General features: G+C 40.1%; 1 protein-coding gene and 1 long non-coding RNA gene across 8 annotated transcripts; both read right to left on the bottom strand.

Annotated features, from left to right (window-relative positions):
* Positions 1–3,308: 3,308 nt before the first annotated feature.
* TRIM9 (tripartite motif containing 9) lies at positions 3,309–35,711 on the bottom strand. 7 transcript variants are annotated; one of them, XM_053475164.1, is made up of 13 exons: positions 34,837–35,711; positions 20,594–20,689; positions 19,913–20,035; positions 17,496–17,606; positions 16,835–16,988; positions 15,650–15,807; positions 14,991–15,129; positions 12,064–12,162; positions 11,724–11,834; positions 6,166–6,469; positions 5,484–5,669; positions 4,676–4,838; positions 3,309–4,021 (listed from the first exon to the last, which is right to left on the bottom strand). In XM_053475164.1, the coding sequence occupies exons 1-13, from the start codon at positions 35,662–35,664 to the stop codon at positions 3,956–3,958; spliced, it is 2,538 nt and encodes an 845-aa protein (XP_053331139.1). In that variant the 5' UTR covers positions 35,665–35,711; the 3' UTR covers positions 3,309–3,955. The 7 variants fall into 7 exon arrangements, with proteins under 7 accessions (XP_053331139.1, XP_053331140.1, XP_053331141.1 ...); XM_053475165.1 differs by having other exon boundaries at positions 15,650–15,795; XM_053475166.1 differs by lacking the exon at positions 5,484–5,669.
* On the bottom strand, positions 13,697–14,416 carry LOC128504905 (uncharacterized). Its single transcript, XR_008355502.1, has 2 exons — positions 14,344–14,416; positions 13,697–14,033 (listed from the first exon to the last, which is right to left on the bottom strand). It is a non-coding gene; the product is annotated as an uncharacterized LOC128504905 (long non-coding RNA).
* Positions 35,712–60,948: the final 25,237 nt, after the last annotated feature.

The raw sequence follows: 60,948 nt of genomic DNA, 5'->3' as shown, positions 1-60,948 counted from the left end.
ACAAGAGGATCTGTACGAGGCAATGAACTGCAAGAAATCCTCCGAATTATACAAATCTGCTTGTATCTGAACAGAAAGATTTCTAATTGTATCTTTTTTCTTTTTTTTTTTTCATCTACTCCAAATTTTCAGGTTATGTCCCCAAAGCCGTGGATGAAGAGAGAAGATGAAAGAGAGAAGATAGAAGATGAAGAACAAGAAGATGCGAAAGTGGTCATCAGAGAAGGTAGTAAACAAGAATAGGAGTGTGAGAGAGTGAGTTCGAGTGAAAGGGCCTTCAATTTCATCAAAGCTTTTTGCTTTTGGTTTGTCCACTTTGTGGGGGTCTGGCCTTGTTTTTGTGGCTTTGTATGAATCAGTAAATTTGTAATTCATACGAATCCGAATGCACAAGTCTAGTGATTACCAACAAAAAGGCATCAGTGGAGCACAGCATCTTTCAATTATTATTATGAGGAAGAAAAAGAACCAGCAAACCACAGAATCGAGTACTGTCTCCACTGCTAGATTATCCATGAGGCGTACTAGCGATGCACCTAGAGACCCAAGAGATATTCCACGATGATTTAATGTTTTAGGTGTCCAGTAATGGTTGAAATGTGCGAGGGACTTAATAGTTGAACTCTTATGTTTTCTTGATGTTGTTCCCACCTTCACTTTGTGTGGTGTCAACGCTTCCAAACTATTCTTTTTGGGAACAATGGACCTTTTCTGTTCGCATGGATTAGAGACCAAATATTTTCTATAGCATGAAGATTTTATAATGTGTATTATATTGGTAAAAACAACCTTGCAATGCACTCTGTTATTTACATCTGGATCTTCTTATCCTTGCTGGTTGGGCATTAAATCTCCTCTACGGTCCTCCAATGATGGTCAGTAAGGATTTATTAATGCTTTCTATTCCCAGGACGGAGTGAAGCTTGTTTGGTTTTGTTAAAAGCGTCTAAATTGCTGAATGTTCCAAAAATACCTTTTAACCCTAATAAATGCATCCATTTAAAAGCAGCCATGCTGTGTAATGGTTTCTAAGGTCTGATCAGTCGTGATGGGATAGCACGTAATTTACGTATTGTGGATTGACCACAAATGGAGAAATCTAAGGAGCCAGGTGGCCGTTGATCAGAAAACGTTACTGTTGGAACATATTTTTTGTGAGGTCTTTTATGAAAAATGCACATGTACCGCTGCACTTTTCATGAGTTTTGTAAACTATAATTTAGTACCGGTATATCCTAGACTTTGGATATTTTGAATATATCTATCTATACCTATAAAAACTACTTCTTCCAGTCTTTATAGATGTATGCTTTTCTAAATGGAATGCCTTGGACAGGATTTTAGATGTATTGAGTGTTAATGCACCCCAAAACAATCTAAACGAGCAAAATAAGACTATCAACAAATGGATGTATTTGCCTCATAAAATTAATTTATTGGGGACAGCAAACATAATATTTTCTTTAATACAGAGGCCGCAGAGAGCAATAGCTACACGTACAATTGAGGATACATGATACAAGTCACTAGGAATCTGTAAAGCCTTGTAAAGGAATTCCCAAGAGGTGGAGAATGCGCCCACACTGGCACAGCCATCGGGTGTCATCAAAAAATAAACGGGTAACATCAGCGTTGTCCTGCAACAGAGTACTTCTGCAGCTAAGATTAGCCAATGGACTAAATAGCACCCATTAAAATAAATTAGCAAAGGTAATCTTTCTAAATATATTTAACACACGCTTCAGAATCACCTGTATACCTATTTACATTCATCTTGGGAATGTTAATGTGACGTCTCTTCCTTCCGATAAACGTTTGCTGCTTTGTTACAGATTGTAGTGTATTGCTGGTTATACTGGGAAAAAGTGAACGCGATTGCTTTTTGAATTATCCCATAGAACCATTCATGCAATCAGCTCTGAAATGAACTATTAGCTGAATGTGTCTGGAACATATCCCTGCAGGTTCACAAGAGCACCCTATGGCTGCAGGCTCACGGAGAGGCACATGGCGATAAATTGATCGTCCATAATCACAGAAATGCGGTTAAGAAAAAAAGTATTGGAGCCCCAATTTTTTTTTATTACATCAGAGAGGACCCTGCACATACAGAAGCTGCTGAGTTCAACTAAAATATATTATTAAAGACGTTTCATTAGATGAGTAAGCTTCCTACTGAAGATTGCTTTTGTCTTTTCAGCTGCTGTTATATAGGTACTAACAGAACGTAAGCTGGGGCCTATGGCTAAGCATCATGGGATATCCAGTGCTGCAACGGCTGGAGAGCTGTCAACAATCCCAGGATCAGATAATTTGCAGTATGTACATAAGTGCCTTCGAGTGGACATGTCACACGGTCAACTAGGGCCAAGTCTGACCTGTTATGTATATACTGTGCTATGAGTATCTCTGGCAAATCTATATACAAAATGTTATAGTTACCTGAACTTTGCTGGTGTGGGTGATGAGTGGGTTGTGTGCCCATTGGCATACACAAAATGCTATATAAGTAAGTATTCTATCACCCTGGAGACAAAGATAATTCTAGGTGTAAACGTTTAGTGGAAATGGTGGACCCAGTAGAGCGTCAACATGCCATTTTAAGAATAAAGCAGACAACTGGGCTACGTAACAAAGCAATGTGGATATAATTATAAACTCCTTTGATGGCACAACTACGAGACCTTCCTTTTGCGTTATTTTCATTAATTTGATCATCTTTGTTTCCAATGTGTTAACTCAGCAATGATTTGCTTGTGTTTTTCCCTCAACAAAAGACTTTTGTAACTGAAACTGGTTTAAATAGTCCACCGATTCATGGTTGTGCTTAAAAATGCTGTCTAAGCTAAAAAAAAAACAAGTCTTATTGTAAAAAAATATATATAGGGTGTATAGAATTCTAGGCCAGTGATTTGTGCTTTAATCACATTGCCTTAATTATCAAGATGTATATATTCCATGATTGGTTTCCCAAATGTATTTTTAAATGATAAAGCAATGCCTTGGTGTCATACATCATATTGCAATACAATGCATCTCCCATCCCTCTGACTCTCAAAGGGTTAAGGGCAACTGATATTATAACAAACGGCATATGGGCATTTTCTCCATTAATCATAGAAGACGAGTGGACGTGGCTAAAATGCAGACCCACTCAGTCCACGCCTTGTCTACTTAGCCCTACCTTATTATGAGTTGTATCTTGAGGTGGGCAGAGGTTGTCTGTGGTAGTTATGCCTAGATGCCCCTGGGAAAATACGCCCAGTACTATCTACACTGAAGATCACTGCCAGGGGGTTTGTTGTATATTTCGACTTATCTTCATATCATAATAATGACCAATGGGCAAAACAATTCCGTTACTATGTTGTTACCATGTTACTATGACCAGGTATAAAATACATTCTCAGAACAAAATACCAGGAAAGCATTGTTTATATGTAACATTGTTTCCCATCTGTATGGCTCACGTTGAACATTATTCATGTGATTTTTACATGTTAAAGGCATGTAATATGTCTTTATATATTACTTGCTGGTAATCCAAACTGTTTCTAGGAGCTTGCTTTGAATGAACATTTAGAGGACTCTCTTGTATGTAGCAGCAACAGATCGGTCAAGAGCAACAGCAGAAATATGTACACACAGAAAAAATAATAGTTCACGATACAAAAAAATGAACCTGACATTAACGATTCTGGCTACTCGAGTAATCTGTTAATTTAAAGGGCAAAAGCATCAAAGCAAGTATGCACATTGAAGGACTACACGCTCAAAACAGAGATCTTATTCTAATGCAATGAAACCACTGATTCGTTATTGAGCTCTGGTGTCTTTTTTTGGAATTTTCTTTTCTCCGGCTCTCAAATGGGTAAATTTGCTCTCTTTTTATGAGGTCCAATGCGGATGGTGGCAGGCGAACAGAACATTTTTTCCTTCCTCTCCCCAGACACTTTTAAGGCTGTAAAGCTCCTCTGGACGTGTAGAATTCAGGAATCGGCAAACCTGTGTGAAGTGTTACCTAGAATAGAAAAAAAGATAATACAGTGGGTGGTAGGGATATGCTTGCCTCCCATTAGCGAACCACCACATTCTTTTTTAGAATGTTGGGTTGCATGCTCTCTAATTACTGGTATTTTTTAGCAATGTTAAATGGCTTTAAATTAATATTAGTTAAGAAACAAAATTATTATTATTTAATTATTAGATGAGAAAAACATGTCCGTCTATAATATTGCTTCACTGCATTACATAGTTGCTAAGGCCACTTGTATAATATGACGTTTTCAAATGAATTTCTACGAGTGATCTTACTCTAACTTTAGATTTGCATTCATTTTCTTGGAAACTACCCATTTTCTTAAAATAAAACTTATATATTTTCATTCGGAATGTTTTAATTTAGCACAGTCAAAGCTACATTTACAGGTTAATGAACTGATCTGAGGGCTATTTCATAACAAAAAAAAAGAAACATTACTGACTACTGGTAAAAATCCTCTTTTTTGTAATGTATGTGATCAGATAGGTAGTTTGTACATGGAATGTAGACACAATAGCCTCTAACATAAAGCAAGAGTAAGTAATTTCAAATCCTACATGAACGATTCTCTTCTCTTGATCCAACACATCTAATGCATCAATTAAGCTAACATGAGACATGATGGGTTTTTACCTGAACATTTCTATTCAAGCTCACGGCAGGAAAAAATAAGCCTTCCATGTTTTCAAACGCAACCGGTCCCTGCTGCTCCTCATTAATACAAAATGTCAACGTTCTTCTGGTAAAGTCCAGAACGACCCCTACAGTCGCACCTTTTGTGATTCCACCTTCGGTTCTGTGGAAAACAAAACACCTTTCCATTGTCAGACAGAAACGTAAGAATTAATTCTCTAACCACACGTGTATTCTATACTGGTTAAAGTTTTTTTTGGTCTAAAAAAGTATTTGAGAAGCATTGACATTCAGCAATTGATGGTAAACTGGCAGAAGCACGGAACCAGATGGCAGTGAGAGGGAAAAATAAAACCATGAAACAAGGATGGCAAAAAAATGAAAAATGTCAATCAGTTCTTTAATTAAACCCATTTAATCGCAATATTATATTTTAAATATAAAGCTAAATATTGTAAATAAATGTAAAGTCATATGGCTTGACTTATTAAAAGGTGAGTTTAGCGTCGTTCATTTGCTAATTAGAAGTTTTATTTGCCTGCTGAAACTTAAATATTGTTTACATAAAAATTCAAATTCTAATTCCGAATTAAGAAAATGATCCAATGACCTGATTCCATGCTGTTGCATGCTTGTTTAAAAATGTATGAATATTGCCAAAGGAGCACCACTGACATATTCCGTATTAAACAAAACAGATGGAAAAGGGGTCACTGCTCACAAGTTTTTTAAAACAGAAAACAAGTGTGACGTGGTCAATGGTTGAGTACACACAAAGACCTTCATCATGCACATCCTTCCAACCCACCCTCTATATGGTATGAAATCCAGTGATGGGAATCGTGTAGAGATGGGCTTAGAAAGAGCTGATTTGAATGATGCAGAATGTCTCAGGCCTGGGCATCCTACTGAAAGAGGCCTTGGTTTCTTCCTAGATAGATGGTTTCCTGGTTGGCAGCTGCCAGAACTGCTGTCACCGATCATTAAAGGGACACTATCATGAAAAAAAACATACGCTGTTTGTGATTTTAAATGTGAAGTAACACATTACGCTTAGTAGTGCACTGTAGTAGTTGTATTACACTCTTCTAAGTTGACGTCTCTTTGGTAAAGTGACACGTCCGTATGTGCCAGAAGATCTTCATAAAAGTTAAGGGTCTGGTAGAGACTATGTATTAATACGATGATTCTGGTGAGACCCGTGTGTTTTATAGTTTACAGAACAGACATAAGATGCATTTAGATTTGATATTCTTAAACATGCAGTTGAGGTGAGTTCTAAATGCATGCAATTTTCATAGAATACTATAGTCTCAAACACAAGGTTTCATTGGCAACCGACTAATGCAATGACCTGAAGTGATAACATTTAAGAGGAGGCTTCAAGAGATAAGATAGCTATAAAATATATTCATGATAGTGTCCCTTTAGGCGTCTTTGTGCTTTTGATGTGTACACATTGTAGTGATCCCAGAACATAACAGCAGTACCTGTTAGTATGTGAGTTGTTGTGCATGAACCAGCTGCGGTTATTGTCCACATACATAGCCCAAGCTTTGTCGTCTTTTCCCAACATAACATCTTTCATCACCTCAATACGAGCCACGCCAAAGGCTGGATCTGGGTGATTATCGTATCGGTCGATAGTCAATTCCCAGTAGTGGATTCCTTTGGAAAACCCCGTCTTTCCAAGAACTACCCTGTCATCGTAGCTGTTGCAAGTGACAGTCATGTTGTCATTGGAGAAGATGATGTCTGAGTGAGCAGAACCAGGGTCAAAGGCAAACCACGCAACTGAGGACAGAGGGGAAAAATACAATAGAATTCAGTGACAGAGTCCCTTTACCAACCAAATAAAAATGTTACTGCTGAGACAGGCTATTTTACATATATTCACATTGTCACTGGATGGACCCATTAAATGGTGGTAAAGAGCTACATCTCAAATATCTGTTGACCAACAGTAAAATCTTAGCAATTTTGAGCAGAAAAGTTGGAAGACAGTTATAACTCATGGGAAAGTGTAATTACGAAGCGTGTCTAGTGAAAGTATTGGTCAGTTTGAGGAGGAGAGTAAGAGGAATCATTTGTGTGTGTATGGAGGTAAATCACCCGTAGTGGTATAGATCAGTGGAAGTTGCTGTGCTGTAATAATGGCCACATTACACACACATATATATATATATATATATATATATAGCCTGCTATTTAATAATAATATGGCATAGGCTTGTTTAGGGTACAGACCTTGTTTTCTTTGGCTGCCTCCTGGTGTGTGAAGTGAGGGGGTAGGGGGCTCTATGTGACCCCTCAGCAGTGCCTTAGTGTAGTGCGCTGATCTCTTACAGCTGATTCAACCGGTTTAAAGTAAACTGAAAGGGCAGTCTTTGAGGAAGATTTGTATTTGATTTAAAAAATGGAGCTCCGTGTGACCATAGTTAAAATATTATGGATATTAACTGAAGCATGAGCCCCAGAGCTCTACATTACATATGATAAAGTCCTATGTGCAAGACATGTGAAGCAGGATGTATCAACCTCCCATGGTTAGCACTGTTTGTTACATGGAATTTTGCTTAGAGGAAAGGCTCGATGTTGTGACAAATAATAATGGGGAATATGTCAAAGCTGAAAAAGCTAATTTGTTGCAGCACAAAAATCAATAGTTTACAACATGAAATCAAGTGCAATTAATGTAAATCAGGGGTGATGAAATAGAAAGACCTCAAAGGAATTTCTTGATATATACATATATATATCAGTTAAGGCACTGATGGCTTGGTCAGAATGGATAAAACGGATTCATTCTCTTTGTACTGAAGTTCCATTAAGTTATAGATCTTAATATATATATATATATATATATATATATATATATATATAGTAGAGCCAACCACACAAAAATGCATTATTCAGCGGCCACGAAGGTGTCCTCCCCATGTCTCTTAGTAACTGCTGGGATTGTCTGGGCAGTATTTGCTGGAACAAGATGAATGGCGGTGTACTATGGGCCTGGGTGCCAGACATCAATGTCATTAGACTTATTCAATACAACAGGCTGCTGGTGGGGATGGCTCATATATATCAATGAGCATCTTAAAAACAGCAAGTGGGAGCATTACGATTTGAAACAGCAAAACATTTACAATTTCAGGATATAGTCACAGTAACATAGGGAGCACCAACAGTTTAAATGCCATATACCATAAAATATATGAAAAGAAAGATACAAGGATAGTGCAATATACAGCAGATTAACAGATGGGGAGGAGAACGAAGCAAAGATGGGGAAAGACACACAGAAAGAAAAAAGATGGGGAGATATAGGCCAGGAAAGCATAAAGAAGAGCATAAAGATAGGAATCTTTATATATATATATATATATATATATATATATATATATATACATACACACACACAAATATATATCACAAAACCTTACAAAAATTACTTTGCCAAAAATCATTCATTTGTAAAGGTAAAACACGATTATCATTTCTTTGAAGTTACCACCTTTTAATAAAATGCACTTTTCTTAAATGTATAATTGGCAAGCACGAACACACGAACACACGAGAAGTTTTCCGAATTGATAATTGCTACTGTATGTACAGAGCAGGCTCTTGAGAAAACGAATGCGAACATTTTACATGCTTCCAGTGTCCAAGAAACCAACGTTTTTCAACATTTACCATAAAATGTACTCTATCCTTCCACGAATAATAATAAAAAAAAAGTCAATAAAATCAATTTTCCTCGGCCCACGATTCCAAAAACAAAGTACTTGTTGCTTTCTATGCTGTAGGATAAGTCTTGGGTAACTACAAACGCTCGATCTGCATGGAGACGGCGGGATGATATAAACTGGCTGCACGCATACACGCTCTCGCAGCCATTTCTCATGTCACGACAAATGGGAAAATACAGCTGAGCATAGATCAAGAATTATAATTTCATCTAAGAAAATCTGCAGGCAACATCTTTCTCGATTTGGCTACCATGGAAACAGCAATGGGTCTCGCTTAATGTGCACAGCATGTCAAACAGCTCCAAGACACTAAATTATTCCAGCAGTGTACAAGAGAGGTTCTGTAAAATATGGCTGAATACACCATGCACAAAAAAACCAAACCACTGCTGACCAAAAATTAACAAAAAAGGGTGTCTGCCCCCCCATTCTGGACACCCCGACACTGACTGATCACCCTTGCTTCAGTTTGCACCAATAGGTAAATCCGGTAGTAAGTATATTGAATTATTCTGGTGGCCCTTTATCTTTGAAGCAGGCCAGCAGACCCCCAGTCGTCAAAACAGAACAGGAATCCCCCCTTGCTGATTACTGATATATGAATAAGATTCTATTAAAGTATCTGAAATTGCAAGAAAATGATGTTTACAGAATTCCGTAGTAATGTGCTTAAATTTATTTTTCAATTTAGATTAAGCGGACAGCCTGAAAAGTGGCAAATTTTCCTTGAACCGACTAGAGGCACTGAACAGCCTGAAACCCGTGTCCTACCTCACTGAGCACGGGGAGACACGTCACAATCAGACAACGGCTGAAGACGGACCTATCTACAGTAACATGTTCATTTCTCAACTAGCCAAAAAGGTCAAACGTTACTCTTCTCTGTAATTATACATACGCATCTCTTCATAAAAGCCCCAGACAGGGCTGAAACGTCGAGCTTCTGTTACAATACCCACTAAAAAGAAAAAGAACTCCCCAAAACCTCACCAAAATATTTGGTGAGCTCTTTTACTTTCTTGTATATGGACCTTTGTTAGAAGATGCACCCAGATATGAATCCACTCTCCGGAGACCATATATATATATATATAGATATATATATCTATATATATATATATATATAGATTTATAGATATATATATATATTGTATAAAGCCCAAAATACAGTATTTTGATTAATCTTATTTTATTGGAAAAACGCAGGCGCTTATCTTAAGCAGTGGTTATTACACCTACACCTGCATAATTCCTAGTTCTGCTGCTGAATCCTTTCTAGAAATAATAGTTCTAATCATTCATTAACCTTTGCCTCATTCATTTTTTTCAGGGAATGCTTAACTATCATGTGACACAAAAACAGTCACTGACAGGTTGTTGCTGTTGAAACTGAACCCCATCCTTAAAAGGGTCTATGTTGTGTTTATTTGATCCTACAAAAGGATGAATAACCTGGTTTGTTTGTTTAATGTGCTACGGCACAATTAATAGTAATAATAACTAGTTATGTCTAAGTGGGATACAATACGCTTAAAATGTCTTCAGGTTGAGCACTTCAGTTCGCTAATGGTCTGCTTTGGAAAATGCCATGCATTGTTGTCTTTATCTGGCAGTAACTAAAGACTTAACCAATGAGTCAAGCTGTTGGTCTTACATTACAAGGTGTCAAGAGGAGCTAGGATAATTCTTAATTCATGTGCTGAGCTTGGATCCCAGTCCATGCGTTTGAATGATCATTTTTCCCAGCTGCTTTGCTGTGTGCGGATTCATTTATCAGACCTTTAAATCACCCATCTGAAGGGGCCAAGCACTCTGAGAATAGCAATCAGTTAAAAAGACATTCCCAGATACGCTTTCTGCTCTAGGGAATCAGATATAATATAACCGATGTTAGAGAGTAAGCCAAAATCAGGCGGTGCCCAGTTATGCTGAAATTACAATCTTTCATCCCTATGTATGGTGGAACCGTTCAGGAGCCGATGCCATTGAGCAGTGAGATTTAATCAAAGGTCTTGTTCAATGTTCTATAAAAATGTTTTAATGCTCCCCTGAAGTGATTAGCACGATAAAGGGCGCTGAAGCCAGAACAAATGAAAAGGCACTGAGTGAAAGAGCACTGAAACCATCCACTAAAACACGTAATGCACCAGGGCTGGACTGGAATTAAAAGCAGCCCTGGAAATAATTGAATACCGTGTCATTTTTGGACACACTGCTCTTACGGGCTTCTCGACACAATATTTCTTGTTTAAAATATTAACAAACCCTGCCTTGTAAAGTATATTTGAAAGTTATTTAAAACAAGGGAATTTGTTTTTACAGTAGGTGATAAACATTGCAAATAAACTTGTACCTCTCATAACAAAAGTTTAAATATAAAAATGTAAGAGGGAGGCTGAGGGAGAGGCAGCTGTGTGTGAGCTGCATGGATTATGAGAGAGAGTGGCTGTGTGTATATAAGTGTATGCTTTTAGATTGTCTGTGCATATACGTTAAAGTGTATGGTGTTAGGGTATGCATGCATGAGTGTATGCATGAATGTTTATTGCATGGTGTTAGAGTGGCTATGTGTATGTATGTGTAAGTGTTGGAGGGGCTGTGTGTGTATGTATACATAAGTGTCTGATGGTAAGAGTGGTGTGTGTATGTATATGTAAGTGTATGGCGTTAGAGTGGCTATAAGTGTGTATGTATGTGTGTGTAATTGTATGTGTATGTTGTAGGAGTGTGTATATGCATGTATGCGTGAAGTGTTAATGGGTTTTTGCCCTGTACCATCATCATACCCCTAACATCCTAATTTATTCCAATACCCAACCACAATCATTATCCCCCAACCATTATATTCATACCCCCCTTATCATTATATTCCCCCACCATTATTTCCATCCCCAACCATTATCACCCTATATTGCACCACAATCATTCCCCTCCATCTTCATGATTAAATAACTTCATCTCTATGCCCATTCAGCCAATGCACCTGCCACCGGCACACATATGATTAGATGGATTGCCTCGAGACCAGCCCCACATTAGGCGGCCTACTGGGAAATCCAGTCTGGTCCTGATATGCCAGTCTTGCCCTGATAAGCGCACATCATTTTTGCTCTAGGGCAAAGCCAGGTGCATACTTCCATAGCCCACCTTACATGCACCAGATGCATGATGAGGGACCTGAAAGTATCAAACTTTCCACTGAAGCAAAACTTTCATTAAAAGAATAGGAGAAATTAAATGTATCGTGTTAAATGCATTTCCTTTAACTTTTTAGATGAGCTGCTTTCATTGGCCGTTACCTGGTGAAATACAAGATTCCTGTTCTGGGTGTTGGAGAAATTCAAGTGGAGAGGGTATGGAGCTGGCTTGCAGACGAGCTGCAAGAGTAGCTGACATTCGAGCATAAGGACCTAGTGTGAGCAAAGATTAGAGTTAGTGAATAGTTACACTTAATTCCTAAACTGTCAGAGAGCGATGTAAAAACCATCTACCTCCCCTGTCTGCTACGGAATTAAGTGCCACTTGTCTCATTAAAGTGAATCAGACACATAGGTAACCCTTTATATTAGTCAACAGCATATACAGCTTTCAGTCACATTAAAAATGTTCAGCGTTTTTTAGTTATAAACTTCAACCTACCTGCTATGGAACTCATTCTTGTGGAATCTATGGGACACATGCTAAGCAACCCCCCACCTCTCTGGAAGGAGCTCCTCTCTTCCGAATCCTGCACCAGTTCTAAAACAAGTTAGGAAGATTTGATAATATATGCAATGAACAGTCCATCAAGAAGTGGGAGTCCAGGTACAAGTTCCTAAATCTTACGTGATACAAGAAGGACTAAACATGGAGACAGGACACGAAAGTGAAAATGTTTTACATCTTAACTGCTGAACCACTTTTAACATAACAGACAGACGTGTTTATACTGCTTTGATTAATATACAGTTATGTAGATGATAGATTCACTTTAATTTGAGATTCAGTTATGAAATGAACAGAGATGGACACAAACACCAGAACAGAGGAGACCTCAACCAGCCCCAGCTTCCAGTATAACCATTTTCGGGATCACACAGAAAAAGCTCTCTTCTGACATTGTTCCTGAGTAGTCCCATGGGGTGACTTGGCTTATTGTATACCCCTGCTCAGCAACAACTGGGAAAGCAGACAATCTGGTGTTATTTCAGAGGAAGATGAATTAGGAGGTGCTGCAGATCCTACACTATTCGGGGAAACTTTCCAAGTAACACAACAAAACTAGCACTGTGCTTCAGTCGGGTATTCTGAAAGCCTGTTGTATGTGTGGCCCTCACAGACAGGGTTTGGACCCTGTCGTCTTAATGCGTATCTTCAGATATATATGCAAACTACGTTCTTTTCTGATGTCTATGTATGATGCTGATACCCGATACAACATAGTTAGAGTATCTCAAGTGAAATTACTTGAGAGGTCAGTAGTAAGGTTACTGGCTACTACAGGGTAAGATCTGGGTATACCCCATGTTAGGTTAAGTATACTGATGCTAAAGGGTTAAAGATTGCGTGTAACTGTGATAGGTTAATAGGCGGCAGCATCTACTTGTGAACCAAGTTTCAGTTTCATCCTCTGCTGAGATCCTTTACAAAGACGTGCCATCCTAAATAGTATTAAACTTAAATAAGAAAAGACCATACTGATCATGGCAACAAATCTAGCAATGGATACAGATACAGACCAAAATAAAAATAAAATATAATAATTAAGAAACTAAATAAAAAAAACACATTTGGGAATAGTTTTTATCCCTTTCAATTCAACAGGCTGGCGTGGATTTTACAGAGGTACATACAATCCGTTCATACATGTATAAATATATGTATCTGTATGTATATGTGTGTCTATGTACCAATAAGTCAGCATTGCTGTTACCACCCTCGCCAGTCAGACAATACTAACTGTATCAAGAATGTATCAAACACATTAATGCATAGTGTGTTGGCCTAGCGCTACGAGCTGCGTCTGAACACAAAAAGGGTTATAGTCCCTCTGTGAGAGAGACACATGTGGCACAGGAAGCACTCCCTGTTCACTTTCCAGACAGGAAGTGGCAATGGATCAAACCACTTGAGGCGGAGGAGGTAGAATCTATTCTCCTCCGTGTAACATACCATTCCCAGCAGTATATGTACCGCTAATGGCACAGGGGTCAGTCGCAATCAGCGGCAAAGACATGCCTGACAGAAGACATAAAGAAATGGAGGCAGCATTTGTTTCTTATTTTCCTTCTGATTACACTCCACATCTCTGCTTTATAGGATTGGGAAAGATACATCTTTTTGGGAGGTGATCCTCAATCTCAGGGACTGAGAAAAACCAGGGTATCATGGCACTGCAGCACCGCCATTATTGTTCCCTTTTGCCACATATCACTAATGGAGACTTTAAACCCATCAGGCAAGGGGCAGAAGGAGATGCGATTCATTGGGAGACGTATCCACTGTTCGAAATATTTGGTCCATTGCTTGTTTATGCTTCCCAGAGATGAAATGGGGGGAATAAGCACTGGTAGTAAACAATTCTAAACAAATATTTACACGGATAAGTAGGACCATGGTGAGAAACACACCTAAGTCTTCACAATGATGCAAACAATAAATGGCAAATCAATGATTCCTTATAACGATCACAAGTTGCAAAATAGAAATATTTTCTACAAACGGAATTCTCGCCTTTGGCAATAATCTAGCAGCATGAATATAAAACAGGCGGCAGCAGACTTATAGAACTTTCATCACGAGGACACTGTCCTTTTCCGAGCCCGGTATGTAGCGTGTAAGAGGGCTACTGTCCCGATAGAGGAGTTTCTGGCTCATATATTCAGTCTATCAGTTTACGACTAAAAACGCCAAACAGGTATAGAGCGGACAAATACTAACACAACAGACACATTTATGGAGGACCTGCAACCACAGTATGGAAATCCACGGGCAGAGTCATCAGCCCACAGTCTATCTGGCAGAGTATATATTCTCATTTAACACAATATTTTTAAATGAAATCAGAGTATTAGATTATGGTCCATTTCTTATTCACAGTCTAGGTAAGAATGGCTACTAAAGAACTATGGTCACAGGTCATATACCCCAGCTGGCTGAGAACTACCCTTCCCAAGTTTAATATTACTCTTTTATCCAGCCAGGGGCAAAAGATGGGTATTGTCTATTCACAGGGGGTGTAGTTTGTAAAGTCCTCTGCCCCCCCTGGTCTCAATAGCATTGGTCAGTATTACCTGTCAGGACATAAAAGGTTCTTCTCTACTGAATTGACGTTCTAATTCACAATAGTGTGTGTTTAATGTGTGGGAAACGGCAGGAATGGGACCACTCAGCCAGACAGCCAAAGGCTTTAAACAAGAACAACCCAGGGGTCACTGCCATCCCAGCCCCTGGCTACTTTATTTACTTAGATACGTGATTTATTTTACTCATTTTACAAGTTGGGGTTTCTTTGCTTCCTGCTCAGTTACTGTGAAAATGCGAATCTTTATATTGGACAGGACAGCAAGAGAAAATATTTGCCCTACCTTCAGAAGTCTGAAGGACCAGAGTCTTGCTGTACTGGCTCACCCCGGCTTTGTTGAAAGCTTTGACACGAGCATTGTACGTGCTATTAAAATGTAGACCGTCCACGGTGCACATGGTTTCCTTCCCAACAAACACCTCCTGCGGCAGCGAAACATACAAGCAACAATTACGTGTTAATGTCACGGTCAAAATTCACCGAAGCACAATTGAGTATTTCGGCAAGTAAATCTGTTAACATATGAAAAAAGTAGATTATGGCCAATTTATTACAACAGTAGATTTTTTTTTCACAAAAAAACATTATGACCGATTTATTACAATAAGCACTAAATATACTTAATGTTTTTTATCCAAGTTTCTGTGTCCAGAAGAAACAAATTCGGAGCAAAATTATCACTGGGCATGCATGCCTTGTTTAAGCAGTGAACGTTCAAATCAGTCAGACCTGGAATTGGCTTGAAGCTGGCTGGCAAACGGGTGCCCATCAAAAAAGGTGCCACAATCAAATTATATTATTATAATTTATTGCTCTATATAGCTCCATCAAATTCCGTAGTGCTGTACAATGGGTAGTGATATATTGTCAGCTACGTAGCTGAACCTGGGTCGGCCACGGTAAGTTTCATAATAATAATTATATGGATATTATTGGTCTTACCCGGAACTGTCCGCCATTGCCATCGTCCAGCTCCAGAATGTATCCTTCAGCTTGTACCATGGACAAGGGTGGCTGCTTCCATGACAGCGTGGCGCTGTTGTTTTGGGTGCAGCACTCCTCCATCTGTAGGATTGGGGGCGCTGGGACTAAACAGGGAACTGCACAAAATTTAGTGTGAGCCTGGCTAATATCAGCTACTAAAGTGACAGATGTTTCAAATATTCATTAGAAGAAACATAGTTAAAGGGACAGTCTAATGGCCCTGACACTGACTATAGAAGAACGCATAGTAAAAATGCTGCAAGACTGTCTTCTTCTTCCATGATCTGCCATTTCTTGCCACTGATTGGCTCCTTGAAGCTGCCAATCGGTGGCAGGAAAGTTCTCTCATTTAATAAATGGGAAGACTTTACACATGTGCAGTGAGGTCTGTTGGAGCTGAGTACACCACGTGCAGGGATCCCCCACGCATTTAAGCACTCTGTGCAACTCTTTTATTATGCGTAGATAAAAGCATGCTTCATACGTACAGAATATATTGCGTTTGGATAACTAGGGGTAACAGGCGTTACAGCCTATACACTGTAGCTTCCCAGTTTGTACATGCCTGATCCTGTATGACAATCTGACAAAAAGCAAAACGGACGAAAACCTGCCTTATGCTGACCTGTGTATGACATGGCAAAAAATGCTTGCAAAAAACTCCCTGAAAAGAAAATATTTGGTTGACAGAATTGGCAGAGAAACGAAGCGGATACTTGCCAAGACGCCATTGTGCAAATACATTTGTAAAACAAACTGGTTTATCCATGGCTGGCACCAGACGATCAGTCACTACAAGCGATGCGGGGACAGCTCATTCCTACCTACTGGTCACAGGCAACCAATTCTAGCTTATCGTCAAGGATCTTCCTTTGTATTAATTCATCAAAAATAACCAGGACTGTACACCCAAAGCAAGTACAAAGACATCAGTATGATCATATATTATGCAATGTTTGTGGAGTAATCTGAAAAGTTTATCTCAGCTACACATATACGGAAAATTGAGCACATCCTACACTTCACAGCAAAAGTACGTTTGTTCGTTCATTCTTCTTTTGATACATGGACCCTGCGTGTCGGCAGCGCTCTGTCGCCTTGGATTGAGCGGATACTGGGGGGCGGCAACCTGTATGTACTTACCTTTCATCTGCACAAAGTCGAGCTGGTGAATGGACTGCAGCAGAGGTGCGCTGTCCAGGTTCAAGTCAAAATCTGTAGTCATTCTTGGTGTGAGGGTTCCCTTCCCCCACTGATCCTCAGTCAGGTGCACCCTCCGAATAAGAGCATCAGAAATCTGATAGGTGGAGAGAAATCACATCAATTCTTTATGGAGATGGCTGCCTATGTGCTTGTTTTTTTACACCTGTTAGCAATGAGTGTGACTGAAACCTAAACTCAATAGATAGGAGGGTACCCACATTCTGTTGGTCATATTTGTTCATATAGTGTATGTTTTTTCTTTATATATATATTATATTTGTTTTGTCCCGATGAAGACCTCACTAAAGCTGAAACATATGATGTCATGTGTTAAAACATACGTATTTGCACTGAAAGTCTTATTACTGGGACGGGGTAGGGTACAACTCCCTGACTTGATGCACCTCCGCTTTATGAGATTCTTGGGGTGAACCTCACCTGTTTCTATTTTTGTATATTATATAGTTAATCCGGTGAGTACAACTCACTGCTTAGTAAATAATTTCCAATGAGAACATATAAATGCCAATAAAAAACATTAAGTTACATGAGCACTGATTTTATTGTTAAATATTGTATCAGTTCTACAAATCACACTCACCTGGAGGAAGCCGCTAGGGTCGTTTTCTTTAATGACTTCCAGACAATACTCCATCAATCCCGTAGTCTGACGCAGTTTCACCGTACAGTGGGAAATCTGATCTCGCACAACCTGGAATAGAGTCAAAGGATCATTTCTTTAAAAACGTGATCATAAAAACCAAAATGCCTGACAAACAAAAAACTCTACTCATTATCCATCACTAGGCGGCAGCATTTGCAAATTTTATTTGTAAGCTTGAATCCAGAAATATTTATTCCCAGCAATCCAACGGATAAGAAAAATGCCACCTGACAGTTACTAGAACTATTATTTATTATTTTATATAGCACCATAATATTCCATAGTGCTGTACAATGGGACATAAGAAGTATATAACACACACATTTGTACTTACAGAAACAAAAGGTAAGGAAGGCCCTGATTAAAAGAGCTTACAATCTAGACGTATTTCAAATTATATTGAAACAATACAGGATCTACTTAACATCATATCATTCTTTCTAATGCAGAATGTAGTCTAATGTCCCTGTCACCCCTAATAAAGAAGAAAGCATTAAAATAATGTAAGTAGTTTAATATGCATTCTTCCAAAACAAAAACTAAATACAATTCTTTATAGCTCTTACTTGACGCAGAAGAGGCCGCGTCCTCCTCCATAATCTGCCTTTTCTTGCCGCTGATTGGCTGGTTGAAGCAGCCATGTGACCATCGTATGCATTAAAGTGCATAGGATGGCTGTAGTGTGCCTTTCAGACATTAAAATGGCCATTCTTCTATTTACATTTCCAATAATAATTTTCAGTTATTTTTATTGTTTGTTTGCAGGCATGTTCTGATGTATTATTATTTGATGTCATTATGGTGTTGTAGTTTGGTATTAATATTTGTTTTTACAATCTTTTTCTTATATCCGTATTTCTTTTTACAGTTATTAGCGGAGCAATCCTTCAGCTGATGTGATTATCAAGCAGGCTCGGCAGACTCCTTATGCGGCTCAGTTCAGCTCAGCCCTAGAATGTCCCAAACTACAGTATTTTGGCAGTGGGTAAAGAGATCCCATTTTTGATTCCTCAAATATTAACACTTTAATTAAAGAAAGTGGCTGCACTGACCAACGCACACAATCGATGTGAAATAGGATATTGGAAATACAAACTAATAAGCTGAAATCAGGGAATGCATAAAAAGAAGAATTCTTTGTAAACAGCGCCTCTTAGTAATTTATCTCTTCCATTCCATTTTCTGTTGCCACTTGGTGAAATGGCAGCTAGATCCTGTGGGATCAGACCTCCAGCAGGTCACAGAGAATGAACTCATAGGGCTGATCGCAAGAACAAGAAGAAAAATGAAAAGCTATAATTGGCTATGTATTTAATCTTGCATTAGGCTCATGGCTGCCTTTGGCAAAATATACGGTGTAATAAAATTAATTAAGGATTAGGATTTTGAAATCCGATAGGGAAAAAAAAAAAAAAGATTAATTGTAGAGCCTCACAATTGTTTAGCTGCTAAAGCCAAAGAAAGGGTATGAGCTATCTGAGCTATCTATATATTAACATATTACAAGTTAGTAACATATTACAAAAATATCTACATACCTCATGTATCAAAATAATAGAAAAAAACATTAATAATAGATATTTTCCTATTTCTTACTAGATTAGCTGTGCAGACAAATCTTTTATATATATTTCTTCTTTTACCTGCTTCTTGGGGACGAGTAGTTGGGTTTGCACCCAATGTCCCAGAGTACCCATTGAATACATCAATAAATATCCAATTGTCCCCTATTGTCCCCATAGAGCGCTTCTTCTCTAATGAATTGTGTTTGCTTTAACAAGACTGTTTGTGGAGTTTTTGCAGTATATGCAGTATATGAGAATGCAATAATTTGCATTCTAAACAATGTTATAGCAGAACGTGATGATTGAAGTGGTAGAATGATGCTTATTTTAACTGCCTGTGCCAACACTAAGGAAAGGCCATCATATTGTCATTTAATTGTAATCTGGTTTGTAGTGGGTCAAAAAACCCAAATGGAATAGTTTACTCAGAGTCCTCCATTACTCATGGGCGAATTAAATCTATGTGGGACAGAGGCTGTGAAAATATTGATATAAGATTCCGGTGTTACGAGGATGTTTTAGTATGAGCATGAACTTGTAGAAAAACATTATTCTCCAGTTAATGTAGTCCTATATATATAGAAAGAAAAGAACCAGTATCTAACATGTTTCCCCTGAACAGAGCTGACTGGGAATATATTATATGATTTCTCTGATTCATTCTGTATCTGGTAGCCGTAATCAGGGCCGGCCCTACAATGGAGCCTTTTGGGGCGGCATTTTAAACTTCGCCTCAGGCGGCATTAAGTCTTGGGCCGGCCCTGGCCGTAATTGAATGAATGCACCCACCTTAAGTTTGTGCTCATGTTCCTTGTTAACTCTGGAAAGAAGCTGGACCTTCCTTCTGTTGAGGGCATCGATCAGAGCATCACACTGGGCAACCAGGCAGGCTTCAAACTCCACACTGTTCTCCTGTGTTACACATTTGTTGTTAGGGCTCAATGTGCAGGACACTGTCTCACTTCTCACCTTTATTTAAGGACATGTAAAATCTGTTGAACAAATGCGGTTCTACGACACTTGATCAGGACGGTTACAGATTTAAACCAATGCTTGCTTTTCAAATCTTTTCCAAATCAGTAGGTTAAGAATGAAAACCAACCTCTTCCAAGGTATTATACATGTATAATGAATAAAAAAGCGCTGTACATAAAATATCATGGTCCTTTATTAGGACAGAACAAAGGCCTATGGACTAGCACTATGTAGAGATCAAAATAGTATTCATTGCATCTTCTACCATTCTCTTAGATGGTAGGCCATTTTGAAGCATGACATAGCACAAAACAAAATACCTTGAACTGCAGACATAACCCCGGGCCCTTTGTTCCCAGATAACATAAGACACAATGCAATGGTTTCCAACCTGATCTCCAAAGCACACCAAGAACTACTGATGAGGAACTAATAAGCCAAACCTTACTGCATACTAATGCTCTGTTTTGTTCCTGTGCCAACTGATAACTCTACCTGGATTTGCTGGACCATATTTCGCAGCTGAACTAGGAATTCTTTGGCTTCCTTGGCTCTGTCTGACAATCCATTCAGGGCCTGGGAAAGTTGACTCTGCAAAGACAACACAATACGGTTATGTGGGGATTAGCAGACTCCGTGCTAAAATATTCCAGAGGACTTTGTTCTGCAAACAACATGCATTGTGATGGATTTTACATTGTGTTTGTTAGAGCAGATGTATTGAGTCACTTACCATGGTTCCTTACTGTGGGTTTTTGGAATTTGTCATACATGTACATAGGGGGTTACAGAGAAACTATTTTCTGGGTAGTTGCTTAGAATAATCGGTTAATAAGACTCTGATCCTGAACAAGAGACAAGGACAAGAACCGAATAAGGTTTGGGATCTTGCAGCAGTGAGAGAGATGGGCAAATGGTCATTTTGTATCAGCAAGTTCTGGTGTTGAGGAACCATAGAATTCTTCTTCTCCTAAGGACAGACACTCATGGGATCCTCCTACACTTAGGGTTAGCATCCCCGTATGCGTGGCACAGGTCTCCAGTTACTATTACTGGGGAGATTAGAGTTTGGGTAGCATATGACCAGAACTTTTACTGGTTCCTTGATTATTTTAGAATGATATTAATAAAAATAATGTTATTCAGCTGTTACTTCAGTATTCAGCAGTCTCACCCTGCTAAAAACTTCAGCCTGAAATAGAGGATGTTCTCCTCTCTTTCACATTAATACGGTGTATTTAGACACCATGTGCCCTGCAAAAACGAAAGCTTTATGCCCTCTGTTTAATTCACTATTAATACTACGTTCATTTTGTTAAAAAAGAAAAAATCAATTAGCTTGCCTGGCTGAATTCTATCCTCAAAAGACACAGCTTGTGGAGAAGATTTTTATAGCATGTATGTGATTGTTTTAGAAGGTCCTACAGCAGGCATAATACAGCCAATTAGCCAAGTCTCCTGCCGAGAATCAAATCAATGAGAATTCATGAATCTTAAACATTTTCTTTTGATGGTATCGATTTAATTGAGGCGCAGCACCATTAAAACAAGACTTTGTTAGGGTGTGATGTGTGCTGTAACACTGCGCAGAAATCTACACAAGGAAAGAAGGGAGAAGAAATGAGGGTAGGTAAACAGATCAACATCAGGCCACGCCCTCGCTACTGTTCATAAGCCAATCATCTTTCCCCAGGTGGGAGGGGCTGCCTGCACTGGTTATATCTTGATGGGAATGTCTTCTTTATTATGTTTAGTATGGTGTCCGGTGAGTACACATCGCATTTATATTATTGATAAAGTATGTCATATTAACAAAAATACTAGCATGGTTAATAATATTAAAAATAAACATTGTACCACAAAAATAACATACAACGGAGCCAATTCAAAAAAAGGCCCACTGTGGCAGTGTTCCCAATTAAATCAATGCGATCTCTTCACATGCATACTGCAGCCAAAGGCATCTCTTGTAGGGCATTGATAAAACAATATTTTCTCCTTCCAGGCACCCTAAACAGTTAAGAGGAATCCAACGATTTCCATCAGCTGCTGTAATCTTCCCTAAAATGACCTTCAAGACTCAAGTGATTGGAATTAATATTGCATGGTCTATCTGAATGTAATTAGTTGTCTGCTTCCTGCCGGAGAATCAGATTCTGTACGGAATGGAATTAGTTGAGGCGGGAGAAGCAGGGGCACCACAGCTGGAGGATAAATTGGACTCCTTAAAGATTAATGAAAAGCTGCAAAACCGAGAAGGTGTGAATACACGTGTGAATAAAGGGACTGGTATTTGTGCCACAGGGGGGCCAGATAGACCTAATTTTTATCCTTCTGTAAGTTTATACATCCAATACAGGGTACAGGGTAGCACTATAGGAGGGTGCAATGTGTGCAACTATAGGGGTGTGTGCAACGTGACCAAATGAGACGTGTCCTGGACAAAAAATAGGCAACCATAGTCGTAGCCCATGTCATCTTAAAACACGTAGGTTTCTATTTCACAGATGAGCCAGGTTGTCTGCCTTTTAAAGGAGATAATAGTAGTTTGGATTAAGAGGGGCAAAGAGCCCTGGTATATATATATATATATATATATATATATATATATATATATATGCAATGTACAAGAGGAAAACAGGGGCAGATTATACGGGGTGATTTTATGCCATCAAATTTCGACACAGACAGGCACCATTGAAGTAACGTTTCCTAAACCTTCCCATAAACAATCAAACAATTTAGAAAGCCCTATCTATTCGAGCAACTCTGCTTCAAAGAGCAAAACGTGAAACATCACCACTTAATCCCATGGATTTATGGTTTATTTTTGCCTTGATAGATATTGCCGATAGCTGAGCTGCCAGAGAGCTGCAAACGAGGACATCCAGGTACACAATGTTCATAAACCGTAACTTGAGGATTCTATTGACTTACGGTGTTAAGGAGACAGTAAAACATCATCCCTGACATTTCACATAATTTACTGGAGGTTTTATTCATGTTTCTGATATATATATACTGCTTATATTAATATGCGCACACCTTTATTTCGCGAATAGAAAGTAAATGTGGGATTTTGTTACACTCACAGATCCGCTTTAATGTGCTTCTCTGCTATTTAGTGACGAATAAACTTAATTTCCTACTAAATCAAGTATTTTAAATCTCAATATGCTACGCGATTGTTATTTTTATGATTGGAAATTACTGCTTAACGCTGGATCGTAAATGCTGGAGGCGTTTTCTTGTGACTGCTATCAAAACACAAAAAAAAAAACAAAATCCCCCAAAGCATTATGGATATCATTGAGAAATTATTATTTAGGCCACTGGACAAAATCAATAACCAACTCATTCTTTTTTTTCCTCACAGCGCCATACTTTATGTTACAAAGCCAGAGGAACACCGAATGAAGACATAACTTCTAAACGACGTCAGGAACACTTTCCATCATACATTTTGATTGCTGCGTTGTGTTCCTGGTTACTCCGGTGAAAGTTATGGTGTCACCATTACTAACAAGATGCCTAACTGTCAATACAGAGAGTGGTTTATGGGATATAATACAGATAGGTTATTCTCTGGGGTCCAACTTTTCAACATAGACTTTCTCGTGACAATATCATGAGACACATGATAGGAGAAAGTATTGTCATATGTTTATAGCACATTGCTTTTTCATATCAATGTTCTGGTTCACCGTGGAATGCTTGGTTTGCAACTTTTAGCACATTAGGCAACTCCTACCAGTTGGCACAAACTGGACCATACATTCCGTACAAGTCACTCGGTCAACACATATTCGCCTGATGGAAGAGCACAGAAAGGTACAGTGTGATGCACAACTTGGAAAAATGTTGCGTTAAATTCTTGTTACTATTGTCAAAAATGGCCAATAATTTTCCAATAAGAGTGGCCCAAGGGGCACCATATATGCATGATATTCAGTAGGTCAGTATAGAATAAATTCAAGATAAGCCCAAGCTGATCATGATTCTTAGCTTTCGATATTAATTAAGCAGAACTCATTGATTATTAGGTCTACACATATGATGGTTCTTACTTTATGTCTTTAATGTTTAATTCTCAGAACATGGGTCTCTTGTGACCAGAAGCAGAAGGCATATAATTCATGGTCCGACAGTCTAGGCCTCCAGAGTTTGTTCCAAGGTACTGGCAGCATTAAGCAATTTCCAACCGGACGAATCAATAAGAACATGGCAGGAAGACGTATGAGAGAAGAAGACAAGCAGAAGTTGCCAATAAATAAAAAACGTGAAGAACAGAAACAGGAGCAATGTCATAAAAAGCAATCACCAACCTGACGGAGAAGCATCTTGGTGTACGATAAAAAGTTCCAAAGCCTTATCTCAAAAACTGGTGGATGAATAACCGCATGGTTTATCAGGATTTCTTTACTCTGCCTACATTTTGTGAAATGTGGAAATATAACCCAGTGTTACTAAATACCTATATTGTTCTTAACCCTTGCCTGTCTCCTCTCTACAATGTTTAGCTCTTTTTCACCATTGGTGGATTGTTTTAAGGTAAGGATATGCTGAAAGCTGACCTCAATAGCTGACAAAAAACAACCATATATGTATATAATCTCTAAAACGCTTTTTGTGTATACACTGTATATAACTTTGAATGCAACACCCTGAATGTTGAATCCATAATGGAATCCTATGGTTGGCAGGCTAAGTTTGCTTTAAATGGCTGTCACGTAGAAAGCGACTTATAGATTGCACTACAGTGTAGATTGCATTAGAATACGATTCAGATGGGATGTTGCCATTTTTACACGATATGAATACCTTAAATAAAACCAACGAGCAATTACCTTCTACACGTCTGAGTCTGTGACAAACAAATTGCTAGCGAGGAGAACTGAGATGAACACTGAGAAAATCAAGAGGAATACTGAGAAATCACGAACAATAAAACTATAGACCGTCAAGGAGACAAATCAATTGAACGCAGTACGCTGAATGATATACTCACTACAATCTATCCTACGGTACATTATACATATATATATATATATATACTATAACGTACTATACTATACTGTCTGTTCTATACTATAATGCGGACTGTCCATGACACATAGTAACAGGGACAATGCCCTCATAATGTCAAAACGTTCAAACGTGTCTATAATCCAGAACAGCCTAAAGAAACATATACCCATTTTCACATCCACTGCGAAAATTCCTGGTTAGCGCCTACGCTTGTTCCCAATATAGATAACACCTATATATAGCTATAGACTCTGATGGGTGCCTTCTGGTTACCATGGTCTCCAACATAAAAGCGAGAATTAATTACTTATCATTTTGCCTTGTGTACAAAAGAACCTTTCTTATAGATAGAAAATGTATTATTTCAACAGAAATTAATAAACGGCAATGAAAAAAAATAAGATTATTACTTAATATTAAGAGCTATGATTTATAAAGCATCTGTATTCTCAGTACTGGTCAACAACAGGAGAAACAGATTCACTTTAAAGAGGAGGTATTTGTGCTCTAACTAAAAGGCTAGCATTTAGCCCCAAATGATTGACCTATAATTATTGTTCAGCGCTGCGGAATATGATGATTCTACATAAAACGATAAATAATTATTATTGTCCTTTTTTAATTATTATTATTTTCCTTTTGTAATTATTAGTATTATTATTCATAATTAGTTGAACTCTTTCAAAGCCAAACATTTGACAATTAACCAACTAGCAATTTTGCAACTAAAATATATAAACTAGCTATATTCCACACAAAGTGATCCTTTTACCAGAATATCGCAGTAGCACTTCAAGAGTAAAAAAGATCAGAATTGGTACATGTGCTTTTATTCTCTTTTTTACTGGCTTTATATGAATTTCCAACCATTTTTCCAAATTCTTGTCACAAATCTTCATGTACAGTTCAGAGGGGACACTCGCTCATTTAATCCTATTTTTTGTATCTAAAACTAACAACTGCAATATGGGAAATAATAGTGTGCATTTCAGATTCAGTATCACCTGCAGGCATTTCAGGTTCTATTACTGAGAACATATGTGCAGTAATGGAACCGCTTACATGTCAGTAGGGGAAGCACAGCAAGCAAACCTAATATAAAGTCTACGAGTACAACAATAATTTAATTCAACAACATTTTAATCCTATTGGGAATGATACAAAATGAACCTATTGTTCCACGCAACATACTATTAGAAGAATGCAATAGTTAAAGTCTTCCGGAGTTACATTATTACAGAACAATGTCTAAGAGTAGAAGGCTAGGTGGATACTGTGGCACTTGTGCATTGCTTACACTTCCCCCATGTATTATACATACATAATGTATTATATGCATCCCAGAACATTCTGATTTTAACATGGTTCTGCATCTTTGTTCCATCTTACCCGCTGAGGATTCCAGATAACTAATCAACCGTTTCACCCAGTTCAGGTCAATGTGCAAGACAGAATAACTCCCAACAGTCACGGATTTCACTAGATAGTCTTGATTAAAAGCTGGTTGGGTAGATCCTCTGACCAGCCCAGGATCAGTGGAGGTCAGTGGAGGTCCGAGCTATTGCAGCCTAGACCTCCAATGAAGCTCCCACAGAGCCACCTTCGTGACTCTCCAGGTAAGGTGGGCTGTGGCCATGGCGCCAACTGGTCCACTTCTGGTTCTGACCCTGCCACCCTACCTCTTGTCATATACCCAACATAGGTGTATTCACATCTAAAATGTTTGGGGGGTCGAGACTGGAATTCAATCATATATTGTAGAGCTGGGAGAGCCAGTGTAGATATGCACCTTGTTCTGCACCTACTAACAAACACTCATTGCTCTTATTTTTAATATGTTTAGTAGTTCGATATTTACATATCTTGGTTTTACCCTAATACATCTTGATTTGTATGCTTTCCATGAGACAGCAAAACACAAATTAAGTAGAAGAATCTCTGCAATTATCATTGAATGGCTCTGAGAATCGATGTCTCAAATGAGGCCCTTTTGAGTATTTATGCTCCAAAGATCTCCACCAGCTCAGCTAGAATTAAAGATCGTCAAAGATAATCCCAAAGTGGGCAATTAGATGCAACATTCTGATCTGTACAGATTTTAGCAGTCTTAATTAGACTTTTATCAAACTTGTTACAAAACCCAAGTGCCTTGGGGAAAAAAACAGAAAAATTAATTAACAGGTTTTTTTTTAATAGACCCAATGTGAAGTGACTATGTAGATGAAGGGTAAGCCAATGCCTTGTAAAATGGAAAAAAATGCATGATCTGATCTTTGTTACCTAATTTGGCTGAACATATACAGCATGGAACTGGGTTAACCAACTAGAAGCTAACCAGATCCTTTGGAAAGAACTGCAATAACTCCATACCAAGATATGGTAGCAATCAGTTTGCTAAACTTCAGATGCACTTTTGCTTCTTGGTCTGAGAAATGCTCCCATGATATCTGCATGTGCAAATTCTGCAAACCAATTTCTGTCGCATTATGTCCTGACACCCTAAAATTATTTTCAAAATAATACTCCACTTGCTACAATATATTGGCTCATAGTGAATTCTTAACACCGAGCAGATTTATAATTTAAAAGGAATATGCAAGCACTCATTTATACACATATAGAGAAGAGTACCCTGATAGATTGTAAGCTAGCAAGAGCAGGTTCTTCCTCTGTGTCAGTATGTCTTAACATATTTTAACATTATTGTCAAATTGGTATAATGTCATATTTAATGTTATTGAATTTTCACCCCCTCCTATAATAATAGTGCTATAAAATGGTAAATTCCTCACACGATAATGAACATAAAATTATTGCTACTTTCATGTCAATAGGATACAGTAAGTACCCCCTCCTTAAATTGCCCAGATAATATCCTGATAGGCAGATCCATCTAGTCTACTACTCCATAGAAGATGCCATACTTACAGCAGGTAGTAAAACTATCTCTGCCAAGAATGGGGAACACTTAAATACCTTTCCCTACAGTGAAGGACAGAGAAAAAATCTCCACTGGGATTTCAGACTAGTCCTGTCTATGGGGGTAACCTAGATTCCCCTTGGGAATCTCTTGGGGGTTCCATAGGTATGGAGGTTAGCCCAGAAATGAAACTCCTTACTCACTGGTTCCCTCATGCAGCAGAAACTTTCCTCGCATTCTCTAATTGGTTCACAAAATTGTTATTTTACAAATTACAACCTATCAGTGTCAAATTCCAGGGTGGTAGGTCCAATTGCCTTGTTAGGGGATTGGTTTAGGGGAAGATCTCTACAACCCTCCATTGTATCTTTACACGTGGCCTAAAGCGGATCAGGGTTATGACATCATATACAGGCAGTTTCCACAAAGCAGAAGTGCAGCAGAAGAAAGAAAACCATCGGCATAAAAACGCTGGGGAGTTTCCCTGGGTCTGGAGCAGCAAGTCCTCTAAACATATCACTGCTGCATATACTACATATACCCCCACCCATCAAACCCTTTACCTATTTTTTAATGTTTCACCCATTTAACCATTTCTTAATGTCCTTCGTATACTTTAAAGCTTCTGTTGCATTTCCGATATCATCCATCTTGTGTTGTAACTAAATATTATAACCCAAACCCCCAATCTCACTCTTTTTTGTGTTGAGGGTTCCACTTCCTTTCTGACAGCACCCAAGAATATTTACTCATATTAATATATTAATTTAATCTGAGACTGTATAATCTGTCCTGCTCTCCCTGCTCATCAAATATCATTTGGGGTTCACATGTGTATTATATTACATGTTCATTTTGTGCCACGTGTCACCAACTTCTCCATAAAAAATTAAATTCACGTTATAATTGCTACGGCTTTAAAATGAGTTGTCAGTAAAGCACCTGTATGGACCACACTACACCCCTGTATACACCGTGTAGTGGTTATTCTTTTGAATGTAATCACTTTATATTTCTATTATCATAGATACAGTATATGAACGGCTCTCTATTTCTGGTTACAACTCTACTAAGGCTACTGAAAGAAAAAAATCAAAGCCAACAGACATGTTTATAATCTATTGATTTTACACTAATGGTCTGCTTTAGCTTGGTGGGTTTATTTCTTAACATGAAACTGTTTTTGTGTAAAAAAAAAAAATGACACAACTCCCATTCTTTCTGGAGGCTTGTTCCTAGGGCATATAGGCAGTCAAACAAACCCCAATGTGTTTGCATGCGGATCCAGTGTTAAAGGAGTTTGACCCAAGAGTACTGCTCGTTAGGGATTTACAAATGAAATATGCTTTGTTTAGGTGAATGAAAGGTGACGAGGAGGCTATCACTGCTTGCTTCACTCATGGATGCCTATTTAATAGGGTTATAGCGTCTATAAGAAACAGGATCATGGAGCTGCAGTGGACCATCATTGAAACCAAGAGATGGAAGGCCCTTTATGTGGAATATTTAGGGTTCGCCCATTCATTTCATCCTTCTTTTTCCTGTCTGATGGAAACGGGCTTTGCAAGCCACCGTGGTCTAGTGGAAATGAACAGTAGCATCTGTGGCCCGATTTACCATCACAACAGGACCTATTGGTTTCTTGCGAAGGGTAACTATCACATTAATGATGCAAACACTCTTGCCACCGCAACCATACAATGCCTTAGAAAGTCAGTGTGTTCTCTTTTAATCACCGATGAGGACTTTTTGCTCATATCAAAAGATAAAGAAAACAATAAAACAGGCAGAACAGACAATGCAAGCGATTGTACAGGGTTTGTATTGTGTGGTGGCTCTGAGGCTCTGTGTTCTTGTCCTGTGAGGCAAAGAACGCATTTGTCTGCTGGGCAGTGTTCTGATTCACGCGGTTTGATTCTAGAGATATAGGGATTTGGGGGCTTTTGCACTTTCGAGCGGGATCAGGTTACACTGGGAAGGGGAGAAGGACATTCTTCTCATTAACGTACAGCTGATGTCTGGGAACAATGTGAGGGGGTTACGACGTGGGCACAAAACAGTGGGGTGCGAGAGGAGGAGGCAAACGGTAGAAGGCGGCGTGTGGTGGGCTCGTATCTATGCGTATGTTGCTAAGGAAGAGCAATGAAAAGGAGGGTGCAAAACATCTGTTCCTCGCATTCCAGTCCATAGACATAAAAGGCACACAAAACACACTACGATTGATGCCGGGTGCGACAGGCTGGGGTCGTACGTCTGTAACGTGTGTCTGGGATGCTGCTCACCAAAATCAGAGTAGTGGTGCTGAAAAGAGCTCTCCTTATGAAATGTGAATGGTGCGAAACGTAAGTGAACCCCTTCTGTTCCTATGGATGACACCATGTGGCTTATATAATAAAGCCCATGTATACTGTATACCGTTTATTACCATCCACAGTAGATGTACCACCAGTACGGCATTGTCCTTGAACTGAGGAAAGCCATCTTACCCAGTTGGCAATAAGGGTTCCACTATTCTAAGGGGCCCCGGTACATTACCAATATACCAATTGTGTTTACCAGTACAGACCTGAAAAAGTCGAAAGAATGATCTTAATTCACCTACAAAAGCAATTGCAAGATCTTTATGGCAAAGGGCAGTAACCAAAACACAACTTGCCAATTATTATTACATGCGGACAACAGACCAAGTGACGTTAAATGTCCCTTTTTTGTAATCAGGAAGACAAAAAGTAAGGATTAAAAACAAAATAAATGTCATGCACCCAGTATCTGCTGCCGTTGGGTATCACTGTGCCGACCTACTCGACATTTACTAAACCTCTACGCCCTGATGTAACAAACATCTGTCGCTATAGTTCCTAATACATTTAACTCATCTGTCCCTATTATAAAGCTGGAAGCTTTGCTGGTTTCACATCGATTATTTAGGCATTTAGGCCTCCACATGAAAATGTGTGAGTTATGAGGGTCTTGGCCGAGGATCTATGTTAAAACGCATTTTGTAGTATGGATGCCATGGATTTCCACGCTTATTTCATCAGGGCACAGGTTAAACACTTTTTTAATTTTGGTCTCATCTCGTCACTTGTCTCGGGCAGCAGAACACTTGGGAGACGCCTTGGAGTTTGAGAACACAAATATCATTGTCTCTTCTATGAGCGTTCGGTATTCAGTATATTACACAGGGTGTCTAACTGCGAGCTTCATAACCTATACATGGCTTGAAGTCTGTCCCCTGTTCCCCTGCGGTTGTCACATCTGAATTTATACGGCACAATGCAGTGTCTGCAGGCTCCAAGCTCCAAAATTGCTTCATTTGTAAACATCATCCAGTGTTCGCCCGTCAGTCTGCATCGAAATCATTTCTGCCCCGATTACCGAACAAAATGGTCACTGCTTCCAAAATGTTCTATTAACCCATGGGTTGCTTGAGAGCTCTACGTACAGTATTGGATTCATGGCTGTTTTCCAGCGTTGTAAATGCTCGGTGTTACAGCTTAGGGGCCTTTATATCGTTACCGTCAGACTGACCTACATCTGGGATTCCCAACGCTATCCTCACGTACCCTTAACAGACTGACGGCTGCATCCATACACAGCTGTTGTTGGGTTTCCTTTTTGCCATTCTCAATCCCGTTCATTCAATAGCGATAAAAAGCTGGGTCTGCTCACCCACAGTGAGAGGGGAGGTTTTTTAGCTGTAGTTTGACATTTATTAATGTAGTTTGATTGTTAGCTACATATGGTAAGGAATACCAATGACTGAATACATACTGTATGTCCTGGCTGTATAGATCCTACAATGAATGCACTTCTCCCACTATCAAACAGAACATAACAACCTACAATGTATATATATATATATATATATATATATATATATATATATAGTCCATACATATGTTCTGTTTTCCGAGACAATCTTAATTCTCTTTATAAGGAGCTGCACTCCCAAATATCAGGTCATATCCCTCATCCCTTTGACCCATAGTAATAAAGACCTGAGAAATTGGTCACCTTAAATTAAAGACCTTAACACCTTAATTAAAGACACCTTACTACATGTACCTTACTACGGTAAGGCACTATGGCCTAGAATGTTTCCAACAATCGTGTAAGGCAGCCGAGACATCAGAAAGAGAAGTGGAATTTCGTCAGGGGGGTGACATATATTTTAAACCCTCAGATGCAGAGACTGACTGGGGATTGAAATGGCCTATAAATCACATAATAAAAAAGCAGGATCTATCTGCGCAAGCGAAGATAAAGAAAGGTACATGGGAGATGCAATCGAGCACGGCCCGCCAGATGTAGTGGAAATCTGGAGTGGACATCAGAAAAAGAAACAGATTGTCAGATTTTGCCACCTTTTGCCCCACATCTCAGATTTTAAAGCAAATATCTCCCAAAAAAACAACACAGATGGGAAAAAAAGTGCAAGCTGGCTTTAATAAATGACTTATGCTAAAATCTGTATAGAAACGTCATTTTTGTCTGCAAACAAATTAATTAGGGTAGTTAGATTCCACTAGCCCAATGGTAGGGTGTGGGCTACAGCGAGCCCCTCTAAAACACGCATGCATTTATTTGCCCCCCTCTCTTTTGTCCCACGCCATTCCTTCCCTCTCGCTCCCGATGTTCGGTCTCCTTTGTCCTATTCCCATGAAGAACTGTAACCCTTTTGCTGCCTGTAGGACAGACACGTTATATACCCGCAGTCCTTTTTAAAAACTCGTAGAATACATAGTTCACTATTACTGTTTTAAAGAGAAAATGCTGAATGTGGATGTTTCTTCATCTGTTTTTTAATGCATCCCCGGCGTTTTGTCTGCAATGCGTTACCATCGTCTATAGAGCCTAAGGAGATTGCAGGTTCTGTTACGTGCCTTTACCTATTCACAGCTATAGGCCTAGCTTACCCAACCCTTTAGGGTTAACCATTTTTTTTTCTGTAGGGGGCAGTGAGCGCAGACCCCCACAAAGATTATTACTGCTTTCCATATCCATATAACTACAATATAAGCCAAAATGAAGAATGGGAGGCTAAAAATCCCAAAAATCAGAAATAATTACTCAGTATATAATATGTTACTTATTATAATTGTAACATTTATGGTCACATTGAAAATGATGATGCCATACAATGAAAAATCACTCATCTCACAGTTAAGACATTCATAGGCTTAACCCTCGAGGTAACGCCTGTATTAATTATCATGTGAACTTATTATCATGTTATTGAAGGGAACAAATCGTGGCTATAAAGGCTTCTGATTCCCTCCCGTGGAATTTCTGAGACAAGTTCAATTCATTTTTATCTCCTTTGTCCCCGGCGGGAAATATATTGTGATCTGTAAAGATGATGGATTAGGTAAGAACTATCCCAGGGGTTCTCGACCATACTCTCAACTACAACGGTGCCCATGAACTACATCCATTACCCAGCCACACACTCAATCCATTATCTATATTAGCATATACCGAGCAATCAACTCCTACAACATGAATATAAAATGTACCCGAAAAAACATTAACATTCTAGTCCCTCACTCTCTATAAAACTTGAAGGGTTAAACCTACGGCTTGTATATGTCACTGTCGCCTTTGTAGTTGTAGGCAAAATACCAATAATCAGTTGCTGATGGTCTGATGGTTTATCAGAGCGACACAAGGGGATATGTGATTACTTTTAGGGTCAGTCTTAGTGCTAGATGCCTGGGGCATCTGGACTGCGGGAGAGCTGGCCGACACCCCAGAAAATGTCCCCAATGTGTCGACTATGAGTGCAACGGAAGCCTGCAGAAAGAAGTGGGGGACATGCGCAAGAAATCCATGCCTACACTGACATTCGTTGACATCAGGCTGGAATGGATGGCTACTGTTTGGAGTGGATGGCTACTGCTCCCAGGCCAGTCCAAAAGTCTTTAAACTGTGTTTCTGTGTGTGAATGCGTATGTGTTAGCATGAGTGTGTATGTTCATGGTAGGAAGAGTGTGTTAGTGCTAATGTGTGTTAGTTTGAAAATGTGTGTTCTAGTGTATATGTTACAAGCTATGGTTCAAGGGCCAAGGGGGGCCACTCAGCTTTCCTGCCATCCCACCAAGCCAGAAGGTGCCAGACTAAATGTAAAAAAAAGTATGTACGTACTGGTGGCAGGGGGTGGCAACAGAAATGCTCCTAGGCTCAGGTGTTATTCGGTTCAACGCCTGATCACCCTAACACATTATGCCTAACCAGTAAGTTAGGACGTAGGACAAAAAAGAGCAACATATCTGGCATAGATTTATTTCAGTTCAAACACCACCAAATAAACTAAAGAGTGAGTAAAAAAACAACTGGCCATATGGCAAGTTAAGTATAATGGGACATTTACGTCATCAAAGACGTCATCAAAGGCAGATTTAATAGAGGTTAGTTTTATATACCAACTAATACCAGTGGCAAATGGCAATAACTGGCCTTTTTATTAGAGTGGTGATAAGGTTAGGGGTTACATGGATTCCAGAAACCTGGGTCATGAGGTGAATTATAGGATCTCTAGGATTAAACAGATCCTATAAACTGTCAATATCCTGAACATTACAAGTCATCTGGTTGGACTGTCTACAAATAAACAGAAGGCTGGCCAAGATCTACAGAGATAACACACTGCATGGTGAGAGCTGCTCACTCGGTGGCCCAGCCACTTCAGCTGGGAAGACACAAACCCTCCGGTCCACCAAGGACTAGCTGACAACCGGTGCACAGGGAGTGCAGGGAGCCGCTGCAGTACCCGGGAAAGCCGGCTCACCTTGTGAAGCTTCCACATGGCCCCCAGAGCCTTGACCTCATGGTTGGAGTGCTTGCCCTCCTCCAGGCACTGGTAGCAGACCGGCATCTTGCACTGCACGCAGTACATGCTGTGGTTCTCCAGCTCGTGGTCGGTGCAGGTGGAGATCTTGCGGGGGCTCAGCCTCCTGCTCACCCTGCCCTGAGCCGGGGGCACCAGCCGGTGCTTTGCCAGGGGACCCCTGGGTGGGTGACACCGCAGGCGACAGGGCTCGCAGTAGAAGACGTCGCACTGCTCGCACATGACGGTGGCCTCCTTGGGGCTCTTCTCACATAGCTGGCACTTGAGGGCCGAAGCTTTGCTCTGCTGGTAGCGCTCAATCACCCCCTCCAGCACCCGGTTCTTGGCAAAGCCCCTCAGCCCTCTCTCATCCAGGATCAGGCTGCGGTGGCATTGCGGGCAGGTGATGCACGAGTTGCGTGCACCGCTGGGCAGCAGCAAAGCTCCCGAGGAGTGATGGTGGGGCTGGGGTGGCGGCATGGCCGGTGGGAACACCCGCACCCCATTGGGGGACTTTTGGCAGGGTGTGGTAGGGGCACTGGCAAAGCCTCCGTACGAACCGTAGCCCGAGTCCGCCTCACTATACAGGCTCATCTTGTCCAGGTCCAGGTAGTCATAGTCCGAGATCCCCGAGGCTCTGCGGCTCTGGGGGGACTCGGAGTCCGGGGTCTGCACCAGGATGTTTCGGGCACATGCTAGGCACAGGCTGTGGGAACAGGGCAGGATGATGGGTTCCCGGTAGAAAGAGCCGCACACCGGGCACTTGAGCTCTTCCTCCATCTCTTCCATAGGGCGCCACTGGCTGGATGGAGCTGCGCTGCTTCGGAGATGCAGCTGACGTGCCGGTGCAGCAGACAACGAGCCCCTCCCAGCATAGGCACTGCGGGTACCATTCCGAGCACCGCCTCCGCACGCAGGCTATTGGACAATTAAGAGCAAAAGGGTTCAGCTCATTGGTTCGCTTGGCTGTCAGTCATCCAGAAGTCGGGGTTTGATAAAATCTAGTAGCAGCATTTTCACAGGATGAGCAGCAGTTCCTCTAGGCGCTGGTACCGGGAGAGTCAACCCGAAAACTCCTAGAATGCTCAGCCTAATACCTGGCCTTTTAGCACACTTGTATATATAGATGCTGGTGTTTCATATGGGCCAGTGTGGGGCATTGACCAGGAATCCAACCAACCCCCTGTAGTACCCGCGCGAAAGGCACATTTCTCATGTGAGGAACGGGGCCATGTTTATATTATGGGTTATAAAGACGGCACACGCCAATGGCTTCTCTTAATTATTGATGGGAAGTGCCATGATGTGATTATTAATAGCGGTTGTACATGACGGGGGCCTCCCGGTGCAACAGGACCTGATGTGAAAGAGAATATGTAAAACCTTTTCTTCACATAGTGACATCTTATTAAAAGAAAATGGGGTTCTACTTCCTACTTTTTGTGTTTGATTGCAATATTTATTTCTGGTAAACACATCCTTTGCCTCCGTTATGAAGGCCCTTGTACATCACTGTGGGCTTTACTCCATTGTTGAGCCCCAGATGACGTGAATGATTGTTGATGGATGGGTGGACGGGGAGAAGCCAAGCGCCAAGCCTGAGCCACGTACTGCGGGACAGGAAGAATCTCGTTGCTCAGCATCAGCAATTTACCTTCAATTATGACATTTCTGAGACTCCACAATCCACATTTCTGCTTTACTTTTCTGAGTCTCTTCTCCCAGCTCTTCAGGGTGGCTTTCATAATACAACCACTTTGGAAACGTGACTTTTTGTGCATAAGCCTACATGGTTGTATTCTTATTAACACGTGTTGGGCCATTATGGTTTTTCATGGTGTAACTCAGGTCGTCATTTATATACCTCTACCAATTGTCAGTTATCATTAGATGACAATAACACCAACAACCATTTTTATCACAAGGAGTAAATTAATAAAATTGGTGCCATAAGGCTTCTGAATCTTGGTATTTCAACCTTTGTAACTATATAACCCGGATGCATACATATTTTTTCAAAACAAATAATTGGAAGCCGGTAATCTAAATCTGAAATTAGATTAATTTAAACACAAATGAGGCAATTTTAACATCGTACTTTGTAAGATGAGTTAGCAGAGCAGTCTGCGTGATTGTTTAGTAACACTATACATGTTGTTAATGATTTTAAAACACTACTGTGATGTTGATCTGCTGATAAAATGAGAAAATGTAATGACCCGTGTAAAGTCTATCTCCTACTTTAATTCACCAGTAGTTAATAGTTTGCGTGGCCCTTCTGGTATTTGTCAAATCGAACAATATCCAACCTCAGAAAAGACAAAAGTATTTTCCTGCAATTGCAAGAGGTTAACGTGTTTGATAAACGTTGATCTATACGAATCTGAGCCAGTTAATTTGCTTTGATCTAATTTGTGTATCCAATGCTTTGATTGTGGATCTTTATATCTGCCACCCTTTGCCCCGCTGTTGTTAAAATTGAATTGGTTTTTAATATTATCTTTAGGTTACATTATGATGGTGAATTTGGTATACATTTGTTTCATCCTATAGCTTTCACTAGACACTAGTGAAGGGCAGGACAGTCGCCTTTGTCCCACCAAGTCTCGGCTAGTGCTATGAAGAGTTAATCCCTTGCGCAATTGAGCTTTCAGCAGGAAGATCTCTACGGCGGAGCTACTCTGTCTGAGTCTCCGTCACACAAACTAACAAACTAATGGTTGTTTAAATAAATTTTAATGTCTTCCTCTTTATACTCCACAACAGTAAAACACCAAGTCAACCTTGCTGTCCATAGTTAATTTTTCTATGAATCCTTTTAAGAGGTCGTTTCAATGTGAAAGAACCACATTTCCATTGATTCAGTAGCATCAAGGCCATAGAAACAATCAATACACATTTGTGATACAGTGGTCATTAATTTATTACAACACAGGTAGCGATGTCTGAGGCACAGGTCTTCACTGTAACATAAAGCCTTAACAACAGAGCTGCTCCACTGAACACCTTTGTAACTGAACATAGCATTTTCGTAACTAAATAAAGCATATTGGTACATAGCAGGCCCTGAGTCCTTCCTAGAAATACTTCTTCAATAGTGCAAAATGTTGTCTTTTTCATAAATTTAACATGGATCACTTAACTGTCATGTGCCACAAAACCAGACACCAAAAGACTGTTGCCACAGAGACCGAAAAGGCTTATTTTAAAGCATTTTGTCTTTTGGGAGCATTCGCTGTAATCCTTTCTTTTCTACAAAGGAAGAAAGAGAACATATCAGTTGCCAACGTTTTGGCCAGGAGATAATGAAGTTTCAGGAGGGGACATGCGATATTTAATTTATGACTTTTACTTAATGTCCTTTCCTGAAACTCACAAAATTTAAAGTCACATGCACTTGCACCCATGTGAGTGTCCACGTGCAAGGGCACGCAACCTCAGTCTTTCAAGATAACACAACGCCACTGATCACTTGGATTCTTAGTGAATAAACCTAAATGAGATTATACTTGCGGTGGCTGATGTTTACTAGTGCTTACAAATGCATCTTTTACAGCTTCAACCTAAATGATCCCATGTTTTACACGTTTTGCGCATTATGATACATTGCAGCTCTTTTCATGACGGAAAATCCTGCTCCCTTTTTTTCATTCATATATATATTGATGAAGAAATACCTCTAGAGAGCCAGCCATGTTACAAGGAGGGCAGGACCATCTTTAATATTGATTGGACCCTGGGCAAGCTCTTGCTTGGGCCCTCACATGTTCCTCAGCATGCGATCATGCCCTCTACCCCAACACCCCTCACGCCACATGTACAGGACGGGGAGGAGCACAATGCTATGCTAACTACACATTAAATGAATGGCGCAGGTTCGGTGAGTGACCCGAAACACGCGTGAGTCGCAGTCATGTGTTCAGGTGCCCTGTGGCCCCCCATTATCACCCCCAGAGTTCCTTTGTGTTCTCCTTCCAAATCTCTTTTTCTCCTCCATGTAGTTCAGGTATAGATCTACTATACAACAGATGGAAATGCAGTATTGCAGATCAACTGAATCAGACACACAGCCTTGTATTTGCAGGTATAAATAAATCACACATGGAGATGTAACATTGCAGCTATAGAGCAACTAAATAACACACAAACCCAGCCTTGAAGATATAGATAACCTGAAAATTCATATGCAAACTCAGCATTGAAGGTATACAGTAAATAATGCAAGAAAAGCTCTAAACCGTAAGCATAGGTTACTGGCCGCACACACCATGGACCAGCCCTGGCACTTGGATTGCACACACAGGACTTGCCCAGCACCTAAGATTCCGCACATAAGGACTTGCCCCCGCACCCAAATTGTACCCATAGGACTTGTCCCCAGCACCCTGCATGCCTGCCCCCACCGAGAGAACACCGAAACAGGGCTGGTGAGGGGGTATTCACAGAGTACTTTAATATATATTCTTTTTTCGAGTGGGGTATCAGGGAATTAGCTTTAACGCCTGCACTTGAATACTGACAAGTATATTGCAATTGCATTATATAATGGTGTGTTTGACCATTCCAGGCCTGAGAAACACCCAAATTCTTCTGTTTTAACAGCAAAACAACCAAATCTGTTTCAGATATTAAAGCACAAAAACAGATTTGAAGCAGGCAGAATTTCTTTAAAGCTAAATACGTTGTATTAAATAAATATACATAAATATTAATAAATATAAATTTATGTGTCAAAATAATTTGCCTGTATAACTCAAGTGTGGCTACAGTATTCTATGATCTGTAATCATTGCAATTACCCTGTACAATGCACTTCCTTATCGGACTTAAGTTATAAAGACAATGTAAATTAAGAGAGGGAATAAAACCCTTTGCAAAAATGTAAATGTTTCTTGTTAATGGAAATCTGCATTGACAGCAATTTAGCAATGAAGTTTTATCAGTGAGAACATAAGGACACAAGCTTTGTTTATCCAAAAGTATTATAAAAACAGCTGTCAGAAAAATTATGCCTTTGTGCTTAAGGTTTTGTCATCTCAAATTAGAGTCATCCGATGCTTATGCTTTGTTCCTAAATATTTTTATCTTTCCCCTTGTGTAGAAAGTAGAATAAGCCAACACACTGCCCATCCCTGTTTTGAAATTAAGGCATCATTGTGTGTAGGTGTTCTTCAAAATCAGGACAGACGGCTTTATTGGAAGAAGTTGCTATGGACAAACATGATTCATGTGCTTTTAAACATTTTTTCTGCCTCCAGAAAAAGTTGGATCCAAATTGGTATTTCTGTGATTCAAAGCGAAGTCTTATGAAATAAAATGATAATTTTATTTAATGTGAGCTTTTCGGATATTGTACATTATATTTTTTAATCCATGTAATTGTTTTCAATACATTTATAAGAATCTATTTTCCTTTAGAAACTAGTAATCAAATCAATTTCTGGTTTACTGGAGTTATCTGCCTTCTGCTTACCCCATTCTAGCAAAGGCTACCTGAACCATTTAACAGCAATTGGACAACTGGAGAGTTGCACACTGCACACATTCACTCTAACACTGTGGTTCTCGTTCACTCTCTCTCAAACGCTTTCTAAAAATTTCCCTACCTTCTCTGCTGACCACTTCAGCATTGCACATCTTCCTCTGCATCTTCATCTTCTATCTTCTCGCTTCTCTATTCTATCCTCAATATTTAATCTGCTATCTTCTTTCTTTGTCTGCATCTCTGTGGACATAATCTGGCGGTAACTTCCGCCAAAGTGATAGTGCTATGGTGAAGTCCTCCACGATCCTCCAATCGAGGATGTCACTGAAAGTGCCAACTGAGGGCAATATGTTGAGTGAATGTGGACCCACAAATTTCGGACCAAAATTCATAGTTTTTTTTTGTTGTTTTCCAATTTGTGGAGGATTCTGGCCTTCTTTTCAGGCTTCATACAAATCACAGAATTTACCAAAATGTTTAAAATTTGCAATTTGTTCGAATCCAAATGCACAAGCATACATTACTTATATTGTTTGGAACAATTTAAGGGGTTTTTCCGGGGTCAGAAGTCAATAAAGCCAAATATATTTTGTATAATTGATATTTTCTTCATGTGAGATATACAATTTCAAATTTGTAGCTCCTCAGAAAAAAAGATTATTATTGCTAAAAATATCCTATTTTCACAGCAATTTTTTTTTTATCAGTTCTACATATTAATTGTATTTCTGTTTATGGTGTGTGTTTGTTTATAGCTTTCACATTCCACTACAATATATGCTCTATGAGCCGTGATCAATACTGATATAGAATATCAAATGGATAACATAAAAAAAGGGATTAAATGAAAAAAAAGAAACATTGTGCAACATAGAAAGGGATTATATATTTCTTCTACTTGACTATTAAATTGTTGTGGTGGAAAGGAGTGCTGGGATATAACTGGTTGTCATCCGCTATATTGTCTTTAAATCAGAACCTCTTTCTATTCCAAGCTTAGTACCACACTCCTTGTTACCTTAAAATTTGAGATTTGCAGATGAGGGAATGCAAAGTTGCAAGGCAAGTTAAATTTACATTCACAAGCCCTTGGTTACAGCTGATGATCATAAACGTGCCATCTGTTGCTCATGGAAGGAATGGCCATTCACAAAATAATAATACTAATATTAATAAAACAGAAAATGTAAAAAAATATACAAGAGAAAAATATGTTAGGTAGAAATGAACTAGAAATATAGCCACAGGTTACATGGAAGGGAATATATTTACTATGCTATATATTAACTTATATATGACATCTCGTCAAAACAAAAAAGAATTAAAATGAAGCACTTATCTGACACAGAAGAGGTGGCAGCCCTCCTCCATAGTCCAATTATTCTTGCCACTGATTGGCTACTTTAAGCAATCAATCAGTGGCAAGAAACCACACCCATTAAAATGAATGGCAGTACTTTCCACACAAAAATGTAAAAGGGTCAACACATCTATCATTGCATTAAAGAGCATATGATGGCTGGATTGTCCGTTTAATGTACTCCAAAATGACCTCATCTGCCAACTCGCAATCACTCTACCTTTAGTGAATTAACCGTATATATATATTTCCTTCAGTAGTAATAATATATAGCAGCCAATAAAAAACACTATTTGCCATTGTTTACAATACGGGCAGAGTGTTTCTTTCTTCACTTATATATATTTTGTGTTGATGTCACTTTTATAAATATTTGCTAAGGCTGGTGATTTTAAGACAGGCCAGTTCGTGACCAGAATCTATACAGGTTGCTATGGCAGCAAAAGAAAAAAAAACAGCTTAAGGTATCTGAAACATACTCAAGTCACTACATACCAACCAACCATGCAGACCGTTTCAAATAGAGGAGCACGTTTATTTAATGTATTGCACAAACATGCAGGCGATTGGACTCAAATCTATCAGATACCTGGCTGTAAATCACACAATGGATGACTATACATGAACCATTGGAACTATTGACAAGATAATTCCAAAAGGAATGCGCACAATTCCTTTTTTCTATTTAAAAAATCAATTATGGGTGCATTAATCCCCCCCTACACACGCACGCACGCACACACACACACATACATGTTGTGCTGCTAATACATAAGAAAGTCACCAGATCTTCCACTGAGGCTGAATAGTACCAACCATTCCCTGATGAGAGAAGAAGGAGCAAAAATCTATTAGCTTTCATAAAAAATAGGCAGAGATGAGCAGGAGTTAAGAGGGAATTTATTGAACTTGGCCCACTTTACCTGATGGGACCACACGAAACGTGGAGCTCGTGTGAATCCAATGTAATAGTCAACTTTGTAGGAAGCCTTTTTGGATGCCATGACTATCCCAATAGTAAGCTGCCTCACCAAACCCAATGGTGTGTCTGCTGCCAGACGTGTTAAAAGGCTTTTCCATTTTCTCTTGAAGTCATCAGGTTATATCTGCTCACCTCACCAATGGATTTATATTAAGGATTTATAAGGAATGATTCTTCTATTCTGTTTATCATTTTAATAAACAAGAAACACATGAAACATGCATTATAATCATGTAGGTATTACAGCACAAGTAAATACTTGGCAGACTAATATTTGTTTAACAGAAGCATTTTACACTTTAGATATGAAGTCTAGATGTGTTGCTATGGTAACCACAAATTCACAAAACAATTAAAAACTACAACTGGGTAAAGGTTCAAAATAAGTTGCCAGCTTTCAGACATCTCATCTGTTGCTTCCGGTTGCCTATAGAAATAACTGTGGTGGAAATAACAGCTCCAGTATTTCTTAATGTGTGTTAATGTTACAGACAATTTTGGATATTTTTAACTTTGTTAGTGTTCATTTTCACTCTCCCCTATTGTAAAAGCTCTACGCAACTGCAAGAGCTCTAAAAATTAATGTAATTTCATTATTTGGTTTCACTCATCTTGATGCTATACTAAACAAAGCGAGATAACTTCTCGATTACCTTACTATATATATATATATCTATATCGATGGTGACCATGGGTGATTCTCGTTGTACGAAACAAAGCGTAAACACAATAGATTTTATTTTTTTATTTCTCCGTCCAGATGAGTTATTACTTTACTCATATTTTGAAGTTACTGGCTGTCTTCCCCTGCAGAAAAAAATGAATAATAGTCTCGCAACTGTGCCAATAATTACACATAACACCAGTGACTGACACTGTGTGTGTGTGTCACTGCAGTAAACTGAGTGCCACCTCCACATTATGTGGGAATACATCATTAAAATGCCTGGAACCAAGTCGTGTTATTTCTTTAACCCTCTGAGTATCTGATCACAGCCCCAAGAGTGACAACACACAGCTATTTTTGTGAAATGATGTGTAGCCAGTGCATAGGTATAAGGTAAGAGGAGTTTTAGTAACTCATGTCTACTTGCCTTTGGGGGCACCCCCAGCAAGATATTGTAGCCTAGAACAATAAGGTCTAGGGCAGCAAGTCCAGGGGGGAGGTAGCCCCCCTGTTGCAAAACTGGGGGGGGGTATATGGCCCTCTTAATCTCTGATCTCTCTATCCTGGGTCAGACCTAGGGCAGCCTCAAAGTAAAATCCACCTCTGAGCACCGTTGTGCCTCGTGGGATATCCTTCCCTGTCCTTGGTACTGAAATCTTAAGCCGACCAAAATGCTGATGCTCAGCACATTTTGACTGTTTGACTGGTGATTGTTGATATGGGTTGCACTACACGTATAGGAATTGCATTCATAGAGATCTTGTCTTACTAATAAATTATGTCTTATGCAGTAATTAATAAATTATTCTGATCACAGTATAGAATACAACATATAACAAATAGTAGTGATAATTCTCAACATGCGTCATATAATTAACCTGCTTAATGCCTCAGGCACTTAAAGAGACAGCTTTTTATTTTATAACATAGCCTGTAATCCCGTGTAATTTTTGTAATCTTGTGCGTTTTATAGTTTGGGTCACGTTTCCGTAAAAGACTGAGTCATTCAGATATTGGTTCCCATAGTAACTAATAATGTTCTAGATGCTGGAGGATCAGATAAAAACGGTCTCCACTCCTACTTATATCTTTAGAAAACTTTCATGTTCTTGAGAAAAAATATGCAAAAATGAATTTTCTTTATACTGCAATTAAGACTGGGAAGTTCTCCAAGAGTTTTCAGATCAATAAACACATACATGATTCATTGTATTTATAATAATTGTTTTTTGCATAGTTACCAACCTTACTGATCTCCTATGAGCGCTACGGGGTACTCGTTTACATCTGTTTGTATCCTCCCGTGGGTAACATATTTGGGAATAGAATGGGTTCATAACATTTACTCTTGGACTTCCTTGTATGGACACAAGAAGCAAAACATTTCACTTATAAAAGATGTTGAAGGTGCCAACAACAAGTAGAAAAATGGCAATTGCAGATATTAAAAGTAGAATCCAGCAGTCACATTAAAACTAAATCTGTTAATGAACAGGTCCACATTTGGATTTAAAAAGTGCTAATTCCCATGTATTAATATTTTACCAAAAAATACACACATCATTTTTTAGTGTTATATTTCCAGATCACCCCAAATGTTCATAAACTAGGTTTAAGAGGTAAGAAATGTCCTCATTTTCATAGCCTATGATGAATTAGACATGGCAGGTTGTGTCGCTGTGTTCTTCCTACAGCAGAAGTTATAGAAGGTAATATAATGAGGGAATTTAAACATGCATGGGATAGGCATAAAGCTGTCCTGAATATAAGACAAGACCAAAGACCGAGTAAGGTCTGAATTTTTACAGGCAAAATGGGCAGATTAGATGGGCTAAGTGGGTCTGATCTGCTGTCAAATGGTATGTTTCAATGAAGAAGCTCACAACGATCATTCTACTTCATTGAAAACTTTGTTTAGTTCCTCATAAGGGGGAAACGAGGCAAAATTGGTGTGTTGTGAAGGTATTGTTTGGGCACCCCCCTGTAGCAATGTCTATGTTCCTCATCATCTACACCAGAGGTTCCCAAACTTATTTGTCTTACCGTCACCTTTGCAGAGAAAAATTACTCGGCGCCCCCGTGGAAATCTACCTGACGCGTTCCAGGGCTCCTCAGGGGTTACAGTTACATTTTGTATGTTTACTTGTAAAAAAAAGTAGTCACCACGACTATGTTGTACAACAAATTAAACATGTACGAACGTTTTTTCAAAATTTTCTTATCTTCCCTTCTATTTTTCTGCTTCCATCACCCCCTTCTTTTTATTCAGTGCCCCCAAATTGCACCCGAGGCTACTCCCGCCACCTGGATCATTCCAGCGCCCCCACTTTGAGAAGCACTTATCTACACCCAGTCTACACATGGGATTAATCCAGTCAAAGTTTTAGCAGATTCTCTTTGCTGTAGTACTTTAAGGACATGTACGGAATATAACCTTCATCATCAGTAGAAAGATCTAGATTTAGATTTTCCACACAGTAAATTAGGCTTGTGCCAAAACAGGTTCTCAGGGGAGGCAAGGGTGGAGAATGGATGGACCCCAATCATCTCATGCACTTCCCTCCAACAATGCCCTTTTAATAGTGATTTTATTTTATTCTTTTTAATATATTGTCCAACAGTAATATTTGTGCTTAGAGGTGCCAGTGGCCTAAATCCAACCTTGAACAAATCACACAAGAATTCCACACATACATGTTTAATGTCCACTAGCAATTTGATATAGATGGTGGAAATTCCAATAGTAAAATCAGCATAAATAAATACTGACTTGCTACATGACAGGTAAAACATGACGGCGCATTCCAGTTTTATAAAGATATGACGGCAGCTGATTTACATCCATTTACATTCTGCATAGATTAGGAGTTGACATCAATATCTCAACTAGCAGATGTTGCAGATCAACAGAAAATATAAATACAACACAGGAGCCTTTTAGGGGCAACTGAATTGTTTGCTTTTCGAACAACCTATAACAGATTGTGGAATTTAACCCCTTGCATGCTAGGGTGAGCAATACTTTACAAAGCCTAGTAATGTGCTGCTTAACCCCACTTAAAGGGTTAAACCATGATCTCCCATGACTTCTGTGAGGTTCCATAGAGTCCTTCACATCTGGTGTTGTCAGGGAAACAGAACAACCAAAGCCATTTATATTGAAGGTAAAACAGTAAACAGAAATAAATAGTGGTTCTGAGATCTGTCCAGCTAAAACCCACTACGTGCTGCAATTCGGAGGCTGTCAATATTAATGGGATTGCTTTCTGATCAATTTCGACAAATTTTTTTTTTCCAATTATTGTCAGCTGGCTGGTTAGTATATTTTTATTTATAGTCTGAAAATATGCAGGGTAGCAACATGAATAACAGTCTGATGAGATTCCGTCACTTTACTAGCGTCTGACAATCTACTTGGCCAGTCTGTATGCGACCAGCTTGACAAATAAGGAATCACCAGTCCAGCCACTTAACGTAATGTGTCCTTTTTCAGAACATATCATTCAAGTGTCTCTCTCAGAAAACCAGCTCTTACAACCATACACAGTCACTATACCATAATGTACTGACATCTTCTGGTGAGAGATTTGGCCACAGAGAAGATGTAAGTGTTCTACACAATACTCATCTTTTCTGTGGCCAAATCTCTCACCAGAAAATGTCATTATAATTTGACATCAGCAGCTGCCTTATTGAAAGCTCTATTCTAATTATTGTTATATAATAATACTTTATTATTATTATTATTATTAGAAGGTGCAAAAAATAGCATAACATTTAACATGTTGATGGTACTTATTAATTCTGTTTATTTTTATAAAATTGTGCATACGTGTATCGTAAACGTTTCCAGGAAAAACAAAGACATTAGAATCTTCAGGAACTCTGATTCACCCAGTCAATACTTGGGCCTTATTACACTGCGCTTCATCAGGACCCTGTTATCAGCAAGAATGTTAACAGAAGGGCTGAGTAACACATTTTAAACACTGACATACTGTTGTTATATTGTTGAAGTATCAAACCAGACTGGAGAAGCAAGGTCCAGAGATAAATAATCTTATGAATACCATAAAGACAAAAATGACATTACAACTTTGGAAATCTGCACGCATGTATTGGCTTATGGAATCAGTAATGGTGGGTGCCACCCTAGGCCTGGGCCAGGAAAGAGCTCCAGCTGCCCCTCTAGACCCTACCTCCATGGAGATGATCCCGGTATTCTGCCAAAGAAGGTCACATGGCACAGCGTACAGCATACTATGGAGGCTGTGCTGACTAGACACAGACCTCCCTAGTGTAAATGGGCCAGTTGGATAAATCATTGCACCTACTCATGATTGCTCAATAGGTGATCTGCCCCTGGTTTTGTAGATGTTGTCATATGCATCCTTGAAGCATCTTAACAATGGTCCATTTCCATGTAGATATAGTTGTTTTATATATTTTTTACTGTGGACATTTTTGACTAATGAGTAGTGATATCCAGTGTCAAAATAATATAAAAACTTAGATTTGGTGCTATAGATATTGCTGCTTGCCTAGATACGGTGGCGCCATGACATGTACAATAAAGCTTGCAATTACCTCAACATATTGATTTGTTATACACTACCATTTTGTTCTTTAATATAATATGTGATAACAACAGAAGTCAATTATGAGGGTATGATCCACTATTCCGTTTTTATTTTTGCAAGAGTTCGGCAGAAACTACAATAAAATCAACAAAATAAAGAATGGAGAAAAAAACCCATAAACCTGAGGCTATCTAAGCTTGGTCTCTGCAATAAATGGCAATACTGTGGAAGAATTACACTCATTGATCGCTATCGGTAAGTTAGGATGTTCAGAAATGGTGATAGCAAATAATCCAATGGATAGCCTACATAAATGTAAATGGTTACGTCAACCTCCTGCGTGCATGCCCTCAACTGTAACTCATGAAAGTCACAAGAAATCACATCCAATCATCATTTTTTCCAAGGTGCAAATAAGGGCATGCAAGTTAGCTGCGTTCAACTTGAACTTTACCATTTTCTACTACGCAAATGCCCTAATTCCTTAAATTTATTTATTTTTTCTAAAAGTATAACTAAATAAACAAGGGTGGTCTGGTGAATGCATGTGATGGGAAGCTCAATCATTGAAAGGGCCAAAAGCAACTGAACACCCAAATATGGACTTATCAATATACATTCCATTAGGTTCCAATTTAACCTTTTTTTCACCAGAACTACATACATGAACATAGGAAATGAAATAAAAATAATATGGTGTGTTCGATCAGTCCTGCGTTAATTTGTTTCTGGTGCTCAATGCCTTATTTTAGTGTAGCCATACTTTAATATGGTTTTAATAAATTGAATCCAATTGCATGAATTTATAAGTATGTCACTATACACTTTCCCACAGTGTTCCTGACAACAAACCATGCTTTGTTTAAATCTTATTAAAATTCATTAAAGGCTGACACTGCAGTAGGCAGAAACATTTTGCACTTACTATCTTCCAAGTAATTGTAGCTTTTCATCCCGGAGAACATGCAGACAAACTGTATCAGACATTTGTTTTGATGAGGCCAGAACGTATGCTCATACAGCATGCATTCATATCCATTTATGAGCATACTGGTTTCTGGGGGGAAACACTTTAACCCCTTAAGGACCGGGCTCATTTTTCGTTTTGTACCCTGTGGGACCGGGGCTGTTTTGACACTTTTGTGGTGCTTGTGTTCAGCTGTAATTTTCTCCTCACCCATTTAGTGAACCCACATAAGTTATATATTGTTTTTTTTAGGACAAGATGGGCTTTCTTCAGATACCATTATTTTGATCGTATCATCTTATTTACTATAAAAAAAATAAAAAAAACATGGTGAAAAATTGAAAAAAAACCACATTTTATGACTTTTATTTGAAAAATCTTTTACTCAACTAAAAAAGCAAGTAAAAAAACTAGCTAAATAGATTCTACTACTTGTCCTGAGTTTAGAAATACCCAATGTTTTTATGTTTTTTTGCTGTTTTTTGTAAGTTATAGGGCAATAAGTACAAGAAGCGTTTTATAATTTCCAAATCTTTTTTAACAAATCTGCTCAGTCTGCCTCCATCTCCTCTTTGGAACATCTTTGAAGCGGGTTAACTCCATTTAACCCATTCAAACCATATATTTTTGAAAACTAGACACCCCAGGGTATTCCAAATGCTGTTATTTTAACCCTTTCCATGCACCAATTATACAACTACACTTTGTCAAACTTTGTAATAGTAATTTTTTTTATTTTTTTTTCCACACAAATTGTAATTTAGTTATAAATATACAGGTCCTGGTATATGTCACTGTCTAACAACACCCCAATATGGGTTCAGCAACATCTCCTGAGTACAGCGATACCCCACATGCATGGGTTTGTCAGATTGTTTGGCTGGTAAAAGGCTACTTTTGGGGCATGCGCAATTCAGGTGGTCATTTGGTCATTGTGCCTCCATCTCCTCTTTGGAATATCTTTGAAGCCGGTTAACTCAATTTAACCCATTCAAACCATATATTTTTGAAAACTAGACACCCCAGGGTATTCCAAATGCTGTTATTTTAACCCTTTCCATGCACCAATTATAGAACTACACTTTGTCAAACTTTGTAATAGTAATTTTTTTATTTTTTTTTCACACAAATTGTATTTTAGTTATAGATATACAGGTCCTGGTATATGCCACTGTCAAACAACACCCCAATGTGTGTTCAGGAACATCTCCTGAGTGCAGTGATACCCGACATGCATGGGTTTGTCGGGTTGTTTCAGATTTAAAATGCCACATTTGGGAAGTGCGCTTTTTTCTCCATTTTGGTCAGTCTGTACCTATGCCCTATCTTTGAGCTAGGCCACTCCAATTTACCCCATCAGCCATTTTTTTTTATATTAGACACCCCTTGGGTATTTGAAGTGCTTTTATTTTAACTCTTTGTTGAGATTTTTGAGAAATTTTAGCACTTGCTCAAAATAATAAACTTTATTTTTTAATTTTATTTTATTTTTTTAATACTTTTTTTATATTTTTTTTTACACATTTTGCTGGTACTAGATGGTTCATCTAGTGACATCACTGCATAATTATTTTTAAATGTTAGCACATTTTTTTTTATTTTTTTTTTTGAATATTTTACTAATCACATAGTGATTAGAAAGCTGGGCTCCATTGACTTGCATGGTTGAATGCAGTACCTGTATTCAACCAGCAAGTGGAGCCAGTTCTCTAGAGGGTCTGTAGACCATCTAGCAAACTTTTTCGTCTTTATGGTTTTATTTCCCGGGCCGCCGCCATCTTGCTTGATGGCGAAGATCACCGGCAGCGGCGGCTGTGACCGCTCTCCGGAGCGGTCATAGCCCACCCAGAGGTAAGTGTTTGGTGTCGCTGGATGCCTCCTGATCGAGGCATTCCAGCGACACCATTTAAGTTTAGGAGGCGATCATTGATCGCCTCCTAAACGCTTTTAAAACGGGCGTCCGCCGCCATACAATGTATGGCGGCTGTTGACGCCCCGGGGAGGGGCCAGACATGGCCCCTGATGCCGATCTCGGCCTTGCTGAATGCCTCGACATCGAGGCATTGCAGCAAGGCCGTTTAAGCGAAGAAAGTGATCCTTGATCACTTTCTAAGCTTATTTAATTTTTTGACGGTTCAGGACCGTCAAAGGTCATTTAGTGACCTTCTTGTTATGACGGTCCTGAACCGGCAAAGGTCGCGAAGGGGTTAATATCCAAATCATTGACAAAACTGAATATCTGTATTCTATGATGTTTTTCTCGACAAAACTTGTGACGAACCCTGTCTGATCTTCATTGTTATTATTATTATTATATTTATGTGTACCCGGTTTGAATGTGGCTGCAGCTCCAGCCTTCAAAGAGACGATCCTATAACCTGGCTGGGGCTCTTAATCAGCCAGCACAGCCCTGTCTGCCCAGACGGCACCCGCACTACAGGGGGGATAACACAGGTGGGAGAAACCCATTGTATCCCTTAATCCCCTCACCTGATACATCTTGTGACGAACCCTGTCTGATCTTCACTGTTATTATTATTATTATATTTATGTGTACCCTGTTTGAATGTGGCTGCAGCTCCAGCCTTCAAAGAGACAATCCTATAATCCGGCTGGGGCTCTTAATCAGCCAGCACAGCCTTATCTGCCCAGACGGCACCCGCACTACAGGGGGGATAACACAGGTGGGAGAAACCCATTGTATCCCTTAATCCCCTCACCTGATACATCTTGTGACGAACCCTGTCTGATCTTCACTGTTATTATTATTATTATATTTATGTGTACCCTGTTTGAATGTGGCTGCAGCTCCAGCCTTCAAAGAGACGATCCTATAATCCGGCTGGGGCTCTTAATCAGCCAGCACAGCCCTATCTGCCCAGACGGCACCCGCACTACAGGGGGGATAACACAGGTGGGAGAATCCCATTGTATCCCTTAATCCCCTCACCTGATACATCCCCTGTATACCAATGGGATTTGTGAGGAGATGTGGCTGATGGGATTTGTGATGGGATGTGGCTGATGGGATTTGTGAGGGGATGTGGCTGATGGGATTTGTGAGGGGATGTGGCTAATGGGATTTGTGATGGGATGTGGCTGATGGGATTGGGGGTTGGATTCGGTGCACAGTGAATGGAGATTGTATATAAATTCTGTGTGTTTGTAATAAAGAGAGTTCTGTTTTTAACCTCAAAGCATGAAGTCCTGTCTCATGATTGAGGGGAGTGCTGGTCTGTGACTGCTTTCTTCGGACAGCCACAGCGTGTCCGCTTACTGGGAGAGGGAAGGAGCTGACAGGCGGATGTGTTCAGTCTGGGGCACAGGACGATCCGTCACATTGGTGGCAAGCGGTGGGATCTACTCCTTCCAGACCAGAGCGGACCAAAGCAACTAGCCGCAGAACAAAGTTATACACTGGCGAGGAAGAGCCAAACGGATCAACAGATGGAGTGGATTGAACAGTCACCGGGATGCGGGGTGACTTGGAGGGGAGTCGAGACCCTCAAATCGGAGACTCCAGTATGGGAGTTTGAGAGACGGACCCGAGCCCGGCTCGTGAGATGGAGAGCGGCCCTAGAAAAGTGGAGCGCCCACCAAGGTACACATCTGCCCACCCTAGAACAACGAATCAAGGACCAGGTGAATGGGAGGCTCTACTTGTTCGGGGGACCTGCGTCTCCAGGCGAGGTTGCAGAGCTAGAGAGGCTGGTCCGACAGGAGATTGGGCTCGAAGAGGAGTCCCGAGCCATATACTGGGAAGCCCGAGGCCCGCAGCGAAAATCCAGAAAGCTCCATTCTCCAGAAGGGATGGATGTTGGCGGGCCTGGCCTGTTGTGGGAGGCATTCGAGGAAAGGGGTTTCTTTGGCAGTGGCAACATGGACCGATGGTGGGACATTAGTGACAAGCGCCGGAGAGCCCTGCCGCCCACTGCAACAAGTGAACTCAGCCAAGACCTTGAGAGACTAGTAGACAGAGAATGGTGCCTCGAGGCAGAACACGTGGCGCTATTCGAGGGGAGCTACGCCCTGCAGTGTGAGCCGACCGATGTTACAGAGCAAGCTCCAGAGGCCGCTCACTGTAATTGGCAAGCCTCCGGACTTGAAGGTTCAGCCACTCTGCCCCTGGTATTGCAGCCAGAGCCCGAAGAGGTGAAAGTGGGCAATCACTTTTGTGAGGAAGTCTTCCGGGCGATTATGGACCGCATGCAGTCCCCGGAATTTGAGGCAGCGGTCTATGGGTTTCCACTAGAGGCGGCAGAAGCACAGACAACAGGGCAGAGGGACGCTGTTCTCTGCCCAGCACCATGCGCCCCTCCTATTCCGGCTGAAGCGCCGGCAGCGGGGCAGAGTGCTGCTGGCCTCTGCCCGCCCCACAGTGAAAGGTCCCTCCCTGCTAGCAGGGACCCACCAGGGCAGTGCGACGCGATCCTCTGCCCAGCACCGCAAAATGCCAGACCGGCAGAAGAGCCGGCCACGGGGCAGAGTGCTGCTGGCCTCTGCTCATTCCCCAGCACAGTGTTCTCGCCGGCTAACGAAGACCAACCAGAGTCGCTGACCTCTGCCCTGCACTGCTTACACCCCCATTATCTGGCTCTCCCCAGCACGAGTATCCGGGAGGGGGCGCAGGCGGCGACCCTCCCCAGCGGCTGTCACCAATTATGGGAGGAAGGGCAACTGGCACTCCTCCCCAGCGGCATGGTCTAGTGGGCAAAACGAGCCCCAGCTCGGAGAGCCAGGTAGGGATAAGTGAAACTGCTGCTGCTTTGGAGTGGGCTCTTGTTGTTTGGGTGGGGGAATGTGGAGCTGACTCGGGACAAGCCCGTAGTCAGGGTAACCATGGGAGGGTTCCATCAGGTTGGGAGGGAGACGAGTCTGGGCTGAGGGCCCAGAGGGGAAAGGAAGCCCTGGAGAAAGGTCTCCCATGCCTGCAGAGGAGACTAAAGAGGGCTGCCCACTGGAGAGGCTTCTGGGCTGGCCTCTTACCCTTTGACTACGGGCCAGGCCTAAGAGCCTGGGTGACTGACATGGGGCTGCCAGGGTGCCCCAGAGGCCGCACGCCCGCTCTCCCTACCCCGCAGGACTAGAGACAGAAGAGGCCCGGTCATCCCCAAGCCGATCCGTTAGGGATCTGCCTGTGTCTGCCGGACGTTTGCACAAGAGGGGAGTAATGTGACGAACCCTGTCTGATCTTCACTGTTATTGTTATTATTATATTTATGTGTACCCTGTTTGAATGTGGCTGCAGCTCCAGCCTTCAAAGAGACGATCCTATAATCTGGCTGGGGCTCTTAATCAGCCACCACAGCCCTGTCTGCCCAGACGGCACCCGCACTACAGGGGGGATAACACAGGTGGGAGAAACCCATTGTATCCCTTAATCCCCTCACCTGATACATCCCCTGTATACCGATGGGATTTGTGAGGAGATGTGGCTGATGGGATTTGTGATGGGATGTGGCTGATGGGATTTGTGAGGGGATGTGGCTGATGGGATTTATGATAGGATGTGGCTGATGGAATTGGGGGTTGGATTCGGTGCACAGTGAATGGAGATTGTATATAAGTTCTGTGTGTTTGTAATAAAGAGAGTTCTGTTTTAACCTCAAAGCATGAAGTTCTGTCTCATGACTGAGGGAAGTGCTGGTCTGTGACTGCTTTCTTCGGACAGTCACAGCGTGTCCGCTTACTGGGAGAGGGAAGGAGCTGACGGGCGGATGTGTCCAGTCTGGGGCACAGGACGATCCGTCACAAAACTGAAAATGAAGATTTTTGTATGTTTGGCATTTGTAATGGGGTAAGTATTGTCTGTACCTGTTATTAGTGGGCTTGGTGGATATTTGTCTGGATAAAAGCTTTATCCAATCTCTGCACCATTAGCTTTCTTTGTGTTTACTCCCCAGAAATTGCGAAACAGTAATGGCATACTTTGGCTACCACTTCAATCCTTTCCTGTAATTCCTATAGTTTTCATTTTTTTTGATTTGTTGATTCTATTCACCAAACAATGCCCCCGTAGCCAATATATTCTTAACTGCTACATTTAGAGAATTGGAACTACATTTCGGATAGTTTTAGGTATTTTGATCCTACATTTGTTCCTGTGTCATTTTCTGTTTGTATAACTTCCACGGCAATTTGAAATGGTTAGAATATGATTTAAATGAAGCATTTATTAAAATACATTATTTATGGCTGGTGTTATTTCCAGACCTTGCCATTTATACTCTTTGGAGAACTAAAAAACTGGCACCAAGGTTTGATAGCTGAACATTGAAGTTTATGAACGGTGAATGATCAGATATTACAGGGCTGGCTCAGTGGTCTTATTAGTTCAAGGGGGAAAATGTTTTTAAGGGTTCATTTTAAGAGATTAAATTAATAAATGAGAAGTAAGAAAAGATGATGTCCATGTGATTTAATGTAACCAAATGAATAGGTTGCCAAAGCCTCGTATATGATATGATATATATGAAGTGTATACTTCCTATATGTTAGTCTTTTTGTAGGACAGGGTGTAGAAATGTCATCATCCCGAATCACACTAGTCTTCAAATTTTGAAAAGCAGTCTTATTACCATAGCAACATATAGGATGTTTTTAATGATCAGATATATTCTTTGGGTAGTATGGTGATAAGACCACTTTTAAAGAATTGCATCAGAATCATTTTTAGATATGTAGCTGACCCTTATATTGCTTTCAACAGAGATGATTATGACCTGACAAAGAGAAAAGAGCTCTCTAGCTGTGTAAAATATGGGAAAGTACACATAAAATGTGTACCCGCAGCTGTATAGAGGCTTGTGTCAGTGGGTTGGCCAGAAGCTTCAGCATAATAAAAGGGACTAATTATGCTTTTCACTAGTTTCTTACAGCCTGCTAGAATTGATCTGGAGTGGTGTGGGCCATGTTCCAAGACTTAAATCTAAATACGGGTACAGTAATATCTGGCACCCTGTGGCAATAACACTACAGATGTGATTAGGGGTACGAAGTCAGACAATGTTTACCCCAGTGAGGGAAAACTCTTCTTTCTTACTGTGGAGTCTATTCAGTTGTTCTAACACAAGGAGTCTTTAGCAGGTAGCATGCAGATCTCTGGCTACCCTTGAATAGCATATGAAGGATCAGCATACCAAGTGTCTGGAGTAATGTGTATCTGTTCTAGCATGATTAACTCATTGTGCACACATTGTGTGAGTTCAGTAGCTAATCTATAGGTGATGTTTTCACACTGTCAAAGACAGACAGAATAAAGATTAAACCATGGTCACTTAATTGACACCAGAATCCAGGTGAGTATATCAGCCATAACATTATAACCACCTGACTAATATTGTGTAGGACCCCCTTTTGCCGCCCTGACCCACGAAAGTATGGACTCCACTAGACCTCTGAAGGCGTGCTATGGTATCCGGCACCAAGACATTAGCAGCAGATCCTTTAAGTCCTGTACGTTGTGAGGTACGGCCTCCATGGACACATCCTGGTGTCATGTGTTCTCAAGGTAATGGACGCACCCGGCCATCCACGTAATGTAAAAGAAAACGTGATTCATCAGACCAGGCCACCTTCTTCCATTGCTCTGTGGTGCAGTTCTTATCCTCACATGCCCATTGTTGGCGCTTTCAGCAGTGGACGGGGATCAGCATGGGCACCCTGACTGGTCTGCGGCTATGCAGCCCCATGCGCAACAAACTACCATGCATTGCGTTTTCTGACATCTTTCAGAACCAGCATGAAGTTTTTCAGCAATCTGAGCTACAGTAGCTCGTCTGTTGGATTTGACTACACGGACCAGCCTTCGCCCCTCACGTGCATCAATGAGCCTAAGGCTGTTGGCGGTTCACCGCTTTTCCTTCCTTGGACCACTTTTGATATGTACTGACCACTGCAGACTGGTAACACCCCACAGTATATATTTATATAACTCTAAAGCAGGTGGCCGATCTGTTTTATCCAAAGAGACTTAAAAATTGGTACAACTGCTGATCAACAAATGCAAATAGTAAGGTCAATTCTTTATATACGAGCCTGCTTGTTATACTGGTAATTGATTATGCATCATAAATTTTTTATGTTGGCATATGATCTGGTATAAAAAAAATATGAAATGTATCATAATTATATCAGGCTGTGATAATAGCGGTCCGTGGGCGAATAGTATTTTATCTCTAAGTAAGAACACAACTTGTTGTAGACACACAGTAAGAGGGAAAGTCTTTCACAGTCCGGTTTAGCAAACAGCAATTCAATTTCTGGTAAATCCATTCAATTTTCTCTGTATAGCTTTTTATGTGAATTTCTCCAGGCTTCTTACAAAAGATCTGCACGCTGCGAAACAAATAGAGCTAATTGCCCACAAAATAATCCAAGCACATTTGAAGATAAACTTAAAACATCAACTTCCATGAAGATAGATCATGGAAGAGATTGGATTATCCTTTCACACAAGCCTGGCAGACTAGTCCTGTAGTGGGTTATGTATTAGAAGACACAGGGTCCGAGAAGGTCTTTGATAGTCTCCATTGGCTTTTTCTTTCAGCAGCCCTCTCCAAATTTAAATTCCCACGGACAATGATTCAAGCCATGGGTGCTATATGGCACCCCCTTGGCCTGTGTATCCATGGCAGGTTTCTTTCCCAGACCATTCCACATAACCAATGGTACCAGTCAGGGATGCCCACTCTCCCCACTCTTGTATACTCTAGTACTTAAACTGGGATGCGCCCCCGCTTGCCTGTCATACCGCCTACTACATCCAACACACTGGAGGTATGGAGTAGGACATCCAGATGCCTGAATTATCTTGCTCATATTTCAAAGGCTACATCTCTTTCTTTTTTAGAAATATTAGTACTGGGCCTGCAGCTTCGACATTGACAGCAGAAAGATCTACACCTGATAGAGAAAAGGCTGTTCACCTTTAAGAGGTTGATTTGTGAATAGTCCCTCCCACCCAATGATTTCTATAAATTCTTACAAATATGTCACTTCCTATACATTAAAACCATTAATACGTTTGTAGAGGTTAATGCTTCCCACCCTCTGGTTCATCTTTGTAGATCTGCGCCAAAAGTGGCGGCTCCATTTCTCTCTGTTATTCCTATCAGTGCATAAACTTTCACATATATTGGCATGGGAAGAAGATTTGCAAACTGAATTCTCACTTAAGTCTTGATATGAGGTGGATGAAATTATGACTTGTTGCACAAATCATATAGAATTACAGAAAAAACAGCTGTCTTTGGTATTTGACTCCTAAAAGACTCCCACGTGTGATTAATGGTTGTTCCTTCCTGAGCTGGAAATGTTGTGGTGACAATGCCAGCATGCTACATGCTTCACATGTTCCCAGACCCTCTCCCCCTCCGACTAGGAAACGTATTATACATTTTTTCTTAGAAACTAAATTACCCTATTTGCTCGATTATAAGACGACCCTGATTATAAGACGACCCCCCAAAATCTGAATATTAACTTAGGAAAAAAAGAAAAAGCCTGAATATAAGACGACCCCAAAGGAAAAAAGTTTTACCAGTAAATGTTAATTCATGTAAACTATTTTTTTTTAATAAAAGCTATGATTGAGAAAAATATTTTTTTTGTTTTTATTTCTTGTATTTTCCAACCTGTCCCCCAGTTACGCACATCTGCCCCCAGGCTTGCCACTCCAATATGGCACTGTGGCCCATGATATGCCTTTTAACCCTCTATATGCCACTGTGCCCCATGGTATGCCTTTTGACCCCCTATGTGCCACTCTGCCTCCAGAAATGCCTTATACCCCTATATCTCATTCTGGCATTTAGGGGGTTAAAATGCATATTATAGGGCAGAGTGGCATATAGGGAGGTATAAGGCATTTCAGGAGGCAGAGTGGCATTAAGGGAGTTAAAAGGCATTGTATAGAGCACTCTGCCTCCAGAAATGCCTTATACCCCTATATGCCACTCTGGCATTTAGGGGGTTAAAAGGCATATTATGGGGCAGAGTGGCATATAGGGAGGTATAAGGCATTTCAGGAGGCAGAGTGCTCTATTAAATGCCCCCTTAAAGCCACTCCAGAAATGCCCTATGCCCCCATTTAACACACACACACACACCCTATACCCCCTTTTAACTAACACACACTCTCTCTCTCTCTCTCTCTCTCTCTCCCCCCTCTCTCACCCCTCTCTCCCCTCTCAGCCCTCTCTTACCGGTGCTTCCAGCTGGGGCAGCGGGTTGACGTCGCCTTCCGCTGCAGCCGGAAGGAGGTGGAGTTGGCAGCGGGTTGTTTATATGCGTCCATCGCTTATACTTTCCCCGGCTGTCAGAGATCAGAGTTCCCCTGTCAGAGACAGGAGGGTCCAGGTCCCCTGCAGCGGTGGGGGGGATCTGGATCTTAGTCTCCTAATCAGACCTCTATTTGAGGTCTGATTAGAAGACGAGGGGTATTTTTCAGAGCATTTGCTCTGAAAAAACCTCGTCTTATAATCGAGCAAATACGGTACTTATTGCTCTACTACTCTGAAGTTTGGATAAGAAGTACTGAGTTTGCCTCACTATAATAAGAGCTGGTGAGCTCATATGGAGCTCATACTCATATGGAGTAATTATTTACAACCTCTGTTTTGCATGAATGTCTATAATGCACCTACTGCAGTGGGAGTATGGCCGTCCCTAACCATATTGTACTGAAAATAAAGATATAAGCATCGCTGTCATGTGTGCTTGTCATTTATCTGTAAGCTACTGATGTAGGGAACACCCTGATCACCATACTTATTATTACTCCATTTGTACTTATGTGCTACAAAATGCCTACAAGTCCTCCACATTTAAATACTTTAATTTGATTGTTTATTTAATTGTTTATAGGTCCAATGGATGTTCCATGAACCTTTCTTTCATATATCTTAAATTCTCCTGCATTATTGTATACAATGTCATATAATGTCATACAAATGTTCTTTATTTTGTAATTTTGTATACACAGAAATGCATATTATGCTTCAAAACCAATAACATTTAGCCTGTAAAAGAAGACACAGGGCCATGTTTATCCAGTCTGTGGTATATTAGCTGTGTCTGGAATACAATATCACAATTCTGCCAGTTGGCATACATTTTTGTTTTTTGTGGGACAAGCCTAAATTAAATTTGGATGACCCGGTAAAATGAATGAGCATTCAGAACATGAGACTACAGGTAAATGCCTGTACCGCCACCTACTGGTAGGTCATGTGAAGTACAAAAATATATAAAAGTTGGAAAACATTCCATTTATACATATTTAACGAAAAGCAAATCGTATATTAAACAATATTAACCATTTGACTGCCAATGAATATATCTTAGTGTTTCATTTTCTTATGTATTTCTTAAAAAAAACATGCTTTTATTATGCTTTACTTGGAAAGCCCTAAAGCTATAAGCACAAAAGCAGATGATTGTGGATCTGAATAGAATGTAGTCATGCCATACAGATTATGTTTATACCCCATGTAAGCAATATCAACAATCCATATGATAAAAGGAGAGCATACGCTTTCGTCATCATATACACTTTAATGCGTATGATAGCTGAGTGGTTCCTTTAAATGTATCTGCCGTCCCAATTGAAGATGCGTGGGGATTCTACAGACCCTCCATATGCATTTGCCCTTTTCCTCGACACCCAGAGCTCTTTGCCATGCTATTTGTGCACGTATTCAACACCTCTTGCGGAAATCATTCCCATTGATTTTAAACATAGCTCTTTCCTACTTCAAGCAGTCAGTGGTAAAAATTGTCAGACCACAAACTATGTGTGGTGCTGCAGTTCTGAAACTGCACCTTCTCCCTTGATATGTTTAAATGGATTGTTATTTGATGAGGCTGTCTGGGACGTTAAGCTGTCCCTATAAAAAAAAAAAGATGAACTGTAGGGAAGGAGCTGAAGGGGAAAGTAATGTTATAGGAAGTTAACTTTGAATAACATACAGGATTAAACTGACGTGTCATAATTTGGATATTCTATTGTTTTAAAATGTACATTTTGAATA

The sequence above is a fragment of the Spea bombifrons genome, chromosome 9, assembly GCF_027358695.1.
Source record: "Spea bombifrons isolate aSpeBom1 chromosome 9, aSpeBom1.2.pri, whole genome shotgun sequence".
Classification (NCBI taxonomy): domain Eukaryota; kingdom Metazoa; phylum Chordata; class Amphibia; order Anura; family Pelobatidae; genus Spea; species Spea bombifrons.
This window is presented reverse-complemented; position numbering and strand designations above follow the sequence as displayed.

What these genes read in the sequence shown, in the direction of transcription:
- TRIM9 (XM_053475164.1), bottom strand. Translation starts at nt 35,664, where the DNA reads ATGGAAGAGATGGAGGAAGAGCTCAAGTGCCCGGTGTGCGGCTCTTTC. An exon ending in ACCCTAGCGGCTTCCTCCAG is followed by an intron (nt 16,989 to 17,495) that starts GTGAGTGTGATT and finishes TCCACCTATCAG; the next exon opens with ATTTCTGATGCTCTTATTCG. An exon ending in GATTTCATACCATATAGAGG is followed by an intron (nt 4,839 to 5,483) that starts GTGGGTTGGAAG and finishes TGTTTTCCACAG; the next exon opens with AACCGAAGGTGGAATCACAA.